Below are 70,572 nucleotides of genomic sequence, written 5' to 3' on the forward strand. Positions count from 1 at the left end.
CTGTTCTAATATATGCTAATTCACTGGTTCGCATCGTGTGACTCCAGCCCAAGTGCACGGGGAGATTTTAATTAACAGGGCTTCCTGGATCACCCCACCCCAGCACTTTGCAGAGGCCAATTTACAGTACCTTTATAAGGTTTTCTGCAGGAGCAAAAAAGACATCTGTTGAAAATAAAATCGAAAGAAAGAAAGAAGTAAGGATAAAATAACCATAAATTACAAACCATTTTATTTCATTCCCTAGTGAAACTTTAGGAGATGCAGTAAAAAGAAAACGTGAAATTGCCTAGGGGAAGAGAAACAATAGGCAATTAAGCCACAATGCTTTTTAAATGTTTACATTTCGTTGCCGGCTTCCCCCTTAATCTTTCCTTCCCACCCTTTTTTCTTAATACCCTTTACCATCTGGATGCAAAAGTGCTAACTTCTCACACCTGGAATGAAAATAAAGCAACTTATTTTCAAGAACAAAGGACATTGGGCTTTATGAATCTTTCACAGAACAAGGACAAAAAAAAAAAAAGTGGCACAAGGTCACCCCTGTGGCTTAGCCAGCTCATTACAGGATGCCCTGCAGGTAGTTTGGCCTGGTGATTTGTTCACCAAAGCAGAACTTTTTTTGTCTTTTGGCCTCGTTGCTAGGCTAGCAGGATCTTAGTTCCCGGACCAGGGATTGAACCCAGGCCACGGCAGTGAAAGCACCAAGTCCTAACCACTGGACCGCCAGGGAACTCCCAAAGCAGACCATTTTTGAGAGTAAGGTGTAAACTGGCTGCTGGACACCCTACTGAACCTGGGGCCCGGGGACACCTGTGGTCTGGAAAGGACACAGTGTCCTGGCCTCTGACCCCAGCCAGAACCTAAAAGGCAGGGGAGGACCTGGCTGTTTTGGAGCTGCCAGCTGTTTGGGTGACCTAGCTTGCGGGGCTGTTGCTATGTGTGACATGTATCAGTGAAAAAAATGCTGCTGCCATATCAGTAAACAAAGGATATTGCGGCCATCAAGCCATCACATTACAGCCGCCCAGATGGTGAGCCCTGAGGGAGCTCAGGATGGAAACACGATGCCCGCCATACGATTCAAGCGAGCCCAGGCTCTCGCCTCTCCCCACGCACAGAAAAGGGCTGAATTCATTAACCTGAGATGTCTGGGTTTCTTTAATGAACAGTCATCTTTGATGTTCCGACTGCCTGGTCTCTGTGGCAAAAACCCCCGTAGATCCTGGCTCCTCCCTGACCTCTGCACAGCGGTCCCTCGGCGCTGCTGACAGGCTGCGTCCTGTGCTTAAGTCCTCAGTTTTGTCCGCCGAATAAAACAGAACTCTCAACTTTTAGGCTGTGCAGGGGTTGTTTTGGTTGACACCTGGCCCTGAGAAGGTAGCACAGCGAGCAAAGCACAGGGGAGCTGACCTGGGGGTCCCTCCGCTGCTCCAGGGCCTAAACCCTCAGACACGGGGGCCACACCTACGCCTGCAGGCTCCTGACCCTCAGCCCCACCTCAACTCCCTTGGCTGCATCCTCTGTCTGGCCAGCTCCCTCTCCCTCTTGAGGAGTCCTTCAAGCATCTCTTACCTACGTGGTCCTGCCCCCTTCCCCACCCCACGCGGCGCCCTGGCCTGCCCGGATGCCAGGCCTGGTCTGGACGTCTCCAGGCAGAGTGGGGGCTCTGGAGGGCAGGCCAGGGTCTTTCCCTCTGTGCCTTACCTGGCGCCTCGCACACCTCGTTCAGCTCCCCATGTGATTCTCCTACTAAGGTCTGAGGACCACTCATCTCCACTGTAACAGAGGGACAGGGAATTCTTTTCACGGGTGCAAGATGTCTTTTTGTTTAAACCTCAGGCAATGCTGCCTTTGCTCATAATTGTCGCCTATTTAAGAGACTTCTCGGAAGCCTTTTGCAATAACGGGCTTTCTCAAGGAGGCCGCCCTGCGGCCTGATTCGTGCTCTTCTAGTTGGGGTCCCTGCGGTGGTAAGTGAGCTGGAACCTCGGCCTCCTGCTTTAAGGGCTTGTTCTCGCCCTGAGAGACCCACTGACCTTTCCTCCTACAAACTCAGGTGCCATGTCAATCAGCTGGGTGAAGTCCGCAGGCCTGGCCACCTTTCCTTCCCTGGGAGAGTCAGCCATGCTTCCTGCAAGGAGAAAGTCCTAGGGAGCGAGCAAGGCCCCCATCAGGCCCCCCAAACCGAGGCTTGAGCCGTTGAAACGACACACGTGCCTCCAACTGGATGAGGCCCACCAGCTCCAGGGTCCCTTCTGGGCGACTTTGCACAGACACTGAAATGGGAGGGAATTAGCGCACGGCCTCCATCTGAAGTAGCTAAGAATAAAATATTCAGATTCTACAGCCACAAACTGCAAAGGTTTATTATTCAAAGAGAAAAACAGTTTAATTTAGAAAAGAACAATTTGCTTTTAGTAATTTTTGGATACCTTCAAAAAACATGGATTGAGGGCTTCCCTGGTGGCGCAGTGGTTGGGAGTCCGCCTGCCGATGCAGGGGACGCAGGTTCGTGCCCCGGTCCGGGAAGATCCCACGTGCCGCGGAGCGGCTGGGCCCGTGGGCCGTGGCTGCTGAGCCTGCGCGTCCGGAGCCTGTGCTCCGCAACGGGAGAGGCCGCAACAGTGAGAGGCCCGCGTACCGCAAAAAAAAACAAACAAACATGGATTGAGCCACTGGGTGGCAGGTCCTTGCTGGAAGTGGGCACAGAGGACAGAGGACAGAGCACGCCCACCCTGGGAGCCCCTTGCGGTGGGAACAGACCTCCACAGATGCCTGGGCCTCTCAAGCAGAGACTGAGTCACAGAGGTTTCTCCGTCTGGGAGGACTCAGCAACGGGAGATCATATCAGCAACTCCCAGCACCCTGATTTCTGAGTTGAGAAAGCAGATTCAGAGAAATGGAGCGAGGCCTCGAGGGAGGGCCGGCCGACGTCGCCCCACTCCCGAGCCAAGGGTGACCCCTCCTTCCCACCGTTTCTTCCTAGTCCTCATGGTGGAAAAGAAGATACAGAAGAAGGAATTTACTAACATTTCTTTGAGTTTACAATACTGTCATGCACAGTTCATTTATTTTATCTCATTTGAATCCTCAGAACAGCCCTGCAAGTTCAGTATTATTCACATCTTACAAATGAAGAGAATGCCTCCCTGAGAGGCCAAGAAAACTGTCCAAACCACACAGCTGGGAAGTGAACACGATTTCCACCCAGATGTGTCCTCACGTGACTGATATTCGAAAGCTCTCAGCGCAGCGCCGGCCCAGGTCAGAGTAGACTAAGGGGTATTCGTTCCGTTAGCGCCTGTTCATCCAGCAGCCGCGGCTGGAGCTCCCCAGCATGCAGGCCCGGGGCCGCGCACGGGGGTGACACCTGCTCTACGGAGGCTCACAGCGGAGGGCAGGGCACAGACACAGCCCGAGATGCAGCGGCAGAGGTGCACTCCCAGGGCACAGAGGACACACAGCTCGTGAGCCCCCTTTAGGAGGGGACACCCGAGCTGGGACGCCAGGAGAAGCAGTAGGAGAGACTGCACGTGGGCAGCTGGGCTCCGGGGCCCCGGGAGCCGGAGGGCGACACTGGTCCAGCTGTTTGAGCTCCAACCTGGAAGCTACTGGCCACGTGCGGCTACTTAGTAAATTTTAAATTAATTACAAGGAAATAAATCACAATTCCAGATCCTCCTTGTACTGGACGCGTTTCAACTGCTCAGGAGCTACACGGGGCTCCCGTGTCAGATGGCACAGAGAACTTTTCCATCCTCACAGGACGTTTACTGGCCGGAGAAGACGATGGCGGAGAGCACCACCCCACACCACACACACACACACACACACACCACAAACACACACACACACCACAAACACACACACACACCACACAAACACACACACCGCACACACACACACCCCACACACACAGAGCCACCACCACCTATTTTTTTAAATTTATTACTTATTTTTATTTTTTGCCTGCGTTGAATCTTCGTTGCGGTGTGCGGGCTTCTCATTGCAGTGGCTTCTCTTGTTGAGGAGCACAGGCTCTAGGCACACGGGCTTCAGCAGTTGCGGCACGTGGGCTTCAGTAGCCGTGGCTCGCGGCCTCTAGAGCTCAGGCTCAGTAGTTGTGGCACATGGGCTTAATTGCTCCACGGCACGTGGGATCTTCCTGGACCAGGGATCAAACCCGTGTCCCCTGCATTGGCAGGCAGATTCTTAACCATTGCGCCACCAGGGAAGCCCCATCACCACCTTTAATTCCAAACGACGGGCAACACGAACCCACCAGGCAGACACGCACCCTCACGTCAGCTGATCAAGCCTCTTCTCTCCAGAGCCTCCCTACGGTGCTCCGGGGCAGCCGTCAGAGCTCAGACACCTGTTCTGCTCAGCTCGGCCGGCCTCTCCAAGGCAATGGGGGCTCAGAGGTGCAGGGCGAGGCCGGGCCAGGAGGTGGGCCCATCCCAGACTCGGCGGGTCGCTCAGACGCCCCCCAACCATGACAGCTCAGTACCTGTCCTGTATCCAGTACAAAACCCACAGGGCCAGGCCAGTCATGCACACTCGACAAAGACTTGTATTTCTTTTTCTTAACTAGTTACACAACATCTGAGCTACCCATAGTTTCAAAAAGGCTCGACTTTGTTTCTCAGTCAGTTGCAGCGAGCTCGAGATGCCCCAGGACAGAGCATCCAAACGTTTGCCTGAGTCCGGGATGTAGCGTTCCTGGCTCAGTACCCCATTGGATGGGAGAAGCAGGCGCCATGGCAACACAGGTGATACCCACATGAGCGGGCATCGCTCTACCTCCCTGCCGCCCGGAGCAGTGGGGGCGGAGGGCATCTTTTGCATCTTTGCTGTCTTTTATCTTTTTATTTGATGTGCCTGGGACTACACCAAACAGCCCGTGTGACATGCGTGGACCAAAGGCTGCAGGTTCAAGGGAGAAAGAGATCAGGGGGAATAAAGGGATTTCACACTTTTTTTTCAAGATATTGGTATCACTGGTTCAGGTTTTTCTACTCCCACCCCCCGAAAACGGACACTCCATTTAGACAGTAAAACCCTTCAGCTCAGCAGTTTTGTTTTTTTTTTTTTAAAAAAAAGAGCATTCCCTAACACAACATTGTTAATCAACTATGCTCCAATATAAAATAAAAATTTTAAAAAAAGAACACTCCCTTCTGGAAATGAATGTTTCCATTTGGAAAATAAATGAATTAAAAGCCCTTCTTGGGTCCACTTTAGTCAGTGTAGCAGTGTCCTCTATAGCTAACATGTAAGCAGACATAACCTTTCCCGTGTCTGTCTGTGTGTTACAGGCAGTGTCCAGAGCCAACACGCAGGGCCATTTAACGTGGCCTGTTTCTCAAATGGGCTGAACATGCTTTCCTCAAGCTCATGAAAATACATATATATATATATATATATATTCATCAAAGAGCACCTGAAAAACAGGTGGAAATTTCTTTCCAAGGCTACCCTTTGTTTTTCCTAACGAACTCTGGCATTTGGAAACACCTATTTTAATGTGCAGAATGAATTTGGTTTGGGGCAGAAATTCTCCATAGCACCTTCCTGGGCCTTCCCTGGAGCTGACGTCCGCTGCTCTCTCCCGGAGCCTGCAAGCTTCACTAGAACGGAGGCATCACAAAGGGACCTTGCAGCTACTCCAAGATCTAGTGACCTTAATGCTTTATCATTCTCATGGCAAAGCTCCATTAGCAGTTAAGAGCCCGCTTACTCAAGTGTGTTTAAAACGTGTTACAATGAGATAAAAGAAAAACAAACAGACCTTTGTGAAATACTGCAGAGGAGCCAGGATAGAGATAAATGTCAAAGGAGAATTAAACTCCTAACCCAATTTAATAGACAAAGCAGTGGCAGAGGGGGGGGATATGAAATCCAGCCACCATTTTCTCTTCAGCCAGACACACCTTCTTCTACTACCCTGTGTTTAGACAAAGCATCCAGACCTTTCAGTCGAGACCCTCAGTGCTGGGTACTGAACGCACAAGGTTTAATGCTGGTGAGGTGTCTACGTGTTTCCATGGTTAAGCTAAGATGGTAACCATTTGTCATTTAAACCATTTAAGTTTAAAGCTGATGAAATTTAAAATTCAGTGCTCAGAAGCCAGGTATGTACTGAACAGCCAGAAGAGAGATTTCCATCGCTATAGAAAGTTCTAGTCAAGGTGCAGATGTGTGGATGCAAAGCATGTCCGGGCACGTTATAGGAGAGCATTCGTTACTTTTGTCCCTTTTTATGAAGGACCTTGGATGTAATATCCATTTTCAGTAATAGTCTCAGAAGGCTTTAACAACCTCCCATCAATGTAGGAAAGCCATCTACCTACCATAGGAGAACTACTACACGCCAGGCTCTCTAATTCCCACGGCCTCCTTACAAGTTGGCCGTGACTGTCCCCACATTCCCCACAGAAGCCACACTCATCCAGCCCAGCTCTGTCCAGACCAGGAGAGTGAGCTCAAACCGTCCTCTACAGCCTCCAAAGCCAGCGCTCATCCACCGCCAGGGGCTGTCGGACTTGCTCTGTTAAGAGCCGGGCTGCAAATACTTCTGGGTCAAAATACTTCTGGGCTCGGGACTTCCCTAGTGGTCCAAGGGGTAAGACTCCGGGCTCTCAATGCAGGGGTCCAGGGTTAGATCCCTGGTCCGGGAACTAGATCCTGCACACATGCTGCAACTAAGAGTCCACATGCCACTACTAAGACCCAGCAGAGTCTAAATAAATAAAAATAAATCTCTAAAAAAAAAATACTTCTGGCCTCACAGGCCATACGGCCTCTTGCACAAAAGCAGCTGTAGACAATATCAACGGTAAAATGCAGTTGGGTCCCAATGAAACTATGTGGACACTGAAATTTGATTTCACATCATTTTAATGTGTCGAGAAATAGTCTTCTTTTGACTTTTTCCAGCCACTTCAAAGTGTAAAATCTGTTCTTAGCTCTCAGACTGTATAAAAAGGTGACAGGCTGCATTCGGCCCTCAGGCATAGCTTCCTGGCCTTACTGTACATCACACAAAAGCTTCAAAACTCATCAGTAGGATGTCGGCTAGTGCTGGCCTCTCACCACCTTCCATCCACTGTATATTTGTTGCCCACCATCTGCTTCCTGAGAACTCTGTAAGGACCAAGGACCAAAGGCAGATAAGAGCCAGCCCTGGGGACTTCCCTGGTGGCGCAATGGTTAAGAATCCGCCTGCCAATGCAGGGGACACGGGTTTGAGCCCTGGTCCGGGAACTTCCCACATACTGAGCCTGCACTCTAGAACCCGTGAGCCACAACTACTGAGCCCACGTGCCACAGCTACTGAAGCCCACGTGCCTAAAGCCCGTGCTCTGCAACAAGAGAAGCCACCGCAATGAGAAGCCCGCGCACCGCAACATAGAGTAGCCCCCACTCGCCGCAACTAGAGAAAGCCCGCGCACAGCAACAAAGACCCAACGCAGCCAAAAATAAATTAAAAAAAAAAAAAAAGACCCCGTCCTCATTCTCCAAGGGCCCCACAAGGGAGAGACACGCAGCAAATATGAGCCAGTGGCAGGGACGTAGGAACAGCACAGCTCCGAGGTCGTGGCCGTTCTGCAGGGATGCGTTGGGGGCAGGAGGGGAACGGTCAGCTTTCCCTCCTCGCACACAGCGTGAAGGGCGGGCCAGTCAAAGACCAGGCTGGAGCACGAGAGCATCCTGGAGGAATCCCAGGATGAAACGGTGAGTGCGCGAGAGGAGCACATTCAGAAATGCTTAGCACGTGTCTGGAGGAGGGGCCAGGGAGGAGCCAGAGGCCTGGGTGACTGACGTGAGGGGGCGGGGCGGAGGAGGGGAGGGGGCGGGGAGGAGGGGAGGGGGCGGGGCGGAGGGGAGGGGCGGGGCGGAGGGGAGGGGAGGGGCGGGGCGGAGGGGAGGGGCGGGGCGGAGGGGAGGGGCGGGGCGGAGGGGAGGGGCGGGGCGGAGGGGAGGGGGGGCGGAGGGGAGGGGGGGCGGAGGGGAGGGGGGGCGGAGGAGGGGCGGACACAGGGGGCAGGGGTGAGACGTCTGGTGAGCAAAGCCTTCAAAGGGAAGGCTCGGCCCAGAGTCAGTAACTGAAACCAGAGGAGGATGAGAGGGTCCACAGAGAGGCGCCCGGGGCCCAAGCTCCAGACCTGGGAGCACCACCCTTAGAGATGGTCTTGGCGGAGGATGGGGGGGGGCAGGTCTCTGCGGAGACAGCCCAGGTTTCCATCCTGCCTACGGGCCAAGCTGCGGGGCCTGGCGGGCTAACCTCCCTCCACTGAGGTCCTCTGGAGGGGGGCTGCTGTGTGGGCGTTGAGGGAACAAACGTGAGGCCGGCTGAGGTTCTCCAGAAACAGACGGGGGTGCTGCAAACACAGGGCCCGGGGACTCTGTACTGGTGTCCAGTCAGACTTTGCCCATATGCAGACTCCCTAGTTGATTGGGTCTGAGTTCAATAAGGGGACCCGTAAACACACACTTCCTAACTGCAAGGAACGAGTCCAGGAGGAGAGAGCAGCCAGGGCCCACCACCGATCCCAACAGCAAAGACGTGCGCGGAGGGCCTGGGTGTCGGCACAGCCCGTCCACCCTGTGGTAGGCAGAAGGTCCCCAGCAGTGTTGCTCCCTAGTCCCGAAACCTGTGCCTGCATCGCCTTACACGGCAAGGAGAGTTTGCAGCTGTGACCAAGCTTATAGACCCTACGAGAGGGAGGCAGGTCCAGGTGGGTTTAGTCTAATCACCTGCAGTGTCTCAGGGAAGCCCGGGCTCTGCGCTCAGTGGGGGGGTCCACAGCTCTGGGACCCAGGGGCTGCGGGCTCACCAAACCCTCCGCTCATGGCCCCCACCGTCTCTACTGATGGAGCAGCCAGGTCTGTAGGGAAACGGGGAGGAGCCCCCAGACCCGACCACCCGCCCAGACCACCTATGGCATCTACTTCTAAATCTGTCTAAATCTGGAATCCCTTACTAGTTCATTTTAAAGTAGTTTTTAGGGGCTTCCCTGGTGGCGCAGTGGTTAAAAATCCACCTGCCAAGGCAGGGGACACGGGTTCGAGCCCTGATCCAGGAAGATCCCACATGCCACAGAGCCACGAAGCCCATGTGCCACAACTACTGAGCCCGCGTGCCACAACTACTGAAGCCTGCGCACCTAGAGCCCGTGCTCCGCAACAAGAGAAGCCACCGCAACGAGAAACCCGCGCACCTCAACGGAGAGTAGCCCCCGCTCGCCGCAGCTAGAGAAAGCCCACGCCCAGCAACGAAGACCCAACACAGCCAAGAATAAAAATAATAAATAAATAAATTTATTTTAAAAAATAGAATAAAATTAGCTTTTAAATAATTCTAGGCAAAGAGCAAGATCGCCTCTAAAAGGGGCTGTGACTGAGGCCAGGCTGTGATGTTTAATGAATATGCTAAAGCTTTTCATGCAAACTGCAACTTAGTCATCAGAAATGAGAAGCATTACAATGGGTTATTCCAATGCAGTGAGGCCATTATTCTCTCCTGGTGGAAAAAGCATAATCTTGACATTTCACACAGTCAAAAGCTGTTTTCCTCTGGGATCTGCCTTAAAATAGGAAGGTGCAACGGGGTGAGTCTAAGAGATGTGGGAGGATGGTCTTCCTCTGAGGAGCAAGCCAGGCTGTCCTGACAGTTCCCATTCAAGAACAACGGCTTTTGTCATCACTGTTGATGAGTCCTAATAAAAAAGCCTCTGGGAAAAAGGGTGAGACTTATAGTGAAAGAAAAGAAGTTTATTCATGTGTGGGACAAAACTAGAGCGTGTATAAGTAGCGATGTGGAGGAGCCCAAGGTCAGCACTGAGATCCCTGGTGGACGGGCTTGGGGATTTGTTCAAGTTTCCCTCCGATGTGCGGCTCTTCTTTGGGACAAAGTTTCATTTCACCTGTGGGCTTAGTGCTTTAGTGATTTTGTACAGACCAAAGTGACTTCAACCCCAGCAGAGCAGGACCAGAGCCCAGAGCCACTCAGCACACTCAGGCTGTTCCAGCTCCACAAACACTGTTCCCGGCATTCAGCCACCCGCAACACCAAACGTCTGCGGAGATCCATGCCACCCTCACCTCTCAGAGGGGTCAAACGCTTGGTGTGCTGATAAGTTCCTCTCTGTCGCCCTGTTCTTTCTGCAATAACAACTTTAAAATAGCAAGTTGTTTATAAATAGCCCTCCAAGCTCACCAGGAGTCCTGACGCTCAGTGTTCGGAATCGGGTTTCTTGCTTCCCACTAGCCAGCCAAGGCCCCGTGGTGCTCAGGCGCCAGCAGGAGAAAATTTATAGGGGCCTGAGCCGGGGAGTCAGAGTTTCCCGGCGACGGGCCTCACCTGTGTGACGTCACAAGGGCTGCGGCGAGCTAGAGCTCCAAGCTGAGCTGCCCCTCCCTGCAGAAGCCAAGGGCGCCCCTGCAAGACCCTGTGCGAGGCCAAGGCAGAGCTGGGGCCCCCGCTGTCGCTGACCCTGCCACTGTCCGCCCCCATCCCTAACAGCAACCTGGCCTGAGGCCCCTCCTCCTCCCTGGTTCCCGGGTCCCCTGGGCTTTGTCTCTAGGAGGCCTCTGTGAGAGCATGTGTTCACACCCAGCAGCGGTTCCCAGCAGAGAAGAGAGCCTGGGGGTCTGAGAGCGGGAAGGCCCCTCAGCCGGGAAAGTGCAGACGCACACAGAGCTTCCGTGGGGGTTAAAGGGGCTCGTGGACCTTGAGAAAGCACACCTGCGCCTCGTGGTGCAAGAAGGACACGTGTCCCAGCCCTGGGAGCCTGGGGTCTGGGGAAGGGCTCCTGGTGAGACGCCCACAGATGAGCGCCTGCCTAACACGTGTGGTCACACCTGACACACACGCTCATGCCTGACACACGAGGGGCACAGGGGATTACACTCATCACCACACCACCCTGCAGCGGTGTTATCGCAGATGGAGAAACTGAGGCCCAAGCTTACCCCAGGGAGCCTGAGTCGTAAGCAGCTGAACCGGGCAGGGATTCACACCAAGTGTGCCGGAGCGAGGGAGCCCCTGATGCCCGGAGGGGTCTCCTGCCTCGGGAACCCCTCCCATTTTCCTTCCTGGGTTCTCTTCACCGGGTCTTGGCCTGCCCTGCTCCCCCCTGCACCCCTGGTCCTCCGGGATGAAACCAAACCGTCGGGAGAGGCTGCCCCCATCCCGCTCCAGAACCTGCCTGGCCCTCCCCCATTCGGCTCCCGCTGGACCCTCTGGTCTCAGGGGGCACATGTCTCCCCTTCCAGATGAAATTCTTGAGAACAAAACTCCTCCCGTGCTTCTTAATGTGGCAGATTGTGTTTCAATAAATTAACGATGTGATTCTATCCGGATATTTCCTGTCACCCACGGCCTCTCCCAAGGCGGAAGCCGCAGTGCTCGGGCCACTGCTTCCAGTAGGGCCAGACAGCAGGAGGGCCTTGTTATCCTCCGCTTCTCTGAGTCCAGGCCCGGCATGGAGGGCAGCCACGGAAGGATGCTCAGAGTAGCAAAGCCTGCCCGGCCCTCACGTCCACGCCTGGAGCCCAGCTCCAAAGGGCCGACGTGCATCGAATCACCTGTGGACCACACTTTGAGAGTAACGTTCTACACGCTGTGCTGTCTGATATGGCAGCCGTGAGCTATTTACAATTAAATTAAAATTCAAGTGAATTTACGCTCAACGAAATGTAAAATGTAGACCCTCTCTCTCACTGGCTGAATTTCACGTGCCCCACGACCCCACACAAATTCAGAGCCTTTCCGTCACTGTAGAACATTCTGCCGGACCACTCAGCGGGCTGAGGAAAAGGAGCGTGCAGAGCGGTGGCCCCGGGGCAGCAGCCCCGAGTCCGCTATGAGGCCGTTCCCGGGGTTCGGAAGGGGCTTAAATGGTCCCGTCTTAGTCCCGTCAGGATACAGAGGATTTCTGGTGAGAAGGGCTGGGCCACGCAGAGACATCTGCAGGGTAAGTTTAGAGCCACCATCCATGTCCCCAGGTCTCCCAGGAGACGAGAGAGAGACCACGCATCCTGCATTAACGGGAGGTACTGGCTGCACTGGGTGGGCTCTTCCCGTCACCCCGGTAGCAACAAGAAAAACTGCCCAGTTGCTGACCTCTGGAATCACAGTTAACGGAACACAGAGTTACTGTTTAAAGTCCCTACGTTTGGGGGTGGTTCAAGCTACCTGATATGGTCGGCTTGGGATACCCCCATCCTTGTGAAGCAGAGTTTCCCTCCCGCCATCAACACTGCAAACTGCAAGCTTTCCCAGCCTTCTTCGTATCTAGGGCGCAGACACATACAAAGCCACTGTGTGCGGAATGTTCTCTGTGTGGTGCCTCTGGATCTGTGCAGTGCACAACCTGGGCAGACACACCTAACTGGCCTGGAGATCTAGGAACCCAACCAAGCAGGCTCGATCCCAATGCTGACTGTGGAGCTCGGCGCGGGGGTGCGCGGCAGTTGCTCCTGTCTGCAGCCGGCTTCCCGCAGGGGGACCCTGCAGGCCCTGCGTGGTGTATGGGCTTCTCCCTTCCGTGTAGCACCCAAGACATTCTCCAGTCTTTCCAAAATTCCTGTGAACTGCCAAAAAGCTTTCAACAGATTCCCTTTCTGCTTAAATTAGCCGGACTCAGATTTTCTTGCTTACAGCTAAGAAACGCCACCTGCCCTTGGCTCTGATCTGCTGGATTAAACTGGGTTACCCCTGGTGACCACTCCTGGGCCCTGGCCTGCCACCGGCCCCCAAGGAAGCAGGTGGGCGCGCCGTCCAGACCCCCAGGGCGGCAGACGCGGAAGCCAGTTTGTCAAGTCTGGGTGAGGCAGGAACGGACAGTCAGAGGCTGCTCCGGGGACAAGAAGGCGGAGAGCCGCGGGTCCCCCGTCCGAGAGGAGACACCCTCTTGCCATTCTCGCTGCAGCCCCCCGAGACCCCGCTCGGCGCCCCGTGCTGCAGGGGCACCAGGACCAGGGCGAGGAGTGGAAGCCCACGCTGAGCTCGCCGTGACCCCTGCGGTCAGACGACCAGTGCTTTTCCCGACTCCTCTTTGTTTGTCAGTCTCCATGGCTGCCGCCACCTGGGGTCACACTCAGACCTCGATGAGAAGCCACACGGAGCACGGCTGAGTGTTCCCTTTAGGGTCTGGCACTGCTGGGCCAGGGGGGCCTCCTCCTCTCCCTGCCGCCCTTTTTGTCCCCCCCCCCGACACACACACACACGCACGCACAGGAACCCCCAGAGCCTCAGGGCGGCGGGCAGCCTGGGGGGCCCGGGAGCCCTGCAGCATCGTCTCGCGGGTGCACGTCCGCCTGCGGCCGCTGGGTGGCAGTGTGGACGCGCGGGTGCGCCGCCGCCGCCCAGCCTGTCCGCCCACGCGGCCCCGGGGGCTCAGAGACGGGCCCGCGCACCGGCTTTTCGGTCACGGCTCGATGCAGCACCTAATAAATCCCGCTTCTCCCCTCAACCAGGCCGCCTCCCTCCTGCGCTGCAAATCAGGGGCCGCGGCCCACCCCGCGGGCCCTTCCTGCCGAGCTGGGGGATTCAATTAGCGGCTGTGCTTCTGGCTTCCTGCCGGCTGCGCCCGTCCTATCAGATTCTCTTTGAAACCGTCACAGCCCTGTAGAGGTGTGTGACCCGGGCGCAGACAAAGGCCGGCGTGCTTTCCTGCGCTTCGTGCTGGCACAGAGCCTCGGAGGAGGGCTCAGCGGAGGCGGCGACAGGAGGGGACGTGGATCGGCTCCGCTCTGGTTTCACCTGGGAGCCGAGGCGACACGAGAGCACAGAAGAGGCCCCATCCCAACTCCTCCCCTACGAGAGAGGAATCCAGACCCAGGGGGGCGCCGGCTTGCCCTGGGCTGCACCTGACCCCGGTGAAGAGCCCGGGGGTGGGGGGCACCCCTGACCCACCCTAGAACCAGGGCAGTTCTGTCCATGTGACCGAGGGCAGTCGCATGGGCCGAGGCCGTCGTGGTGATGCTGGGGAAGCTCCGGCTTCAGGACGCCCTGCCCAAGCGCAGTCGCCACCTGGTCAGTTCCTTTGCACAGGCCCCTGGGACTGGATCTGCCTGTCCTGTGAGGGGCAGCCACCTGGGCCAGCTCAGGGTCCTCCTGGGCCCTGGGCTGTGGGCAGGGGTGCCTGGCTGCCCCGCAGGCCCGTGGGTGCAGCGGGGGTCCCGCGGATACCCGGAGCAGAGCCGCTGCCTTGGCCCCTGTGGCACCTACAGCAACAGCACCGGGGCCTGAGCTCCAGTCCGCAGGGCACAAAGAGGACCAGCCCCTGGGGAGGAAGAGGGCAGCTTTACTGCGCTGGGCTCTCACCGCGCCTGCCTGCGGGTCACCCCAGCAGCTCTAGGCAGACGCTCCCCTTCCTCCAAAGCAGTCGCTACCCAAACATCCTGCAGGCACGGTCCAGAGCGTCGGGCAGCTCGGGCCTCGCTCCCAAGACACGCAGACACACAAGAGGCCCTGGAGAGCGGTTTCCCCAGAGCCCCCTCCTGGCTCCCCGCCCCAGCTGCTTTCCTTTGTGTGTGCATGTCTGCCTGTTTTCTTTGAAAAATGTAGATGTTTATTATTTTTTACTGGGGATTCTGATGTACCAAAGGAAGAACTATGGGTGACTGGCAGGCAGCTTCTGGAGTGGCCCCCAGCGGTTCCGTCTCCAGGAGGCTGGACCTGGGGACAGGCTTCTGAGACCAGAACGCAGACAGTGATGGGGGGGAGGGGTCCCTTTCCAGGACGGGCGCACGCTCACACTGCGCTGAGGCGGCCAGTGGTCGCTGGGGAGGTGCCCGGGGCAGAGGCGCCTGGCAAGGACCCCAGGCCTCGATCCAGCCACCCGTGCGGCGCTGAATCCCACCAGCAACCTCACGGTCGAGTGTGGCTGGTGAGACAGAACCCCCCCGAGCTCTGGGTGCAGTCCCACCCCACAGGACCTGCGGGGACACTGATGCTTTGTCGTGAGTCGCTGTTTGGGGGTGACCGTGATCCAGGAAGAGATAACGAATACCGCTGGAGAAGACATTGAGAGAACAGGATGACACCACACATTCAGTTGTCAAATTCGGAGCATTTACCTTTCTTTTTCCTGAAATCTGGGTTTGCAGCAAAGCAAAATAGTTTCTACTTTTACAGAAGCATTGATCTAAGCTAAGAGGATTCTTTTCCATATAGAAATTAAAAGGAAGGTAGTCACTTAAGACCTCACTACCATTGTTTGTACTTAACCGTTATAACATTTAAAGGTCTCGTTTCATACTTTGCACAGAGCCAAGAGCAATTCTGAGTAATAACCACCTAACGAACATTTTGTCTACACTACAAATAATAAAACTTTAGTTCTTCAGAAATAATACCCAGAAACACTTTTTTTTTTTTTTCTTTTTCGCCTAAGCATGCACCATTCTCTAAGATTCAGAAAAGGAGCCTTTACCGGGGACCCCGCACTCCTGCCTGGGGACCACGTGGCCGGCAGGGCCTCCCACCCGCGGCGGCAGCCGGCAGCCACCCGCCGACGCTGGGGCGGCAGGGCCCCCGCTACACGTGCTCCTTGTCGAACTCGCAGAGGAAGTGCATGGTGAGGTGGCAGGCCACGTCGTTCCAGCCCCCGGAGGCCACCAGCTCCACGCAGTCCTCCTCGTCGTAGGCGTTGTTGGGCTCCCCGCTGCGCCACTGGCTGAAGGTCTGCATGGGCGAGCGGTCCGCGTAGACGAAGGTGCCCTCCCGCTCCAGGTCGTTGATGCCGATGAAGACGCGGGCCAGGCCGGCCTGCGCGATGTAGGCGGCCAGCAGCCCGTTGGCGGCCTCGTCCTTGGGCATGCCCAGCGTGCCACCCCGGCCCTGGCAGGCCAGCTGCGCGTCCACGTAGCGCTTCTCCTCCTTCACCAGCAGGTAGATCTTCCGCTCCGTCTCGCGCACGCCCGCGACGGCTGCGGGGACAGGGCTGGAGGGCGAGCGCTCGCGGGTCCCCAGCAAACCCGGGGCGCCAACCCAGCACGCGCGCGCGGGGAGCAGAGCCAGGGCCGCTCTGCCTCCGGGCAGGGGGCGGGGGGACCCGGGAGCAGGGAAGCCCCGAGAGGCACGTACCGTGTTTGATGAACTTCAGCTCCGCTGTGATCTGCGCCACCTGGTTGTCTGTCTCCCCGACCGCCTTCCTCAGCTGGCCGCACTCACACGGGACGCCTGCGGAGAGCGCGCCCGGCCCGTGACGGGACTGACCCAGAGGCGGGCTCGGGGGGGGCGGGGGGCACCCCCTCCCGGCATGCTGTGCGATTCAACAGACACGAAGGCCATGGCGGAGAGCGCGCCCGGCCCGTGACGGGACTGACCCAGAGGCGGGCTCGGGGGGGGCGGGGGCACCCCCTCCCGGCATGCTGTGCGATTCAACAGACACGAAGGCCATGGCGGAGCGCGCGCCCGGCCTGTGACGGGACTGACCCAGAGGCGGGCTCGGGGGGCGGGGGCACCCCCTCCCGGCATGCTGTGCGATTCAACAGACACGAAGGCCTTGCCGGAGAGCGCGCCCGGCCCGTGACGGGACTGACCCAGAGGCGGGCTCGGGGGGTCGGGGGGCACCCCTCCCGGCATGCTGTGCGATTCAACGGACACGAAGGCCATGGCAGAGAGCGCGCCCGGCCCGTGACGGGATTGACCCAGAGGCGGGCTCGGGGGCGGGGGGCACCCCCTCCCGGCATGCTGGGCGATTCAACGGACACGAAGGCCTTGGCGGCTGCAATGGAGATTTTAGACTTGCTCCTAAGGGCAAGGAGGAGTGGAAGGGTTTTCACAGGGGCGCCAAGGTCGGAGTCACGTTTCACAGTCTCGCTCGGGTCGCCGTAGGAGGAAATCGGTGGCGGCATGGCGGCGAGACGGGCGGGCGAGAGCAGGGGGTTAGGACAGTCACGTCGCGCGGGAGGAGAGACGCCAAGACGTTGGAGGAAAGTGCTGGAGCTGGAGTCGTGGGGGGCTGTTCAGTCACCCCAGCGTGGCCACCCTCGCCTCAGCTTAGGCGTTTCCTCCTGGCCCCTCAGGAGGATCCTAACCTTCCCGCTGCGAAGAGCTCCACGTGGTCAGGAACCTTCTCAGAATGTCACTCGGCCGTCACAGCGCTTGGGGGCCCGTCGCCCACGGTGGCACCGCTGGCTTCGGCTTCTCCACCAGACCAGAGGGGCCGCCAGCTCCCGCCCCCCCTTTGCCCCGACTGTGGGCACAGGGGCAGGACTTCTCACCGCTTCCTGAGAAACCCCATCGTGCGGAGCTCTCAGCCCGCCTTCCCGGTCTGAACACGCTCTGGCGTTTGCCCCGTCTTCCAGCCTCTCCGCCCCCCTCTACCACCTAGAACCCAAACACTCCCCAACACGTGGGCACCTGGAATGGTGCTGCTGTGATTGGGGTTTTTTGTTTTTTCTTTAATGGAACTTTTTCTGAGATACACGTTGTCTTTGAGTTCGCTGGGGTTTGAGGCGCTGATGTTTTCTGGAGACATGGAACCGGAATCAACCTGACAGGTGCCCTCAGCTCGCAGGAAGGGCCTACCCAAGGGACTCAGACACTGTATCTTCCCCCTCAATCTAGCATCTGGGAAGCGTCTCCTGTGGTCACACGCGGTGGGGACGAGGACCAGAGGTGCAGACCTGTTAGGATGGCGTTTCAGTAGCGGGGCTGAGAGGCCACAAGAGCCTGAGTGACGGTGGCAGGAACAGGACACAGACCGACGTGGGGGACAGTCGGGCAGAGTTGGGGGACACTGCGCTTAGACAGCCCGGACCTGGCGGGGACAGGGGTTGAGTGACATCGGGGTGGAGGCGCGTGCTGGGCGGGGGCGGGGGCAGCCGAACCCCAGGGAGCAGGGGTGGGGATAGAGCGGGCAGCAGGCCGTGCCACGTGGAGAAAGAGGAAAGGGCAGCGGGCAGAGCTCCTCCGAGAGGAGAGGAAGGAGCGGGGGCAACAGGGCGGCAGGCAGAGGGGACGGGGGCTGCCCGCGGCCCGGTCTCCTGGCACCAGGGAGGGACGGCCGGCAGGGAAGCCGGTCAAGTCCACCGAGCTGGGCCGGGGTCCGCGGTCCGCGGTGACGGGAGGGTGGTGGGGAGCTGGCTGCAAGGACACCCAGAATGCGGAAGGTGAACCAGAAAGTACGGGCGCGCTTCTCAGAGAAGCTGGTGGTCAGGGGAAGGGGGTCCTGATGCTCCCAGAGACGCAGTAGGAAAGGAGGAAAGTGCGCGTTAGGACGCGTGTGGCTAAGCCGGGTCGTGATGAGGTGTGAAAACACACAGTCGGCGTGCAGACCACAGCCCTGAGCGGGAACGAAAACATTCAGGCAGCAGGAAAGCAAACACTGAAAGTCCACGGGAGGGTGTGACGCACGAGGGAGGTGTGTCAGTTACACGCGCTCGCTCCAGCCTATTAAGTTTTATGTCATGATTTATACTTTTTAAAAGTGCAATTTTAATACATTTCTAAAAATTCCTTGGACCCTTTATGCCATACCTGGTTCTCCATTAGGGCCAGGGGGTCCTATGTCACCAGAATCTCCTTTTTCACCTGGAAAAAAGAAGCAAGACCAAAGTCACAAAGCAGGGGTGGGACGTGTCCCCTGAGTTCAAAATGTCCAGGTAACGGTGTTCTTCTTCCATGTGCAGCGCCCTGCGGTTTCTCCCAGACCCTCCTTCTGCGGTGGACTGTGGGGAGGAATGGCCTGTAGGTGGCTGGTTCTTCGGGCTCTGTTTATGTGATGTGGAACATCCACATATCACGGGACTTCAGAGATTATCGGATGAGCGTTCTTTAAGTCAGTTCTGGAAACCCCAGCACGTTTCCTAGAACACGCTGTCATCTCGGAAATCCTTAGCGCCCTGTGCCAGCTCTCTGTCCGTGTCCCACATCACAGCAAGAAAATTCAGGTAGAACAGGTCACATCAGAGACGGATGGACCTTAGAGGTTACCTCATCCAAACAGAGTCAACATGAGATCAGTCCTCCCTGTCCCTCTCTGCGAGGCAGCAAGGTGTCCTGGGGGCACAGCCACCCGGACACCTGGGTGCCAGCCTTCTGTGGACAGGACAGACGACTCAGCCTCTCTGCCCCTCCGTTTCTTCCAACTTATGAAACAAAGCGATAGGAGAAAATCATGGCGACAAAGCTTTCTAGCTGCTCTAAAATTAGGCAATGGATATTTATTTTAAAATCACAGGAATATTCCTCAAGCACTACCTTTCTTCCCCCTGAGAGAACTTAAGCTTCCCAGCTGGCCTGCGACAGTGAAGGGGCAGCGACTTCGACATCCTTGGAGAGTCACGTTCCGTTTGATGGGGACGGAGAGAGCTCGGCAGTCTCTGTCCAAGTGATTCCCTTGTTTTCTTTTATCAACATCAGGAGCTTGAAAATGACTCGGGGATCAGCTTGACAAGGACCCAGGATGGCAGTCTCAGAGACGAAGCAGATCAGGTAAGCTAAGCCCAGTAAGGGCCTACTTGGCAAGGTGTCCCCTGGTGAGACTCTGACATTTACCCAGAGCACATGCTGCATGTGAAAAGCACACACATCCCTACTTGTAGCCAGTAACCACTGCATTCTTCACAGCAGCTAAAAGGTGGAAACAACCCCAGTGGCCATCAGCAGATGAAGGGATAAATAAAATGTGGTCCATCCACGCAACAGAATATCATCCAGCCTTATAAAGGAAGGAAATTCTGACACATGCTACAACATAGATGAACCTTGGGAACATTATACCAAGTGAAATAAGACACAAAAGGACAAAAACTGTATGATTCCATTTATATGAAATATCTAAACAGGCAAGTTCACAGAGACAGAAAGCAGACTAGAGGCTGCTAGGGGCTGCAGGGGTGTGGGGCGTCATGAGCTCGTGAGGACAGGAATGAAACCATTTTGGAAACGTACAGCGGTGGTGGTTCTACAACACTGCAGCCGTGCTTAGTGTCACTGAATTGTACACTGGAAATAGTTAAAGTGGCAAATTTTATGTTACAAATATTTTACCACGATTTTTTTAAGCTTTTTCAAAGCATCCACATCCCTCTCTATATCATGCGTATCGATCTGCGCGCTCTGTAATGAATCCACGGGGCAGGGGTTTCCCGCGGATGTGCCGGGAGGAGAGACGCAGCTCGCCGAGCTGGCCACGCTCTTCGTCTCGGTCCTGGCTGAGGGACCCTTCCCACCGGGGCGGGCTGGGCCGGGGGAGGTCTGTGCCATCGATCACAACTGACCACCTGGACCCACTCACAGCTCAAAGCCCAGGCAGGGTGATGGGGCAGAGGACCGCGGGCACCGCGCGGGGCACAGCAGACCACAGCCAAACTCCCTCCCAGCCCCACGCCCCCCAGCCTCTGTCTCCTGCTACCAGCACCCATGACAGGACCTGGGGGAGCCCTTCACGGGGCTGGGGGGGCCGCGCCTCCTTCACCCCGAGCCCTCTGGGGTCCAGCACGGGCACAGGGCAAGCCAGGGGCTCAGAAAGCGTTTGCTGAGTGCGGAATGGGGGGCGGGGGGCGCGGAAGAGCCGGGCGCTGCTGAGCGACCCCCTAACTGCCCTGGGGCCAGTCTCCCGAGCTGCCCACCCTCCAGGGTTGTGCAGGTCAAACGGGGTCGCGTGGGCACTGGCGCTGCTTCACCGCTGCTGTCACCCTCCTGCCCCCCGTGTGCTCATGGGGAGCTACCCCCAGTCTCAGAGAGTCTGAGTCACCCGGGCTGCGGGGGGACGGACGGTGTGTCGGGAACGCGGTCCTTCCGCTGCTTTAACTGGGGCTCCTGATTCTCCCCCAGGCAGCACGCGAACCCTGAGGGGCAGGGGGCGCTCCCCACCCGGTGGCACCCAGTCAAGTCTGATCGATCCCCAAACGCAAGCGCTGGAACAGAGCTTATCGTGTATAAAGCGCACACAATAACCACGACCGCCCGCTGCTCTGAGCGCCCGGGCGGTGAGCCTGCGAGGGAAGGCAAGCCGAGGCGTGTCGGAAGTACCTTTAGAACCGATGGGACCAATTTTTCCATGGCGCCCTACACCGCCTTTCTGTCCTTTGTCACCCACGTCTCCTGTGGAAAACAATGAGATCACAGTTGGTCGAGGCACAGGTAACGCCGTACACGCCGCCTGTGTATCAGCCCACGCGAACACGCACGCGCACAAGGACACCGAACACGGTACAACTCGTGCTTGACCTCTCCAAGGTCGTGCATCCGACTGACCCCAGGAGGTTCTACATGTCACCTGCTGATGTATTTCCCAAAGGAAGACACCCCCCCCCCGAAGTCACACACACCAGAGAACAGAGGAGGCCACGCGGTACATCCCCACGTCCGCAACTCAACCAAGCGCCTGAGACTGAGCACTTCCGGCCAGCAAGCAAGGCCTCGTTCTGTGATGTTCCCACAACTCGGGCCAGGTCGAGGGCAGAGGACGGAACACAGGCTGAGGGGTGAACCACAGCAGAAATGCAGACACCCCACCCACAGCCGGCTTACGTTCGCCCAAGGGTGACGTGTCCGGCACAGGGCACGCGCACACATGTTCTCTTAATTGGTTACGGGAGGATTCATCGCGCAGATGGGGTTCACGGGGGTTAAGCGCTTGCCCGGGCCAAGTACCTGGTCCCGCCACGAGGTGACTCCGGCCCCGGACACCGTGTACGATGCGTGATGCTGGGGACACAGGGGTGACGGGGCCCCGGGTCTGCGGGGGGGTCGGGGAGATAAGCGGCCGGTGGTAACTCGCACAACTAGTATTGTAACAGGAGTTGCCCAGGGCTCTGAGGAGGCATCCGGGAGCCGGGGAGAAGAGAGCCACCAGCCGGGACCACGTCACCATGCCTCCGGCCACACGTGGGCAAGCCTGGACAGGGACGAGGCAGGCACCAGCAGGAGGCGGCCCAGGGAAGGGGCGTCGGGGGGGTAGGGAGAAATTCCCGCAAATGTCTGGGAGGCAGAAACGACCACGTCTGAATGGCCAGCGTGAGGGAGGGTCAGGGTGAAGGGGACGGTGGTGCCCAAGCCTCTGGCCTGGTCGTTGGGGGGTGGGGGTGCCCGTCCCTGGAGGGCAGGAGGGAGGAGGGGCAAGAAGACGACACCCTGAGGTCGAACGCCCGGGACGAGCGAGGAGAGGGGTCCGGCTGGCCTGCGGGGACTGGGTCTGGGGTGCGGATGGAGCCCGGGGGCCCCGCGAGCACAGACCTGCACCAGGGGGCCCAGCGAGAAGGCCCCCCGTGGGCAGAGCAGGCCGGGGACCCCGGAGCCCCGCACCGAGGAAGGCGAGCCGCCGGTGTGAGGGGGAGGCGAGAGAGGGACGGAGCAGGTAGAGGCGGGAGGTGGCGCCCAGAGAAGCCGTGGGACGAGGACCCGCGTCAGGAGGGCCCCAGAGGACGGGGCGACCCGGAGGGTCTCAGAGGGTGGGGCGGGAGGCGAGGGAGCGGGACCCGGGTGCGCACAGCTCCTGCGGGGCGGGGCGGGGCGGGGAGCGCCGGGCTCGCTGGGGCACCGCACTCGGGCACCCCGCTCCGTCGGGGCTCCGTCGGGGCTCCGTCAGCTGGGCCAGCCCTGCCCTCCCCTCTCAGCCACGCCGACAGCCTGGCCCCGCTTCAGTCTCCTGACGGGTCCTTCCAGGGTCGAGGAACATACAGCCTTTCTGTGTCGCGTTACGAGAGCATTTCAACCTGATTAATTCGCTAACAGGAAAACGGCGGAGCAGTGAGAGGGAAAAGATAACAGGAAAGAAACCGTTTTCGGTCAGTCAGCCAGTCAATCAACTGCACTCATCCTACTGGTAATCCAGAAAAGGAAGTAGCACTGAAATCACTGAGAAGCACTGCCTTGTAGTGATACACGCCAAAATATTTACTGAATAAGTATTTATTTAGTAAATACTCCACTCTGAGGATATGGTGAGGGGCTCTACCTCATCGCTGGAGGAGGAATAGGATATTCAGCTCTTGGGCCAGACGGGACCACAGAGGCCTCGACAGCCACGGCCCTGGGGCTCTGAGTGAACCCCCCCAGCGCCGCCGTCCCGAGGCCGCTCCAGGCACAGAAAAGTGTTCCTTCATTGACTTGCAGGAACTCCAAAGCTGCCGCCTGCTCCTTCCAGCCAGCAGTTGTGGGTTTGCAGCCAGAGAGATGCACGGCTAGTCTAAGCCACCGTCCACAGACAGTCCTTCAAACGTCTCAACTGTTTTCTCCCTGGAACCTTCCCCTCGGCTTTCCCACCCTGTCTTTGCTCCCACACAGAGGCACCATGCCCCCAAGCAGGCCTGACCACCGTCCCCTCCTGCTGTGCACTGAAGTGCCCCCCAGATTCATATGCTGAAGCCCTGACCCCCACGTGATGCATGTGGAGGGGGTCAGGGTCAGAGGAGGTCACGGGGGTGGGATGCGTCCCCCGCTGAGAGGATGGACAGCCTGGAATCCTCTCTCTCCACCATCTGTGGACACGGCCAGAAGTCGGCCGTCTGCAGGCCAGGAAGAGGGTCCTCCCCAGACCCCAGCCATGCAGACAGCCTGCTCTGGGACCCCTGCCTCCAGAACCGTGAGAAATCAGTGTCAGGGGTTTAAGCCCCTGTGTCTGTGGTGTTTGGCTGTGGCCCCCGAGCCACTCGTCTGGACCCTCTAGTCCATTAGTGTGGTCTGAGCTCAAAGGTGACCACCGACACTCCGCTCGTTCCAGAGGAAGTCCCACGTCCCTGGAACGCACACTCGGCTACTGCTCTTGTTCCAGGGCCTCTACCGCCGTCCTCCTTCCGAACACCTTTCCTTCCAGAGGCCAACGCTCCCTTCCCTAACTCTCAGATGTGCCCCGCCTGAGGTCCTGGGGTCAACGTGAGCCCTGGGGAAGCTGGGATGAGCAGGATAAGTGTCGAGATGACCTCCGTGCTCGAGCTTTCCTTACTTTCACACCTCGCCAAGTCACGGGGTGGTTTGGCTTGCTTCCCCGCTGTCTCAGCAGGGGCTGCTGGGACACTTGCAGCGGCGTCCTTACGGGGACACGCAGGCCTGATGAACTGGATTAAGCCCGGGCTCCGTCGGGCAGGCGCACGAAGAGAGTGCCCAGAGCAGGAGAGGGTCTCGGAGACCCCCAACCCAACCGTGTCTTCGGACAGGAAGGCAGAGACACAGACTCCGAGGGATTCGCACCTACGATAACGAGTTGGGTGGATGGTCCCCGGCACGTGGGTCCCACTGAGCTCCCGCCGGACAGGGGCAGGGTCGCCACAGTGTGGAGAGTGGCTCCCTGCCCGGGAGCACGCCTCCTCGTTCAGAAGACCCAACACTGCAGAGGGGCCTGGTCCACGTTTTAATGGGCAGGTTGGGGCAGATGGGGTGCGAGCTGAGCGCAGACCCATCACCCGAAGAGTCTGTGCTAAGATCCCTCCTAGAAAAGGTGAGGACAGAGTGTGGAGCTCCTACCAACCTTGGGGGCACCTCTCCCCAAGACCCCTCCCTGCAGAGGGGAACTCAAAACAATACCTGCCCACCCCGTGCCCCCACCCAGCCGGCTCCCGCTGCCCCAAGCAGACGGGGAGAGGGTAAGGAGGCTCGCGGGAGCACGCTGGGGGTGGGGGAAGCACCTGCAATCAAAGACAACCGGGAAAACGCTGCCCCCTCACCCCCCGACCCCGCATAAAATCTCTCAGCTCAGCAGACGATTAATTCATGATTCACTGCGTCTGCTGAAGGATGCAGTCAGGGTCTAGCACACATCCTGCTACGGTAAATAAGTCATAACCTGAGGATGACTGGAGAGCCTTTGGCTTTCAGCCCATCTCTCAGTTGCACGGCCGAACTTCACCACCAATTCAAGGTTGCTGCTGACACGTGGCACCTGCCCCCAGCAGGTACTGAGCCCAGCTCCTGCCCTTGGGGGAGTGTGGGACCTGGCCCCTGCCACAGGGGGCTCTGAGAAACCAGGCACACGTGTAGAAAATCAATCGGATGCCAGCAGCTCACGGGGCAGGGGGAGATGGGGGCAGGCAGGGAGCCCAAGCCCAAGGCGGGGAAGGAAGGCGCTGCAGGCCTGCAAACCTCCGGGTGGGAAGCCCCCTGGGGCTCGTCACCACGGTTGGCTGGGCCCGCCCCGGGGGGGGATTCCACAGGTCCAAGTGTTGCAGATGCTGCTGCTTCCAGAACCGGCCTTGGAGACCCCTGCGGTTTGTGATGTGAGAAGGCTGGAGCTGCAGGAGGTCACCCGTGCAGGCCAAGGCTGGGGGTCAGGCAGCCCCAGGTCTGTGCCCCAGCTACACCCTTGAGGCTGAATCTCTCTGCGCCTCGGTTTTCTCTCTGCAAAGTGGTGTCCTGTAATAACAGCTTCTCTTGCTCGTCTGAGACCAGGCCCGCAGCACCGCGTGCACAAGGCTTAGAGCTCGGGCCCTGGGGCCCAGCTGATTCCCCCCCCACACCCCGTCATTCGGCTGTGCTATCTCTGTGCATTTCTGACCTACATAATGGGGCTAATAATAGCCATAACAGAGCCATCTCACTGGGCGTTGAGGGAAACGCGAGCACGTCGGGAACGGCATCTGGCACGTAGCACGTGGACGTAAGTGCTGGCCACAATAACTGTCATTTGGAGGCAGAACCTCCGAGCTGGGAAGCTGCTTCCTCAGGAGCGATCCACGTCCCCCGTGACCCCCCTGGACCTGCACAAACATGCAGAGCCTCAGGCCCCACCAGCTCAAGCACCAAAATCTGCATTTTAACACATCCCTGGGTGATTCCAGGGGCCCCAAAGCTGGAGCAGGACTGGACCAGACCCCGCAGGCAGCCCTCTTTGGAGGCTGGTTGAGATTCCATGGTAACCCACTGCTTGCTGCTGCCAGGAGCAAACTGGAGTTAGCAATAGAGGTGCCTGCAATCTGGGGCAGTTCTGCTCGTTTTTCCGACTTGCAGAGATAAATTAGAATACTTCCAGGTACACTGTGTGCCGGGAAAGCGTGTCCACACGTACTGGTGGATTTCAACCACGCAGCGTTATTGCCGTTACCACCTGGTATGGGCTGAACTGTGTGTCCCTCCAAAATCCATATGTTGAAGCCCTGACCCCCAGCGTGACCCTAGTTGGAGATGGGCTTTCAAGAGGTAATTAAGGTTAAATGGGGTCAGAAAGGTGAGGGCCTCTAATCCGATAGGGCCGGTGTCCCTGTAAGAAGAGGAAGACACACCCAGCGAGCCACACACAGAGGAAAGGCCTCGTGAGGACACAGGGAGAAGGCGGCCATCGGCGCCCCACGGAGAGAGGCCTCAGGGAAACGAGCCCCGCAGACACCATGGTCTCTGACTTCCAGCCTCCAGGGCTGAGAGAATAAACATCTGCCATGTTTGTTACGGCAGCCCCAGCTGACTGGTACACTTTCCCTCTGCCCCAGAAGAGAAACTGGAATCAGAGGGCTGGTGCCACCCACCAGCAGTCATGCCGCTAGTACGACTGGTGTCCAGTGATCCAGGGCACAGCCCGCAATCGGGCAGACCAGGCCCGGGTCCCAGCCCCCCACCCGCTCAGCCTTGGGTGAGTCACAGTCCTCGGAGCCTCGGCCTCCTCACCTGCAAAGTGGCATCACCCTTCAGGCCACTGAGCACAGGACAGCGGCCCAGGTCTCCTGGCCACATCCAGGGCCCCGAGCCCTCACCTCGGCTGTGGGGCAGCGGCCTGGTCTCCACAGACCCAGCCACAAGCCAAGGCTGCACTTCCAGGGGCCGGGCGTGAGGGCACGCTGCAGGCTCGTGGGAGACAAACAAACCTCCCCGGGCCCAGAAGGTGGGAAATCGGAAACCAGAGAGAGCAGAGCCGACACCCGGCCTCCCGTGGTGCCGGCTCACCCGTGAGGAGCCGCTCAGGGGCCAGGCCTCACCCGTCCCTGCTCAGCCCTGCACCCTCGGGGCCCACAGCCCAGGCCCTCGGACCGGAGGAGACCTGGTTCGCAACGCCCCCGATGACCTCACAGAGGGTCTCTGTGCAGAAGGCTAGGCGCTGGGGGCAGCTGGGCCTGATGCGGACGGTCACCCCCGCCAGCACGACTAGCGCCCTGCCGTGCACAGCTCCCAGCCATCAGTCCTGCCCCAAGAGGGGGGTCAGAGTAACAACAGCCACCACCTGTGGGTGCCTGCTGGTGCTGGGCAACGCATGCACACACACACATATATACACACATATACACGCATGCACGTATACGTGCATTCACATATACACATACACACATACACGTGCACATATATACGCATTCACACATATACACACATACACATATATACACATACACATGCATTCACACACATACACACATACACATACATACATACACAATGCACATACATACGCATTCAAATATATACACACATGCACATATACATGCATTCACATACATATACCTGCATTCACATGCATGCATTCACATACATATGCACACATACACATACACACATTCACACACATATACGCACATGCACACATATACATGTGCGCTCATACACATGCACACCCATACATACGCACACATGCATTCCAAATATGCTCATACATATACACATGCATGTACATATACATACATATACACACGCACACGTATCTACATTCACACGTGCATGCACACATACACACAAACAGCATGTTCAAACGTACAACCACACACCAAGCAAACCTTTCATCCTCACAGCCCTCGGGCTGAAAGCTGGAAGCAGGAGCCTACATCAGGCCCTGCACACAAGGTCAAGGGCGTGGGCTGCCGTTCCTAATAGGAATATTGTCTCTTTGAGGTGTGTTGGAGAAGAAGAAACAGCAAGAACCATTGAGTTCCCCGAGATGTCCACACACTCTCTACTTGAGGGCAACCCAAGGTCGTCTGCGATGCTGACTTGCTTTAACTCGCAGGCACTCCTTGGAAAGCAGCGGAAAAGCAGCGTGGTTGCCAGCCTAGAGGAGACTGGATCTGAACGAGAGCCCTGCTGGCTTCATCCCGCCTCCTCTTGCTTCTTCAAATGACAGGAAGCTTTTTGCAAAAACCAAACAAATCCCCCCACCCTGGTGGTGTGGGATGATTGGAAACGCACCAGACACACTCAGATCCGGTCCCTTTAAGTCTCCAGAGCTGGCGGTGGCAGCTCCCCAGGGAGCTGTGACTGCGGTGCCAGCTCTTCCCATCCCATCCCATCCCGCTTATGGGGAGTGTGCTAGCGCACATCTGCCCTCTGGACTTGCACAGGAACGGGGGCGGCTCGCAGCGGGCTGCTAATTCTTATTAATTTTAATGAAGATCTCACACCGTCCTCTGAAGAGGAGACAGGGCAGAAAGAGCACTTGGCATCCAGCTTCCTCTGCGATTTTTAACGGAGATAATGTGCACATTACAGAGCCCAGAAAGCCCATCGCTGACGTAGGGCCGCCCTCCCCCATCGCAGGCCAGGTGGGTCCCCAGCTTCTGCGCCCAGGGGCCCGGCGGCCTCTTAGCTGTGTGTCTGGGGACTAGGCGCTTTGAAAGCTGGGACGACACGCCTTTAGCGGGTCGTGTCAGCAAAGCCAGCTCCGTGCCGTGTGCACACAGCGTGCACTCTGGCAGTGCGGGGGCAGCTCTCATTTCAATAAAGGACGATGGACAGCGACAGCGGGGGGGGGCGGGGGTGGGGGGGGGCTCTGCCGGGCCCTTGGGCTTGTCTTTGTTATTCCAGAAAAGGCAGCCGTCAGCTTTCTGGCGCTTTCTCCTACAGCTGTTTTGAGTTCTCAACAGGGGGGCTGCTCAGTGTGTGACCAGAGGCCAGCCCCCAACACAAGGCAAATCAGCGGAAGAGGAAGCCCCCCTGCAGCAGCCCCCAGGTCGACGCAGCTTGCATTTCGTGGAAGCTGACGTGAGAAGGGCGCCAGGTGGAGGGTGTCCAGATCATCGTGATCAACCTGCAATCCCACCCCACGCAGCACCGGGTGATCGGCAGCCCCGGCGCTGGCCAAAGGACTTGCCCCATCTCAGGCCGCCCCCCCCAAACAAGAGCTGAAGCTGCATTTTAACTCCAGGCCCAGCTGGTCCCCGTGGTTTGAGAAGCATCCTCAGAGCAGAGCTGTCTGCTCAGTAGGCAGCAGGGAATGAACCCAGCTTGGCGTGTTCAGAAGCCTCGGCCCGCAGACTTCTCTAGAACCTGTGGGGGAGCAGGTGCGCGCACACCTGAGGCCCTCAGCCACAGACAGGTCGCCCACAGGTTTCAAAGATATTCCAAGACATTGAGTGTCAAGATATTTTACAAACAATTGATTGAGAGCCTTCCAAGGTCCAGGTCCCTTGATGGGATGTGAACACTCCAGTCAGGAACGAGGTGGTAAGTGAAGGAAAGGGTCCCGCGGAAGAAACGAAAATGTGCAAAAACCCAGGGAGATGGGACACCAGTGAGGAATTCTGGAGCATCCACGGGGAATTACTCACGCTTTTTCATAAACTAGCAAGAAAGTAAATAAGAGCTTTCGGTCTTCTGATAATTTCATAAAGAATGTTACTGGTAGAAATAACCATCACCAAATAAAACTGATGCTGGCTAAAACTACACAGGGAAAAATTGTCATTAACTAAAAGTTGATGGGAGAGTCCTCTCTATACAATTTAGAGCTGAAATTTTCAACCAGGTGCAAAGAATGACACTCTCAGAAGAGCCCAGTATGGCAGAGGTGAGAGCTGGGAAGATGTGAGGTAGGTAAAAAATAAAATGGGGCTTCCCTGGTGGCGCAGTGGTTGAGAGTCCACCTGCCGATGCAGGGGATGCGGGTTCGAGCCCTGGTCCGGGAAGATCCCTCATGCCGCGGAGCAACTAAGCCCACGCGCCACAACTACTGAGCCTGCCCTCTAGAGCCCGCGAGCCACAACTACTGAGCCCATGTGCTGCAACTATGGAAGCCCGCGTGCCTAGAGCCCATGGTCCACAACAAGAGTAGCCACCGCAACGAGAAGCCTGCGCACTGCAACGAAGAGTAGCCCCTGATCACCGCAACCAGAGAAAAGTCCACGCGCAGCAGCAAAGACCCAACGCAGCCAAAAATTTAAAAAAATAAATAAAATTAGTTCTTAAAAAAAAAAAAAACTGTTCAAGGAGTCCGTGAAAATTCACAGGGGGAAAATAATTCCGGTGAAAATAATTCCTAAACAATGAAAATCGAGTGTGAATGATGTAAGTGCATAAACACAACTGAGGATTTAAGTTGGCTTAAGGTAGTGCCTGGGGAAACATCAACACAGCCTCAAGTGGAAATGACCGGTTCTGAAAGGTCCCAGCTGACTCTGAAGGGGCCCTCGTGAAAGGGCCGCTGTCCGGGATGAGTGAGGCCCGCCTCGGGTGCAGTGCGGGTGGGCCGTGCGGCTGGAACAGCTCGGAAGTGGGAACAAGGCAGCTGCCCGAGGGCCCACCGTGCACCATTTGCTGCTCCCAAGTTCCCAGCTTCCGTCCTTTAATGAACAATAGGGACTGAGAGCGACTACGTTACTATTTTGCCTTCACGGGTTGGAGGCGAGGGTGTGAAGCCGGCACAGCGTGATAAGCGGCAGGGCTGGCGTTGAGCGGGTCTGCCCCGCCCACGCCCCGCCCTTCCCGCCCCGGAGCCCTCGTCCCCGGAACCCCTTTCAGAAGAAGCCTCTGGACAGGTACCCAGACGCAGCCCTCTGCCATTCTCCGTAGAAACCAAGCTGATGCAGAAACCAGGCAAGTCTCCCCAGCCCCCCTCCCTGCAGCGGTCACTGCTCTCGGGCGGGGCAGTAGCTGCAATCCACTAAGAGCAGGGCACTGGTGGGAACGCCCCCACGAAAGCGGGATGCAGGAGGATGGAAGGTGGCTGGAAGAATCCCGCATCCCGGCGGGAGAGCGGTTCCAGTGAGGAGCCTTGGGGCGTCCTGGAGCTGAGGTCGCCTCCCAGCACACCGGAGGCCCCGAGGCAGCCTGCGCTATAGCGCTTCTGAGGCCGGCCGCAGCTCTCAGTTCCCGGGCTCCGACGAGCCCAGCTGCAGCCACGCTGACCGTGAGCCTGGCCGTCAGTGTGTGGGAGACCGCCAGAGCTCACAAACCCTCACCTGGGCCTCCAGGTGAGCCTACATCGCCAACAGGCCAGGGCCAGGGCCACGGCAACCTTTCAAAATACCTGTTAACATCAAAAGTATAGTTCATGGGCTTCCCTGGTGGCGCAGCGGTCGAGAGTCCGCCTGCCGATGCAGGGGACGCGGGTTCGTGCCCCGGTCCGGGAAGATCCCACATGCCGCGGAGCGGCTGGGCCCGTGAGCCGTGGCCGCTGCGCCTGCGCGTCCGGAGCCTGTGCTCCGCAACGGGAGAGGTCGCAACAGTGAGAGGCCCGCGTACCGCAAAAAAAAAAAAAAAAAAAGTATAGTTCATGCACATTGTTGGGAACACCAAAGACAGAGACAGGAGAAAATGTAAGGAAGAATTTAAAGAAGAAAATTTAAAGGTCCATAATCCTATAACCCAGAAATGTCTACTACGAATATTTTGATTAATTTCTTTTCCATCTTTTTGTAAATATCTTAGTCGATCACATGTCTGTTCTCGTATCCCATTTTATTCTCTTATATTCTATCATGCCATGGCCAGTCCTCTTTTTAAAGGTCATCCCCAAACGGATATTTCCTAGATTTCTACGTAACTATCCCACTATTCAATAACCAAAATATATCCCACTTGGGTTGACTTGTTCTCTGTACTCTACAAAGTAGCAAAGACCCCAGAGCAGACCTGCTCATTTGGTCAGTGGCGAAGCCAGACCCGCGGCAAGCCCGGTGATCACTGCCCCATCGCCTCCTAGCCTGGCAGGTTCCTTGTCAGGCAGGTCAATGGGACTGTCAATGGCCGGCCCAGGCTCCCCTCTCCTGCGCTAATCATACACGGGGCTCTGCTCTCGAACATCCCGCTCCCAGTGGAGCTTTAAGTTACCCATGGATAGGAGACATTCATCAACATGATTTCATAGCATGAGAACTACTTACACTAAAATTTGGCATTAAATTTACGAAATAGGTTCAAACTTATATACACAATATAATTACAACAAAGCAAGAAAAGTCACCCTGAAAAAGGAAATATACCAAAATAAGTGGTTATCTCTGGATGATTTTATTATGCCGATTTTTCTCACCACTTTTATATATATACATATATAAATTTTCTATCATGAGCACACCTTACTGTTCCGTGTTAGAAAAACTTGAGACAAGACACATTCTCGATCCAGCCCAAATTCCCCTCCACACTGCTGCGCAGCAGAGCCTCAATTTACTCTCCAGGGTCCACATATCTGTCCTCCCCCGCTGACTCTGGGGCTCCAGGTGGCCTCCCCGAGATCTCAGCACGTAACAGCACTCAACTTAGTGGTTAATGACAGGAAAAGGCAATGAATTAGGCTGCTGCCTTCCCAGCAACGTTCAGCCTCGTCAGGAGATTCAGACGCTATAATAACAGCATTTATAGTCTCTGCGTGCTTGTCCTGCTTTTCAAGAGTGAGAATAAGAGAGAATGATGATGATGACAGAGCGATGAGAGAGCTACATGTTGGTGACACTAGTGACAGAGATGAGAGAGCAGCCAAGGGTCCACATTGGCATGAAATTAGGCATTTCCTGCTGCACGTGCGTTGAGCTCAAACATCGTTACTTTGAAAAAACATCAATGCAAAAACCCCCACGCTTCCTCTGCAGGGGGCCGTGGGTTCAATCCCTGGTCAGGGAACTAAGATTCCACAAGCTGCACAGCTCGGCCAAAGGAAAAAATTTTAAAAGTCAATGAAATGGCGTCATGAAAATGAATTTGTGACCATCCAGAAAAGGGGGATAGTCACTTCCTAACTGTGACATGTGACATTGTCCTCACAATAGAGGGGGACTTCCCTGGTGGCGCAGTGGTTAAGAATCCACCTGCCAACGCAGGGGACACAGGTTCTATCCCTGGTCTGGGAAGATCCCATATGCCGTGGAGCAACTAAGCCCACGCACCACAACTGCTGAGCCCACATGCCACAACCACTGAAGCCCACACACCTAGAGCCCACGCTCTGTAACAAGAGAAACCACCGCAATGAGAAGCCCACCCACGCACCGCAACGAAGACCCAACGCAGCCGAAAAATAAATAAAAATTTAAAAAAAGAAGAAGAACCCAAGAAAGGTTTTTAAAAAGACTGGAAAAGACAATCCTCAAAAAGGAAAAAAAAAGAAAAGAAATACAAATGACTTTTAAACACCTGAAAAATAAGCTGACTTCATTTATGATAAGAGAGGCTAAGTTAAAGCCACACTGATGTGGCCTTCCACGACTACCAGACTGGCAGCTGTCCGAGGCTGGGAGGGTTAAGGGCGGGGTCGGCCGTCTTGTGCTTCAATAAACAGAGGGTAAATGGATTCGATCCTTTTGTAAGGCCATATCCACCAACATTTCAAATGCACGTGCATTTTGATCAACAATTACTCTGTCCGGAATTTATCTTCAGGCTGTACTCGTGCACATTAAAAGTGACATTTACAAGATTACTCACTCACTGCAGCAAGCCCCTAGGGAACTGTAAATCTGCAGTACTAGGAGACCAGTTAGATAAAGAACAGACACAATGTCTCCAGGCAAGAGCAAGCAAACCCTGCAGGTCCTCCTGTAGAATGAATGATCTCCAAGTACCCGGATACGTGACAAGAACGAAGTGCAGGACATTGCACACATTTTGCAATTGCTTGTACAGAAGCAGGAAAGAATAGAGTTCACTCGGCCATTACGAAACATCTCTGTGAAGATAAGGAAACCTAACAGTGGTCGTCAGTGGGGGTGGGAAGGAGACTAGTCACTGTGAATAATTTCTGTGTGTTTTGAACTTTGAACCAGGAGCACAGTTCTTTTATTTTTTAGTTAATTTGTTATGAGTACAGGGAAAGTAAGAAAGAAGAATCAGCACCTGGGCTTGATGGAGGGATGGTGGTGAGAGAAGTCCTCTGGATCTTGGCTGTGACCAGGGTTTCACAGGCATTTGCAGCTGCCAAACTCACTGATGGTGCGTAAATCACACCTCCAAAAAGGAGAAAACTGGGACTTCCCTGGTGGTCCAGTGGTTAAGACTCAGTCCTCCCAATGCAGGGGGCATGGGTTCGATCCCTGGTCTGGGAACTAAGATCCCATATGCCTCACAGTGTGGCCAAAATAAATAAATAAATTAATTAATTTAAAAAACCAAAAACCAAAAAACCAACATTTTAAAAAAATTTAAAAATGAAAAAACAGTGCATGGACTTAAAAACATAACCACCTTTATCTGTGTTGTTTCAAGAACCACCTAACTCGGATGCTATGCGGCTGGGAGGGAACCAGCTGGATAATCTCAGCGCATGTTCTCATAGAATAGTGTGCAGGCGTTGACAAAGCACTTCCAAACACAGCTTTTAAGGATTTCACAAACTTTAAAGCAGCAAAAGTAAGTATATCCTAATGATGACATTTATTGACATCACCATGTACCACGTAGCTACTTTTTTAGGTAGGATCTCTCTTCTGTAAGCCTCAGCACAACCCCGGGAGGCGGGCTGAACGACGCTGTTTTTTTTCCTAATGAGGAAACAGATTCAAGGTGACGGGTCCATCAGCCAAAAATGGGAGGCCACGGTGTAAACCCCATGCCCCACCCAAACCTGTGCTCTCTCTCCTTTGCACAGCTGCACGGCTGTTTCCATCACTGTCTGCACACTCTCATAACTGCACTTGTGCGTGTAACGATCACAGATGACCCCCATCTTGCACGTGAGGCCAGGCGAGCGCTGAGCTTCCACACACGTCACCACCCGATGGGCACACCTCCCAGGAGGGGCTTTGTTTCTCGGTGCCGGGCAGGCCAGAGCCAGGGAGCACCGTTTAAAGAGCCCTCTGTGCGCCCTGCTTCAGTCCTGAGACCTACACAGGTGTCGGGTTCCTCTCGAACGCCCCCCCCAACTTCCCCCCAACAGCTGTCACAGGAGCCGGTGCCCCGGCCGTGCCCTTGGGGCCCAGGGGCAGCAGGTACCTTTCTCTCCCGTGGGGCCGACTCTTCCAGGCCGTCCTGGTGCGCCTTTGTCCCCCTTCTCTCCAGCATCCCCTGCGGAAGAAGCCACATGCCTTTAGGACCCTGCTCTGAGCGCCGGCCTCCAGTGTCTGTACAGAGGGACGACCAGAGAAAGCTGCCCGTCTGTGCCGCCAGCCAGGCCCCTTGGCCTCCCTCTTTCCCACCCCGCCCCCGGGGGGTTTCACCCCTCCCTCCCAGCCTGCTCCCAGCCTTGGCTCTCGGTCTCCCTCCCCAGGTCCCTTCTCAGGGCTCCGCTGCCTTGCACCCCGCTCCCCCTGGGAGGGCGTCTGTCCGTCTCTCCATCCATCCCTCTGGGCTGGCTCCAGTCCGCCCTCTGGTGCGCAGGGCGCCCCAGGGCCCACCACGGCTGCTGCTCTGCTACCCCTTACCGCCCGCGCCGGCCTCTCTCTTCCCTGTCGGGCCGGAACTCTCGGGAAGAATCAACCTGGGCCCGCGAGTCGGCGCCCCCTTTTGCCCCTTCCGTGGGAGCGCCTGCAGGGGGCGCCCTGCCGCCCAGGGACACCTGTGACCAGGTGAGCACGCCACCCGGTTCAGGCTCGTTGGCCGGCTGCGTCCTGCTCTCAGCCCACGCTACACACCCCCCCAGCCTTCCTCACAGATCCTGACCACGTTTTGGCACAGTTTGCTCTATTTCCTGTTTTGTTCAGAACCGACACCGGGAAACGGGCTGTTTGCGGAGTCTTCCCGGTACCCCGCACTCAGCACGTCCCAAGTCGACCTGATGCTTCTCCCCAGAAGTGAGTCTCCTCTGTGGATTTCCCTGCTTCTGCTGCTGAGACACCGAGTCTCCCAGACTCCAAGCTCCAAGCCCCACGGTCATCTCTGGTTTTCCGTCTCCCTCATCGGATGAGAGCAAAGCATCCGCCCAGCTCTGCGAAGTCCAACCGGCCGCGCCCTCCCGGCCCCCACGGGGGCTCCACGCTCAGCCACGCCTCTGCAGTCCTGGAGGTGCGCGGACCACCAGCCCGCCCTCACGCGGCTTGGGGCAGGAGACAGCTCGCAAACAGCCGTGGAGACACCCTGTCCAAGCAGGACAGGGTACGGTGGCAGCAGAGGACGGAGTGAAGACGGGACATCAAGGCCCCTCCCGGTCCCCTCCCCCGCTGCCCCCACTCCAATCCACCCCAGAACCGTCTTCCTAAAGCACAGAGTCCGTTATGATACTTCCCTTCTCAAAGGAGACTCAAAACCGCCCACAGCCAGAGGCAGTGAAAATTAATGTCCCTTTTTAAGCTCCTCCTCACGGGCCTGTACCTGGAGCGCAGGCGTCTGGTTACAGCGCTGCCTCTGCCTGGCCGGCCGCGGCCGTCAACCCACCTGTGCGGCCTCACCTGCTCACCCGGCCGTCCAGGAAGCTGCTCCTCACCCCCCCACCGGATCTCTCTGCTCCCGTGATAAGGACCCTGCCCCGTACCGCAGGCACTGCCTCGTGGCCTCATCTAGTTCCCCGATGTACCTGCCCCCACGACTGGGCGTGGGTGCTGACGTGCACCTGCCCAGCTGTGCACAAAGCAGGCCAACGTTCAAGTGAACTTTCATTCTCCGTAAATTCTCTGCACGCGCCTTCGTTTGGTAAGAGGCTTCCCTGAGATTACAGATTCCCCAGTGAAGTCCCCCAGACTGATAATCTGGCCTTAAGGGGAGGGGGCATTCCACTTAAACGTAAGGAAACAGAGAGACAAGCAAAGCAAGTGCCATTACAACTTGGAATGCAGGGCTGGCATGTTACTGCCACCCCCCGTCACAGCTGTGACAGCTCCATGAACTACCGCTGAAGGGTGGTTGACACACTTGGCACACACGGGCCCCTGAATCTCTGCGTAGTTCTCGGGTTTTTTCTTATCTTTTAAAAAGAAAGGAAATCATTACAGTAGTAATAGTTGGAGAAGAACTGATAGTCTAGCAAGAAATACCGACTGACCGACTGATCTCACCATCAAGCATCAGCAGACATGCGAGGGGCACCAACATCGTGAAAGAAGAAATAACAACCCAGGAAACAGGAGTCAGTGGGGCAGCCAGAATCTGACTGTGAAAGACACTGAATATCCTCAGAAAGACGAGAGAGAAGAGGCACCTGTGAACAAGAGCAAGCGGCGACGAAGGAGGACCGACTGGGAAATCTCGTGCATGAAATACATTTTTGAAACAAGTTACTCTACAGGCAGGCTGAGTAACAGAATGGCCAAGGATAAAAGCTAATTCATGAGACAAATAATTAGGATGAAGAACTTGTCTACAAGGCAACACTGAGAGGCAAGGAGATGGAAAGTTTTGTTTCGGTTTTGAAGTTATCAAGTTGAGCGTTGAAGAAAAACACCCACAAATCCCACTATCTATCATACAGGAATATTCCAGAAAAGGAGGATAGACATTTGAAGCCTTAACAGCTGTGAAGACGGAATAGCTGTGATTTCCCGGCACTAAGGAAAATCACCAAAGAGCACAATGCAAGTGCCCACAGAGTGCCAGCAGGAGAAAAATGAGGGAAAAATAACTCAGATGTGTCAGAGTGGCACGCAGAACATGGAGAATAAAGAGAAAATTCTATAAGCACCACGAGGAAAAGGAATTTCTAAAGACTGCACGCGTGTGAATGAGAATTAGACTGACATAGAATTGTCATCAGCAACACAGGGTACGAGAATAAAATGAAGCAGTAACGTCAACAAAAGGACTGTAATTTAGACTGAGATCAGAAGAGGCCTCTCTGATGAAGTGGCTTTTAACGGAGACCTGCTGAACCAGGAAGATGCAGCCAGGCGGAGACTGAGGAGACAAAGGGACACCTGCACAGGTGAGGTGGGACGAGCCGGGAGGGCCGGGCACAGGCAGCGCTCGGACCTCACGCGCACGGCCCGCCGGACGCCCCCGCCAGGCTTTCAGGAGGAAAATACCGGGCTCCCATGCCTGCGTCAGGGGAGGACAGTGAGAATAAAGTTTCCAGGGTCCAGGCCAGAGGCGAGCAGTATCAGTGCCCACGTCCCACAGTCCCCGGAGGACGGAGGGTCCACGTCGTGCCTGCCTGCGTCTCCTGGAGCAGCCGGGAGAGCCCTGGACCGCACAGCGGCTCTGCCAATAATCGTGGAAAAGTAACACCAAGCAAACCCACAGGCTTCTTCTATAGATTACGATGAACTCCTAGGGTTCACACACGGCCATTCGCTTAGTGCCACAATTTAACCTCCCCCCCGCCCTGCCCCGTGAGGCAGGGATCACGTCCACTCTACGATGAAGAGCCAGGCCAGACACAGGCGACAAGCCAGCTCTGCAGCTCCGGGCAGCAAAACCCTAATCAGAGAGCAAGCGGGCCACGTCCCCTACTGGAGCCTCCTCTGGGAGAGAGAGCAGTGAGGACAGGAAAGAGGCAGGGAGAGCGGAGCTGAGGCGGGAACGGGCGCAGAGCAGCACTTCAGAAGCGTGAAATCCCCACGGGCGTGTGTTAACCACATTACTGGCTTTCTCAACCTTCTTTCAGTTAATGTGATAAAACCCGTACGAATAATGCTGCCCTTTTAAAATCTCCGAACAGCAGGCTTGCTAATACACACCAGTGTTTTCCTACCTACAGCCCACTTTTCCAGCCGTAAAGGAAAGACTGCTCTTCCATCAAAATGAGTTGTTACTTTCTCCCAATACAAAGGTAATGGGTTACTTTTAGGTCTGTAATAGCAGATGACTTTCTTCTCAAGGACAAGGCTGCCTGGAGTCGTGTTGAGAAGGATTCTGAAGCCCAGTGTGGATTCGGAGGAGGAAGCACCGGGATGGGCCGGAAGCAGCCCGGGCGCCACGCCCCCACAGACCGCCTGCCACCTCCGGGCTCCGTCTCTAAGGAAACGGGCACTGGCTCCTCCCTCGCAGGCTGGGCCCGGCCTGGTGGGGCCTGTAACGCTGACATGTCTGATGAACGAATGGAGACCACTCACCTGCCTCTTTCATCTTAAGGGCGGGGCCTGTATTTCCACCGACCAAGGCAGGCCTGGCACGTGTGCTGTAATCAGACCTTTCGCAGGCTGCCCTGGCTCTCGGGCGCATCCGGGCGAGTGTGGCCGGTGTAGCCCGCGTCCCCTGCCTGGCTCCCTGCGTGGCCAGTGCGCTTAGCGGTCGGCGAGCCTCTCGGAGAAGGCAGGAGGCAGCGCGCCCTCCCCTGTGCCCCGAGGCTGGGTGTGAGGCTGAAGCGCCACCCCTCGAGTGATGGAAAGTCCTAAGTCCCCCGAGACCCTGACTGAGGGGACACGGAAGAGCCTGGGATGGAGCAGCCCCCCTGTTTCTGCCCTGTGCCCGCCCCCCTCTGCCCCCGGGGGCATCCTGCTCTCCGTGCCCTGTGAGCAGCACAGAATGTCCTCACGGTCGCAGCTTGATCTGAGGAGGGGCTGAGCGGGGCCGGCCCGCCGCTGCCCCACGCTGCCCGAGACGCAGATCCCGGGAAGGAGCTCTGCCGTGACGCGAATCTTCACTTTGCAGGGGACGCACACCTACATGGACCTGAACTTTCGTTGCTTAGACGCCCCAAACTTGCTTTGCTGCCGTAGATTTCTGTCCGCCACCCTTCCCCCTGCTGCCCAACGTAAACATCAGAACAATGAAACCCCCCTCTGTTTCGGGTCAGCACCCTCTCATCACACAGAAGGAACTCTCGCTGACCCACGCTTCTGCGTCAGAACAAGACGCGCGCGCACCGAGGGTAACTAGGTGAGGTGGGTGTGGTCATCAGTGTGACTGCCATCAGGTCACAAGGTACCTGCCTATTGGAGCATCGCGATGTACAGCCTTGAACAGACAGAGCTTCTATTTGTCAGTGACACCCCCACCGAAGCTGGAAACTTAAAAAAGAACGAGATATCCGGTTTCTAGGGGCTTTCACAAGTAGACTAAGTTTCTCCACTAAAATCGCTGCTTTGCTGTTGACAGACTAGCAGGAAACCGGACGTGTGAAACGATGCTGCCACTGAAATGCTGGGTCCAGAACACACGCTGTGGGTAGCACGTGGTCTGCGTGTTGCCCACGGCCCCAGACGTCCCACACAGCTTCAGCACCGCTTGGGAGCCTGTCTGACCACCTGCCAGAAGATGAGCCTCGGAGAGCAGGGGCCCGCGGAGTCACTAGCAGACCCCTCCGCTGAAGGGCCCGCATCGCGTCTGCTCGCCGCGGACACTCAGTCCGCGTACGGGGGGAGGAGCTGGAGGGTGACAGCAGGTCGGCTCTCTGTGGACCACGCCTCCACCTGGCGATACAGCGGCTCGTCACCGACCACAGCATGGTGTTGGGTGGTGAGAAAGCATTGCTTGGAGGAGGTGAGGTGTCCCTGGAGCGGGCCACCCCCGCAGGAGGAAGCTCTGCAGAGGACCCGCCGAGCACGCGGCCTGGAACGCCCTTAATACGGATGCAGCAGAAATGGTCACCAACGCAGATTTCAAAAAGCATCTGTCTCAGAGTACCCTCAGGATGTGCTTGAAAACCCAGAGACATCGGAATCTTGAGAGTGTCCCGGTTTCATATTTAAATTGTGAATGTGGCGAAACAGTAGACTATCTGGACCGAGCTTTCCCAGACACCCACAACTCCGTGCTCACAGAGAAGCACTGCCGCTAGCATGCCAGTGTATCTCCGTCTAGATTCTTTCCTATTTCTGTGTATTTGTATATTTTTAATGGGGTTAGGAAGAGACTGTTTAAAGTTGCTGACTCTGGGACTTCCCTGGCGGTGCAGTGGTTAAGACTCCACACTCCCAATGCAGGGGCCCCGGGTTCAATCCCTGCTCGGGGAACTAAGATCCCACAAGCTGCGGTGCAGCCAAAAAACTAACCTTAGGAGCACGAGGCCCAAGGGGCAAGCTCGCCCCACGTGGTGGAGGCGCCCTGTCCCCGTCTTGAAATTCCTTCTGACTTTTAAACAAGAGATCCCACATTTTCATCTGCATTTGGGCCCCTCGAATTACGGAGCTGGTCCTGCTCGGGAGCCACAAGGTTTGGGATCTCCTGCCCGTGGGTGGTAGAACCCGATGACTTTTTGAGCGAAGATACTCGCCTGTGCTGGTGCCCACCCATCCCCGGTCCGCAGAGGCAGCTCCCCCTGGAGGTGAATTACGGACAAAGCGCAGGAGAAGTTTTTTTGATTTTTCGAAGGAGTAAAGAACTCTCAGGAACCGCAACAGGAGCCCAGGCTTCAGAGCTACACAACCCACTTAGCCAACCTGCTAAGTTTCCCTGAGCCTGGCCCGGCCTCATCTGCACAATGAGAGCATGTCACCCCGAGGGGCGCTGGAGGCGACGTGTGCAGTGCCTGGAACACACCTCAGACGCCTTCCAGGGTCCCTGCGGGGAGGACCGAGCCGCACACCAACGCCTGGTTTCAGAATCACAGAATCCCTCGCCTGACGACAGTGTGGACGCCACGTACGGTCTGACCCCGGGCTTTACAGAAGGGGGGGGCCAGGGCCATCGACGGGGCAGATTTGCCCGCGGCCGGGCCCCGAGCCGGCCGCTGCCCGGGAGGCCCTGGCCCGGATCCGGGAGGCCCGGCGGAGGTTACCTTTGAGGCCGGGGACGAGAATCTGCACGGAGCAGGTGTCGTCCACCGTCTGCTGAGCGCCCCCAGCCCAGAGCACCGACAGGAAGGCCAGGCCGATCAGAGCCAGAGCCCGCTTCATGGTGAGCCTCGCAGCGCGCTGACTCCTGAAGGGGGGAGAAGCGGTCAACAGTGGCGGGAATCCCGGGGACATGCGGACAGCGCGTGACAGACAGTCGCCCCGCCCGGGGGCCGTGGCCGCAGCGGTCCCGGCGCGGCTCTCAGTGCTTTGGAGCCTCTTTCTCTCCGGTCGCTCTGTCTGTCTCTGTCACCCGGGTGCCACCTTAAACCTCCACCGGGACACCCCCTCTGCCCAGCAGTGACAATGGTGACAACGGTCACCGCTCCGGAGGTGTCCCCCAGATTCTCCTTCTGACCCCTGATACCTGATACCTGAGACACACAGAGGCGTGTTCACCGCTACGGGAAAACTCGGCCGCTCGGCCATGAAACACACATGGGTGAGCATCCACTTCACACGTCCGGCCCCCTGACCGGAGTCCCTGGCGCCCAACCCGCCCCCGGCCTCCCCTCGGAGGAGCCGCTCTCCTCGCCCGCGAGCCCACCTTCTCCTGCTGTTTCCAAAGCAGCCTCAGTGCACAGCCGCGGATGCATCCTTAGACGGCGCGGCGTCTAGCGGGCCGCGTTCTGAGTTTTATGAGATACTGGGCCGCACCGTGCGTCGTCTAACCGACGTCACTCAACATCGCGCTCCAGGATTCATCGACGTTACGCTGCCGCACGCATCTGTGGCTTACTGATTACCTCCTTACGTCAGTGAGGACGCCCCCCTCACCGAAGGGAGTGGGACAGGGACAGAGGTTGGAGGGACACAGCTGGCCCCCCGTGTCCCTGTGCCGGCCCCCCGCCCTGGGCCAGTGAGGAAGCACGCAGACTTCGAGGTCTGCCCCACGGGACCTTGGTGTCCGGATGCCACAGTGCTGGGGGCAGCTGTGCCTCTGGCTGCACCCGGACCAGCGCCCTGGCTAGACGGCATCTCCCGTCAGCTTGTTCCCTCACCTTACGGCGAGGCAAGCCCCCTGGGGTCACGCTGAGGAAGAACGGGCAGCGGTGCACGCAGCTCGGCACCGGGCCGGCCCCGCCGGACAGCAGCTTTTGACATCCCGGCCACCACACCCTGGGAAGGAGTCCCACAGCCGGCCCTGGCTTCCAGACAAATGAAGGGCTGGAAGCAGAGCTGCTGAGTGAGAGCGTCCTGTGCGCCCCGTGAAGAGGCTGTGCTTTAGCCAGATCTTCCACGAAGGGGGCAGAGATGACGGTCATCTGTGCCGTCCTGCAGTGAGGCCCGGCCCCCCACGTGTGGTCACAGCTCTGACCCTGCAGGGACAAGGCGGGGGGGGGGGGGCACTGCTCGCCAGATCGGGAACCACACGGTGCTCGTGTAACGCCGCACTGGGACGGGCACGTCGTTCCTGCCTCACGGGCCAGGAGGCCAGAGGCGGAGACCCCGGTGACAACCGAGAGGTGGTGGCGATGGGCTGGAGCCTGGGACTTCCGACCGCTGCCCTGTCAGCGCCACCCCTCACTCGGCCCGACTGCCGGCTTCCCCGGATCAAAGTCAGGGCCCACCCTCCCCCCCAGTCACGGCAGCACTGGGCTTTTATCTAATCTTCTAATACTCATGTTCGGTGGAGAGAAAAGGAGCTAACGTTTATTGAGCACCAAACGTGGACACACACGTCTCATTGGGTCCCCGGACCACCTGGTGACGTATACGGTCCCTGGTTTTAAAGGCAGTGAACAGGAGGCAGCGAGAGGCTGAAGGGCCCTTCACGCGTGGCCCCCGGCACCCACACCGACGTTGGAACCGCGGGGCAGAGTGACGAGCACGTGCCCGCAGCCCGGGCCCCGGTGAGTTGGCTCCGTCCATCTCCTTTGTCGGCTGAGCCCTGAGCCCTGAGCCCCGAGCGAGCAGCTCGTGCTGGACCTGCAGCCGCAGCTGGAAGAGCTTGGAGCGCTCAGGCCTGGGGCCGCAGGCGCTAAGCTGAGTGAGGGGACGGAAGGGTGGGCGAGCGGACGAATGAACGCCCCGAGGTTCCCAGCCGCAACTCGCAGAGAACGGGACGCGCTTCTCCTGCTGACGGTTCCCCAGGTTCCCGTGCGTGGCGTTCATCGCGCCCCGGGTCCGCACGGCGTTCCCAGGGCCAGCTCCTCGGGCGCACGCGGCCCGTGCGGGCCCACGTAGAGGGCCGCGTGATGGGATCGCGGCCCGGAATTCCTAACGGTCTTTGAACAAAGCAGCACCGCCGAGTGTGCGGCCAGTGCGGCCAGTGCGGCCGGTCACATTGTGTTCTTAACCGTAATGAGCGTAGCTGCTGCTTTAGCAGCGAGTCGTTTGCTTCTCTCGAGGAGGTACGTCTGGAAGGCCATGGGGATATAGAATATCCCATGTCAACTACCTGGCGATTTTTTAAAAGCCATGATAGACATTTGCTCCTCTACTTCTGTGCTCAGGCCAATGGATACTTGCCCCTTGGTATGTGTGGGAGGCCAGCTGTGTTTGGATTGTTTTAAATGTCTCAGGAACGGACATGGGAATTTCCTCTCTAGCTAGAGACAACTGGGCCAGAAGACAGCCACCTCGTTCAGCAAGACTCACTGCTCTCCCCCTGCAGAAGCCTCAGGAGCAGCCCCGAGAAGATCAGATGCCACCTCCCAAGAACGGGGAGCAAGGGGCAGAGGCCTGGGGCGCGGGGCCGCCGGGGCCGCCCTCCCACCGGCCCGCTCACGAGCCTGGGCCCAAAACGGGTCCTGCCAGCAGGAATCGGTGCGGGCGGGCCCTGGCTGGGAGCCTCTTTCCCAGACTTCGGGCTCCTTCCCGCCCTCTTAGAAGAGGAATTTTGTTTTATAAACGGGGAGGCTGCAGCTCCTCCAGGGTCTCTTCAAGAAAAACATCCTTATCTCCCCGCCGGGGCCCGCCCCTCCGTGAAGGAGGCCAGCCTGGCCGAGAAGAAAGGAAATTCAATTTGGAATTCTTGGTAGAAACACGATATAAGAATGAAACAGGGGGAAAAGTGCAGTTAATGGGCCAAACGTGCAACTGTACATTTTCATGAAACGTCTACAGCAGGGCCCACCGTCTTACGGGCACCGTGAATGCCTGCTGGCAGGCAGACACCCCACCCCCACCCCTACAGTGACGCTGGGCCTTCCCCAGCGCCTATGGCACTGACAGTTTCACCCCAAGGGCACACCTTTTTCCTATCTTTTTACCAAGACCATGAAGCAAGAAGAGGCCGTTTCCCTATTTCTTCCCCCTAGCCTTATGCAAATCATCTGTCTGTTCTTTCATTTGGCATACATAGATTTTTCAGATTCGTAAATAGAGCTGAACAGCTGTGAACGTTTGGGGCACTGCTCTGCTTGCTTACCCGGGCAACGTGCTTCCCATCAAACGGAAAATCCAGTTATACACACTCAGTGGCTTCCAAACTTTACCTCTTCACTTCAGAACCACTGCCTGACTTCGGCCGGACAGCCAACGTCAGGGCAGGAGGGCCCCTGGGACGCTGTGGAATCCAATTTTGGAGGCAGATGACCCCACCCTGCACAGGGTGACCCTATGTGCCCTTGAAAGCTGCCTTCTCCAGCCCCGCCTTTCGCCCCACATCTGGGACTCCCACCGCTGAGCCCGAAACAGAGAGGCTGGCCGCTGAGCAGAGAGAGGAGCTGGTCACCCCATCGCCCCCGCTGGGGGGTCCGCCAGGCCCCGGGAGCCCGAGCTGGCTGCTCAGGAAGGTGTGTGTGCCAGGGGCTGGGACGGGGGTTCTGCGGCCGCTTGTACCCCGCTGGGAGGCAGGAGAAACTGCGTCACCCCGTTGAATCTATGGAAACCTGATCATCTCCTAGTAACTGGTAGCTCGGGCGCTCGGCGCTCTGCTGCAGAAGTTTCCACCTTGGCTACCGAATCAGTCAAGCCTCAGAATTCTGGCCCGATCCCTGCAACACACCCGATCTGAGAGCAAATCCCTTGGCCCTGCAGCCAGTTCCTACCTGTGCCCCGTCAGGAGCCGCGCCTTCCCGCCCGAGCATCTCCCGCGGGTTCCCCACCCCCGTCCCGCTCCCAAGGCTGCGGAGTGGCCAGCAGAGCGTCCCTACCTGAGGCGTGCGCCAGGCCAGGCTGCTGTTTACGGGCCGCGGTCCCACACGTCGGGCAAGCGGCCTGGCTGTCAGACTGCCCGGCAAATCAGGCTGGGGCTGCGGTATTATCTGCAAACAGCTTCCTGTTTGAAATGCATCAGGCGGAGAAGGGAGTGTGGGAACTTGGAAACACGTGAGATGTCGGGGTCTTGGGGCCCCTCCTGGAGACGCCCCCCTAACTCTGCACCCAAAACTCCCCAGTCAGTCCCTTTTTATCCACCTTTTCTGTTCCTCTCTTTCATTTTTTGAAAAAATAAGCATGTGTATTGTGGAAATTTAGGAAAGGAGAAAGAAGAGCAACAATTATCACCTGGTATCACACAGACAGGACTAAATACAGGCTGGCATATTGCACGTTTTCCCTACGGGTTTCACTCCAAAAGCATAAAGTACTCGTCCGCTGCTCGTTGAGACCTAACCGGTGGTGAGGCCCCAAACTCCCTTCGCTCACTGGAGTTTCATTTAAGGCAACAAACACATGCCAAGTCCACGTCTTTGGAGGGGGCTGGGCAGATCCAGCTTCTGTGTGGCCTGAATTATACAAGAAGGGGCAGATGGGGGTCCTTTAAGAAAAAGACACGTATCAAATTATGATCATAAAACGTGAGGTCCAAAAGTGAATATTTATTAAGACTGACAAGAGAAGTCATAACAAATTACAAATGTAGGAACTGACAAATTCCACACACACCACAAAATCCATGAGAAAGAATGGATTCTTTATGAAAACCACCTGATAGCATAAGCAAATTTGACAACTTAGATGAAAACAGACCACTTCCTGGAAAACACAAACTACCACAGTGGACCCAATATGAAACGGAGAATTTAACAGCCCTATAGCAATTAAGGGGATTGCATTTGTAATTTTAAAACTCCCTAAAAGGAAACCTCTAGGCCAGATGGTTTCACAGGAGGATTCTACCAAACGTTTAAAGAAAAATTAACACCAATTCTACACACTTCTTCCAGAAAGTAGAAGAGGAGGGAACACTTACCAATTCATTTTATGAAGTTAGTGTTACCCTGATACCGAAACCAGACAAAGACAGTACCAAAGAAGAAAACTACAGACCAATAACCCGCAAGGATATAGATGCAAAAATCTTTAACAAAATATCAGCAAACAGAATTGAGCAATATATGAAAGGATTTGCAAACTATTTATAAACAAGTGGGGTATTCTGGGGATGCAAGGCTGGGTCAATATTCAAAAATCAACCAGTCATTAAGAATGCAGTGTTTGAAGAATTTTAATGACCTGGAGAAATGTTCACGATGGAATGATAAAGAATTAATCAGAACAAGGAGGATATAAAAAAAAAAATCAACCAGAGTAATCCACCATACTAACAAGCCAACAGAGGAAAATCACATGATGATATCAATCGAGGCAGAAAAAGCATTTGACAAAATCCAACACCCTTTCATGATAAAAACTCTCAGAAAAATACGAATAGACAGGGAACTTCCTCACCTTGACAAAGAGCATCCATTTTTTTGGATAAAAGATATTATTTTTTTAACTAAAATATATTTGACATACAATGTGCAAGTCCAAGGTATATAACGTGTTGATTTGGGCTTCCCTGGTGGTGCAGTGGTTGAGAATCCGCCTGCTGATGCAGGGGACACGGGTTCGAGCCCTGGTCTGGGAGGATCCCACGTGCCGCGGAGCAACTAGGCCCGTGAGCCACAACTACTGAGCCTGCGCGTCCGGAGCCTGCGCTCCGCAACGAGAGGCCGCGATAGTGAGAGGCCCGCGCACCGCGATGAAGAGTGGACCCCGCTTGCCACAACTAGAGAAAGCCCTCGCACGGAAACGAAGACCCAACACAGCCAAAATAAAAAAAAAAAATTAATAACGTGTTGATTTGATACACCTGTACCTGGTAATATGGCTGCCAGTGGTCAAAGTGTAAAATTAGTGAGCACGCCACTACACCATAGAGTTGTCATTGCTCTTTGTGTGGTGGGAATAATTAAGATCTAGTCTCTCAGGAATTTGGATGATTTAAGTAAAATACTGTTGTCTACATTCACTATACTGTGCCTCAGATCTCCAGGACTTATTTTTCTATTAGTTGCACATTTGTACCTGAAACACCTCTCCTATTCCCCACTATAACCCCTGGCAACCAACACTCCACTCTTTCTACGAGTTTGGCTTCCTCTGACCCACATGTAAGTTATATCATACAATACTTAATATTTAATATTTAATATTTAATATCTTTCTCTGACTGGATTATCTCACTTAGCGTAATGACCTCAGGGGCCAACCACGCCATCACAAATGGAAGGACATTCCTCCTTCTCGTGGCTGAATAATATTTGACTGTGTGTGTGTATATATGTATCTCACACTTTTACCAGTCATCCTTTGACAGGCACTCAGGTTTTTATACCTTGGCTATTGTGAATAATGCGATAAACCCGGGAGGGCAGACATCCCTTTGCTAATGTTTTCGTTACCTTTGCGTAAATACCCAGAAGTGGAATTGCACAACCATATGGTAATTCCATTTTTACTCTTTTGAGGAGCCTCCATGCTGTTTTCCATAGTGGCGGCACCAATGTCCATTCCCACCAGCAGTGTTTTCTCCACGCTCTGGGCAACACTAATTCCCTTTCACCTTCTCGATGACCGGTGTTCTGGCAAGCATGAGGCGATAGCTCGCGGTTTTGATGTGAATCTCCCTGATGATTAGCGACCTCGAGCATCGCTTCCGGTGTCTGTCAGCCATTTGGATGTCCTTTGGAAAAATGTCTTTCTATTTCGTCAAAGAGCATCTATTTTTAAAAACCAGCACTAACATCATCCTCGGGGGAAGGCTGAGTGTCCCCTCCCGAGATCAGGAAAATCAGGACAAGCAATCTTACTTCTCACTTAGCATCGCGCTGGAAGTTCCAGCCCATGCAGGAGGCGTGGAAAGGAAACAAAAGCCACAGGGATCAGAAAGGGAAAAGTAAAACAGTCCCTTGTTGCAGATGACATGATTGTCTGACAAGAAAATCCCAAGGAGTCTACAAAAAACTTCTAGAACTATTAAGTGAGTTCAGCAAGTTCTCAGAATACAAGATACAAAAATCAGTTGTATTTCTATAAGCTAGCAGTGAACGTACGGACACTGAAATTCAAAGCATTGTTTTGTTTTGTTTTAATTTTATTTTCAGCTGCATTGGGTCCTCACTGCTGTGTGTGTGAGCTTTCTCCAGTTGGCGGCGAGCGGGGGCTACTCTTCGTTGCGGTGCGTGAGCTTCTCACTGCGGTGGCTTCTCTTGTTGTGGAGCACGGGCTCTAAGCGTGCGGGCTTCATTAGTTGTGGCACGCGGGCTTAGTCGCTGACTTGTGGGATTCTCCCCGGACCAGGGATTGAACCCGTGTTCCCTGCGTTGGCAGGTGGATTCTTACCCACTGGACCACCAGGGAAGTCCCTCCCCTGCTTTTTAAGGCTGAGTAATGTCCCACTGTATGTATAGACCATGTTTTGCTTATCCGTTTATCCACTGGTGAACACTTGAGTTGCTTTCACATTTTAACTACTGTGAATAATGCTATGAACATGGGTGTACAAATATCTCATCCAGATCTTGCTTTTAATTCTTTTGGTTATACCCAGAAGTGAAGTTGCTGGATCATATGGTAGTTCTATTTTTACTTTTTTGAGGAACTGCCATACTGTTTTCCAAAGTGGCTGCACCATTTTACATTCCCACCAAAAAGGGTTCCAATTTCTCCACATCCTCACCAGCACTTGCTATTTTCTGTTTTTTGTTTTGTTTTGTTTTGGTAGCAGCCATGAGGTCGCTCTCTTTGTAGTTTTGACTTTCATTTCCCTCCTGACCAGTGCCATCTTTTCATGTGCTTATTTGCCTACATCCCAATTGATTTTTTGGGGGGTGGGGGGCCACTCAGCGTGGCTTGCCAGATCTTAGTTCCCCGACCAGGGACTGAACCTGGGCCATGCAGTGAAAGCACCGGGTCTTAACCACTGGACCACCAGGGAATTTCCTAGACCCAACTGATTTTTGACAAAGGAGCAAAAGCAACTCAGTGGAAGGAGGATGGTCTTTTTAATAAATGGTGCTGGAGCAGCTCAACATCCAGAGGCAACAGGTGAACCTTATACAAATATTAACTCAAAATAGATCACGAACGTTAAGTGTAAAATTATAAAACTTTTAGAAAATACATAGGAGAAAAATCTACAGGATCTAGGGATAGGCAAATAGCTCTTAGACATAAAACACCAAAAGTACAATCCCCAGAAGCAAAAATTGATAAATTGCACTTCATCAAAATGAAAACCCGGGCTTCCCTGGTGGCGCAGTGGTTGCAAGCCCGCCTGCTGATGCAGAGGACACGGGTTCGTGCCCTGGTCCGGAAAGATCCCACATGCCGTGGAGCGGCTGGGCCCGTGAGCCATGGCCGCTGAGCCTGCGCGTCCGGAACCTGTGCTCCGCAACGGGAGAGGCCACAGCAGTGAGAGGCCCTCAAAAAAAAAAAAAAAAAAAAAAAAGCTGCCTGACACTCCCTTTCTTTTGTTCTATATTATTAGGCTGCATATTCTGTCCTTGCCTCCTGTCAGGACAATGCTTTTCTATTGAAAGAATAGACGATAGCTCAGCATTTTCCCTAGCATGGCTATCTGAATTTATTACTGGTAGCTTTTAAAATTTATTTCAACTTCCTAAGCCATTATTGGTATGTCATGTACTTCTTTAGGTTGGTAGTGAAATTTGGAAGAAACTCATTTCTTTCATATGGTGTTTGATCTCAGGCATTTTGAGTTTGTTTTGTGCAGAGAGTAATCTGAGTTTTTGAACTGACCACACCATCGTCCAGGCTGTAACTGATGAGCTTTGTACGTGGAAATCACTGTGAACCACTCAACCAACTTAAACCCAAAATAATGCAACCCCAGCCTAGCTTCAGCCTTGCCCCAACTCCCCGCCAGGGGACAGCTGGCAACGTTGAGGACATTCTTAGCGGTCACACCGTGGAGGGGGCGAGGGGCACTGGCTTCCAGGACGCTGCTAAACATCCGATAACACACAGGACTTTGCACCACAAAGAATAACTAAGCCCCAAGTGCCAAGAGTGCAGAGGTGAGAACCCCTGGCCAGACCCCAAGGATGCCCACGGCCGCTGGGACACCCCCGAGAGGACCGGGATGGCGGTTGCGCCTGCACACCCGTTGTCACTGAGACGCAGTCGCTGGGCTGTGCCTGATGCTCGAGGGGTGAAGGCTCAGCCCCCGGCGGCCTGGCTACGATCAGCATCGCTGCTAAGTCCTCACAACCAGCCCCGAGCAAGGCATCATCGCTCCGTTTTACAGCTCAGAGGACAGGGCAGAGGATCAGAGCACCGGCCCATGATCACACAGGCAGGGGACGTGCCGCCAGACCTCAAGGACAGCAGATAGCACACAGCCATCGCAAGGCCACCCTCCCTCCCCCCAGCCCCCTTTCTCGTCTCACAGCTGCAGACGGGCGGTGCTTACCTTCTGCTTCTGAGTCCTGAAATGTCAGGCACTTTTCATGAAAAGCGCCAATAACCCGAGAATTACTCTCAGTTACAAAAATAAGTGATAATTTTATACTAACTTGCCTATTTCCAGTAGATTGCAAATTAGAACCATTTTTAGATCATAAATCATGTTTTACACCTGCTTTGCAAACAAGTACCAAAAAGCCATCAGAATCACTAGGTGCTTCTCCTCTGGGGCCTTCCCTGTCTTCCTCTTCCCTTTTTCCTCCTTCCCCTCGGCTTCTCCTGGAACGCGCTAATGTCACGGCCACCAGGAACAGGCTTTTCCCTCGGGAACTCTGACCTCCAAAGAGACGGGCCACTTCCAGGGGACTGGGACAAGAATCTGGCTCATCTCCCAGTTATTATTTACATTTCTCAGACATAACTGAGAAATCTGGACACGAGAGCCAGATCAAACCCATGTGTCTCTGGCTGGGAATGTTCCCCGGAGGTCACAGCACCGTGCAGCCGTATCTCTTCGACACTTTGTCCACGAGGACGTTAACCGCGGCCTGCTTCCGCCTGAAGGCTTCATTTCTCCAGAGCCCACGACAGCCCAGAGCAACGCCAGGCCCCCGGCCCCAAGTGTGAGGACCCACCCACCCATCCGCTCGCTGAGCCTGCTCGCTGGTGGACACAGAGCGGATGTGGTCCAGAAGCCCAGCGAGCACAGCCAAGGGCCCAAATCTGGAGCGCACGGCACGCCGTCACGACGAGAGGTAGGTTCTGGCTTTACCCCTCAGAGATACAACAACGTATCGCAACGTCTGGCGACGTGACATCACCAGAGTAGTACATCGGGGGACGCAGTCCTGGAGGCGCCCACAGTCGGCTGGAAGGCTCCCGAAAACCCCGACGGTGGGCGCCCCTGGAGCTTCAGGTTCAGTTGGCGGGTGGGCCCAGCGAGCGCAGCCGCCGAGGGCGAGCTGACCTGCCTCCGGCCCTGCGTGCCGCCCGGGCCCGGCTCCTGCCCACTAGGCCGCACATCCTGCTCCAGCACACGGCTTGAGACTTGGCTTGAGACTCCGAGTCAACAGATATGCCCTGACTGAACGGAGAGGCCTGCAGGGTGTGGCAAGGTCCCCGGGCCACAGGCCCAGGGGCAGTGGGGAGGGCAGGGCGGGGAGAAGCAGCAAGGGCAGCCTCACTTGAAGGTGGCAAAATCAGGGCGGGGCGGCCCTTGGCCTTTCAGCCGTGCAATTTAAAAACTGGCTCTACTATCTAAGACAGATAACCAACAAGGACCTACTGGAGAGCACACGGAACTATGCTCAATATTTTATATAACCTAAGGGAAAAGAATCTGAAAAAAGAACATACGTAAGTATAACTGAGTCACTCACTGTGCTGTACACCTGAAACCAACACACGGACACAAACCACAGGCACCCTCTTCAAAATCTTCCAGCTGTGTAGGACGCTACTTGATAATGCACACGGCTGTGCACCCACAGCTCTCAGATTTTGAAAAACATACCCAAAACAGAATATTGTGAATAATATTTTATTTAGTCATTTTTGTTTACAACTGAAACTCTGGGAACTCAAAATTAACATCTTTGCCTGTGAGCTTCTTATAGACACCAGAAAACGTTTCAACCTACGAGAAAAGAAATAACTCATCACAAAACATTTCAATACACACTCGTCTTAAAGCCTAAAGACTGTGAAATTGTGCCCTGTATGGTTTTTCTCCTCAGCAACCAGGCACAGAAGAAATCTACCGGACATGGCCCTATAGTCCCAACCTGGGGGCAAGCTCCTCTCCAGTGTCGTGGGACAGGCCTCCACAGCACTGCACCCGAGGGCTGGCTTCTCTAGGCCTCTCGGCAGAGATCCTGGGGGATCCCAGAGGTTAGTGCTCTACCAGGAATGAAGCAAAGTGACAGTTCTCCCCATATTCTAACAGGACCACCACCCCGCCCATAAAAACAGCTTTACTAAAAGTCACACCATGGAATTACTGTACTTCAATTTCTCCTAATAACTTAAAAGGTAGAGAATTCCATCTTTTATTGTTTTTTGGGGTTTTTTTGTGGTACGCGGGCCTCTCACTGTTGTGGCCCCTCCCGTTGCGGAGCACAGGCTCCGGACGCACAGGCGCAGCGGCCACAGCTCACGGGCCCAGCCGCTCCGTGGCACGTGGGATCTTCCCGGACCGGGGCACGAACCCGCGTCCCCTGCATCGGCAGGCGGACTCTCAACCACTGCGCCACCAGGGAAGCCCGAGAATTCCATCTTTTAAAACATCCCCCAAGACTTCCCTGGTGGCGCAGTGGTTGAGACTCCGCCTGCCGATGCAGGGGACAGGGATTCGAGCCCTGGTCCGGGAAGATCCCACATGCCGCGGAGAGGCTAAGTCCATGCACCACAACTACTGAGCCTGCACTCTAGAGCTTGCGAGCCACAGCTACTGAGACTGTGAGCCTAGAGCCTGTGCTCCGCAGCAAGAGTAGGCCCCGCTCGCCACAACTAAAGAAATCCCGCACACAGCAATACAGACCCAACGCAGCCAAAAAAAAAACCACCCCAATTTAAAACCTGACATATAATCCAAGAGGAAGTGGGCCCTCAGTTCACAAAGACTGGTTCTGGTGCCACATGGGGACAGGTTAGGCTGCAGTCTAGCCTTATCTGTTCTGGATCTTTCCATGATAAACAAGGCCTATTACCTTGTGTTCCACATTGTTCTGCTGTGCTTTATCCAAATGAACCTTTATGAGTCGGCTGCCATCCAGCTTCACGCGGATCCTCTTGCCTACAATCTCACTTGGGAAAACCAAGTCCTCCAGGATGGCGTCGTGCACGGCTGTCAGCGTGCGGCTTGAGAACAGAATACAGCGACAAGTGAGAAATCTAGCCAGGTCCGCCCTCCTGGGAGCCCCAAGGGTACCTCTTGAAGTCAAAAACATAAACGGCAAACTCCCGGTTCCTGAAGCCAGATTAACACTAGCTTTCAAGCAATTTACCTGCATTGAATGAATCACACCAAGAGCCATTACCAAACTAGAACAGGTTACCAAACACCCTATTTTCTTTGGCTCCACGGAGGGCACCCCCTGGGGATTTTAGTTGCCCGCGACCAGGAACTGAAGCCACAGGCCTAACCGCTGGGCCGCAGGGGACTTCCCGACACCCTGTTTTATTTCAAAAGCTTAGCGTATTTTAAACGTGATACCTTGTAAGCTACACATACACCAGCTATTACGAGTGACTTTCTCCAGGGGATGGGGATTAACGAAGACTTTTATTTTTATACATTATCTTTAGGTTTATTGTCAGTCGTGTGATTTCTCGACTACATCACTGCAGTAACCTCTTTCCTCTCTCCAAAACTATCCCCTCCGTTGCTGTCAAAATAATTACTGATGTCATTACACATTTCACCTACTAAAGACCCTCTGAAGGCTCCCCTTGGCCTCCAAAATGCACCAAACCCCCCTTGTTCCCTGCGATGGAACGAGGTGACATCCCATCCCAAAAGACACTATTCTATCACCAGCTCTAGGATGTGGCCCCTCCTATGAGGGTCCCCCGTTTTCAACCCATCCCATCCCACAAACTGCTAAGGGAACCCTGCACCTCTCCTGAGTATCATTTCAAGTTCACAACCCACCTGGCTGCCTGACGAGAAGGTTCAATTAATTCCAAACTTTTGGAGTATCAGCTTTGTACCACAGGATATCAGGAATGACCGAAAAAAAAGACAATTCTCACTCTCAATGTTTACGCAGCTACCTTGTATTCTGGAATGTGTCTAGGTCTTGTTCACCCCTCAGTGGATCAGACACCATGTTCTACTCATTTCTATTTCCTGTCTGGCAGCTCCCAAGCACACAGAAGGGGCTCCTAAACAACTGCAAAGGCCTCACTGCCCCATGGTGGACCCACTTTCCAAAGCCTTTTTCACCTCTCAAAAAGCAAATGAGACGGACGGCCCAATCGATCAATGGCTGCTAACCACCGACTAAGCACTTCTTACACTTACAGGACGAAGCAGGCACACAAATAAAAACCTGCTAATTACTTCCTTCAAACCATAAATTCGAACGGAATCAACGGTAGCCTCAGACTCAAATTCCAACACCGTCTAAAGCCTATTTAAAGAGGAGCAGTGGCAGCGCTGACTTCAATAATCACGAAGCACAGGAACTGATCTGCTTCAGAAGAAAAATACCGGAGGGCCTGCTACAGAGCAAAGAGCCAACTGCCAACATCTAAGTTTATGTCAGATAACCTGCCGTTCAGTCAAATTTACAAAGCATCGTCCATCAGCAACTACAACTGCGCTGACACCTTTAACCTGCGATGTGAGCAATGGAAAACTCTAACCTTTCAGCCTTAACCCACAGCAAAAGTAAAAAATGAGGATGGCAGGTCACAGCCCACCTGCACACCTGGTGTGCTTTACCCCACGGCACTCAACTCAACTCCTCCCCACTGTTCCCACCCTTTGCCCAAAGAACTGGAGGAAACAACCTCGTCTTTTGTGATAACAGTAACCTATTATACCACCTAGGTGTATATGTGTAATTCTTACCTCCAGAGCTACTTTTAAAACATTTCGCATATAATTATAGAAAAAACTAACTCACTTGATAAAAATTCCCGTGTGAATGGATTTCCTACGTTAACAAGATTTAATTTTAGGAGCCTACTGCAACTCTGACTATAAACAACACAGGCCAGTCAAGAACTGCTGACAACAGTGGTACGTTTTTCATGCTGATAAAACTTACCTCCTGGGACGTTTTTGCTTATTTTTTGTACGGCTTTTTCGAGTTGGCTTGGGCAGAATTCTCCTCTGTAAAGTAAAAATTATCACGCAACAACAACAAAAAAAAGACCGTAAGTCGGCAAGAAACCAAGCACTGTCAACCTGCTTTAAAAACCAAAGGACTCAGTGGATGAATAAATTCAAAGCTCCAGAAGCCAAACAGCCTAGACCCAACAAGTTACTGAGAACGCCTCTGAAGTAATCCCCGATTACCCAGTAATTCTTTCAGAATCCATGGCTTACATTAAAAGGGAACTGTTAAAAATTGGTTGCTCCATAATATGACTCATCTCCCAAAGACCACACCCCTTTTCACGTTCCATCTGGCCCACTACAGGTACTAAGCCAGGATACCACTCCGTAATTCCTCATCAGCCAGGCACTTAATTTCTATACATTTGTTTGCAGGAAGGCCAGATCTAACTGTAACAACAAAACAAACAAAAAAATCTCTCGACCGTGTCCCACTTTCCCTACATACCATTTCTTTGCATCTCTTTTCCTCCCCAAACCTACGTCTGCCGCACCAGGCAGGAAAATCTCGCTGAGTCTCAGACAGGCAATTCCATCAGGCTGAAAACCCAGGCTCACTGCAAGCGCACGTCTCACCGCGATCACCAGTGTGCACCGCCGGTGCACCGACGGCGCTGCACACACACAGCCGCCTTCGCTCTAACAGTAGCCGTGCGCCGCCTCCCTTTGGCCCAGTGCGAACACCCTAACCTCCGGGAACAGCTTCTTCACGCTCGCGAGTGATGTTTAACGGGACTCGCAAGACGGCGCATTCAGCAGCAGGACAGCTACCTGCGCGATAAAGACAACGTGCTTCCCGCTGAACTTCTTCTCCAGCTCCCGCACGAGCCGGACCTGGATTTTCTGGAAAGACTTCAGTTGAGGAACGGGAACGAAAATTATGATAGCTTTCCGACCTCCACCAACTTCAATTTCCTGGGGAAGGGAGAGCAGAGAGGCGCACACTCTCTTAGGCCCCCAGCGCCGCCCCTCCCGGTCTGGCCCAGCTGAAGCGGTAACGCGCCGCGCCGACACCGTCACACGCTCGACACCCGAGTCGCTGGGGCGTCCCGCCAACAGCACGTGCCCCAACGCCCCCCGGGAGGGACTCAACTGTACCTTGGCGGCCGTGATGTTCAGCTCCCTCAGCTGGGCCTTGAGGTCCGAGTTCATCTCCAACTCCAGGAGGGCCTGCGGGAGAGGAGGCAGGAGCGCACCCTCAGCGCCCGGACCCCGGACCCCGGACCCCGGCGCGGCCTCTGCGCTCCGCCCGCCCCCTCACCTGGGAGATGCCCGACTCGAACTCGTCCGGCTTCTCGCCATTGGGCTTCACAATCTTCGCACTGGAACTGAACATGGCCGGCACCTGGAAGCACGGAGCGCTCAAACCGGGCGGCCCGCGACCCCGCCGGCCCACCCGCCCGCGCGGCCCGACCCCGGTCGCAGCCCCAGCTCTCCCCGCACACGCCATCGGGGCCCGCGGGCCGGGTAATCGGCCGCATCCCCACCCGGGGACCCCAGACGTGTGCCCCTCAAAGCCGTCACACCAGCACGGAGGCAGCGGCCTACATACCTTGACCAAGCGGCCGACGCTGGCTGCCGCCGCCGACCCCAGTAGGCTTAGGAAGAGGCCTAGATCTCGCGAGAGTTCGTTAAATCCCGGCGGCAGAGGGGAAGAGGCGGGAATAGCCTGAGACACCAAACCGGAAGAACCACTGAGAAACGGTGGAAACCTAGAGAGTCCCAGGAAGAGGCTCTGGAGGACCAGTGCGTTGGCTACGCATTTCCTCCGCGAGAGCCTCCTCTTCCGGGCGGTTCGCGGGAGTTTTTCTTCGTTCTCTGGAGGTTCGAGGCGGTAGCCGGGTAGGCGGGCCGGAGTCTGGGCGGGAGCCCCGGGCCCGAGAATAGCAACCTGGGCTACCCCTTAGGTTAGGATGTTTAAAAAAGGCTAACTTAACTCGAGGAAGGGGCTTCCCTGGTAGCGCAGTGGTTAAGAATCCACCTGCTAATGCAGGGGACATGGGTTCGAGCCCTGGTCAGGGAAGATCCCACATGCCGTGGAGCAACTAAGCCCATGCGCCACAACTACTGAGCCTGCGCTCTAGAGCCCGCGAGCCACAACTACTGAAGCCCGCGTGCCTAGAGCCTGTGCTCCACACAAGAGAAGCCACGACAATGAGAAGCCCGCACACCACAACTAGACAAAGCCCACGCGCAGCAACAAAGACCCAATGCAGCCAAAAATAAATAAATAAATAAAACAAATAAATTAAAAAACAAAAAAAACGAGGAAGCTAAAGTCCCTGCTTCATGAAGCAATGGGAAGGAGTCACAGCCTTGGATGCCAGTTCTGTGTGTAGAGAACCCAAAGGATGACATTTGTGAAAGCTATTTGGAAACGAAGTGCTTTGCCAATAAATGTGATTTGCAGGCCACAGTGGCTCTCGTATTGACTGCTTGGTGCGGCCGACAGTTCTGAGACATCTGTGAACGGCGGTGGTGGGGCAGCCTGAAGCTGGAGGAGAACCACCCCAAGGGATGACGACCTGGGGGCCAGATGCAGGATGCGTGATTCCAGGAGGAGGGCCAGAGCAGGGGAAAGATGATTGGGAAGAGTCGGGGTTCGAGCTGGAGAAACGGATGTGGTTAAGGTGTTGTGAGAGATGGAGAATTGCTTTAGAATGGACCAAGAAGTCAACACAGAAGACTGTTTTGTTGGAAAAGTGCCTACCGTCCTGTCACTTGAAACTCACGTGTAAAGCACTCCCTGCCCTAGACAGGAGCCAAAAATACAATTCACAAATAATTGTTAATGCGAATGTTCTGTGCTAATACTGCCCTAGGTGCTAGTTATAAGGGAAACCCACTGGATCCTTGCCCTCGTGAGACTGCAGTTTAGTGAACATAATATCCCATAAATTGTATGGCTAAATATATAGTGATGAATTGTAATAACAGGTAACAGTAAAATGAGTAAAGGTGGCCAGGAGGATTTATGCTTTAAAAGTCAGGGAATTCTTTGGAAGAGATGGAATTAACTTGCAATGTGGAAGAGCAGTCACCAGGGACAAGGACATTTCCGACGCAGGGAACTAGTTGTTCCACATTATCTGGCAAAGGGGAGATAACTTAGTCTACTTGAGCTTCAGTTTCCTCACATGTCAAATTTAACAGCAATTATCTACATGGGCAAGGCGCTGTGGAAAATGATGAAAACAATACACTAGGTGATTTCTAAGATTTCCAACAACTTTAAATAAGCTAAGATTGTGTTCATCTCAGATTTTTAAAGCTATATATGCTTCTCTAATAATGTTTCCAAAAGAAAGGCAGCTAACTATCTCACTGGAAAATTGAAGAGTCAACTTGGGACTTGTTCAAGAGAGAAAGTATAGCTGCATCTGCAGTCTTATCTGGGCAGCCATTCTGAACCCTCTTCTTTTTTTTTTTTTTTTTTTTTTTGGTGGTATACGGGCCTCTCACTGCTGTGACCCCTCCCATTGCGGAGCACAGGCTCCGGACGCGCAGGTTCAGTGGCCATGGCTCACGGGCCCAGCCGCTCTGCGGCATGTGAGATCTTCCCAGACTGGGGCACAAACCCGTGTCCCCTGCATCGCAGGCGGACTCTCAAGCACTGCGCCACCAGGGAAGCCCCTGAACCCTCTTGATGAACCATTTCCATCTCAATGCTCTACATGCCTTTTCAATGCAGCTTCTGTGTCAGCCACTCCACCAAAGCAGCACCCCAAAAGTGCCTTCAGTAAAGTACTTTCTGGTTTCCAGTACTTTGATGAGAGGAGTGGTGAGAGAGGACATCCTTGCCTTGTTCCCCTTCCCTGGGGGAAAGCATTCTGTCTTTCATCAGTAAGTATATGATGTTAACCTTAGGTTTCCATAGATGTTCTTTATCTTTATTTATTGAGGAAGTTCCCTCCTATCCCTATTTTCTAACAGTTTTTATCATAAATGGGATTATGCATTTTATGCATCGATTAATCATGTGTTTCTCTTGTTAGCCTGTTAATAATGTAGACTACATTAATTGTTATTCAAATATTGAACCCACCTTGAATATCTGGAATAAACCCCAGTTGGAAATAGGATACAATTCTTTTTCATATTACTGGGTTCCATTTACTAACATTTTTTATAAGGATTTTTTTTTTTTTGGCAAAGACTAGTCCTTTGTTTTATTAATTAATTTATTTTGGCTGTGTTGGGTCTTCGTTTCTGTGCGACGGCTTTCTCTAGTTGTGGCAAGCGGGGGCCACTCTTCATCGCGGTGCGCAGGGCCTCTCGCTATCGCAGCCTCTCATTGCAGAGCACAGGCTCCAGACGCACAGGCTCAGTAGTTGTGGCTTACGGGCCTAGTTGCTCTGCAGCATGTGGGATCCTCCCAGACCGTGTCCCCTGCATTAGCAGGCAGATTCTCAACCACTGCAACATCAGGGAAAACGCAGGATTTTTTATGTCTATGTTCACAAGGGACATTGGTCTGTAGTTTTCTTTTTTGTACTGTTTTTGTCAGGTTTTGATATTAGGTTAATACGAGCATCATAAAATAAGTTGGGAAGTGCTCCTTTGTCTTTTATTTTCAGAAAAAATTGTGTAGAATCAGTGTTAATTCTTCAAGCATTTGGTTGAATTCTGCCATGAAATCATCAGGGCCTGGAGATTTCTTTTTCCAGGGTTTTTTACTATTATGAATTCAATTTCCTTAATAGTTACAAGGTTATTTGAATTATCTCTTTCATATTGGATGAGATTTGGCAGTTTGTGCTTTTAGAGAACTTGGTCCATTTCATTTAAATTGTTGAATTTATGTGAGTAGAATTGTTCATAATATCCCCTTATTATCTTTTTAATGTTCATAACAGTAAAAGATACCTTTTTAAGTAGGTTTCACGGGGAACCTTCAAGTCAATACATTATTTCCAGTTCCTGTAAGAATGAAAGTACTACCTGGAAACAGAGCACGTACCCCCAAGATTAGTTTAGCAGAAGAGCACGGACATGATAAAAGAGGTATAAGAGAACATTTGGGCAGTGATTGGGAGACTGGAGTCTGTTAGGGAGGACAGCACAGCACCCCTTCGTTAGGAAGATTTGACCTTCCAGAGGTCAGAGGAAGGTCACTCCATACCTAGAAAGGAGAGGTTTTACAATAGGAGAAAAGACATATAGAAAAAGTATAGATTGGAGGCACTGGAGTCAAATTTTGCTTAGGCCTCTGCCTAACTGAAATACAGTTCTAAATTGTTTATTCAGGAGAGGTGCCGTTATGAACACAGAGTCCTCGCCATGCTGGAATACAGCACCTTCGTTAGCTAATGGAGCATAAATAGCCCACATCTACCTTACAGTTGGTTATTAAATTGGCATCACTGTCAATATATCAACGTCTAACAAGTACCTCAATCCATTGTCTTGTAAGCCCTTTGCAAATGGGAATATCCAAAGGGTGACCAAGGGAGAGGAGGTCTTCACCGCTTGCTACATCAGTATTAGATGTAATTGTACTGCATTGTTCATCCAGGCATGAAGTTAACTCCATGTCCACTCTGAAAGGCACAGCATGTGCAGAGGCTTAATGACAGCCATTTTCCTGCACACTCAGAACCCTGCTCAATTGCTGGCATCAGTCACAGATGCAACATAATGATGCCTTTCTTCCCTCCCAGCCTTAGGCTGCATTAGTTTTCCTGCAGGGGAAAGCCTTGGTGGTGGGAAGAATAGGCACATTACAACTAAAACATGCCTGCTGACTGGGAAGGTCAGGAAAGCCTTAAAGTGGTGCAAGTAGGTGAAGCATGCAATGAAAACTGGCTGTATTAGGAAATCCAGCTGCAAACCCAAATGTTAAAAAAGTATTTTGTCTTTTCTCCCTACTTCCAAGAATGCTACTGAGTGAGCATCTGGACAAGGGCATGAGGGAGAACTAAGGGGCCCCAGGACACCAACCCAGGCTGACCTGGATGCCGTGAGCACAGGTCGAGGTGGCCTCTGTCCAGTGGCCTGTGTACGGCTGGTGAGGAATAGAGTCAAGTGCCCATATTGCAGGTTGTTCCTCCTTTTTCCGAGGGAACAGATGCAGCATCTTCGTCACTTCAAGCGTTTCTTTTAGTATTTCAAGAAACAATTGTGTAACAAAACTTTCTTAAAAACTAACAACTTCTTGTAAATCCAACTAACATATATTAAAGAACCTAAAGCTTTCTTTAGATATACCAATACTAAAACTAGGTTTTACCTAAAAATCATTAGTCTAAACCTATTACTTAGATATATATTTCAAATAACTGCCACTGGGCTGTCACTCTAAACAGACCAAACTATCCCTTACATATGGTTATGAGAGAAAGACCAAGTATGTACTCTTTCTCCCTTGACTGAAAGTTATTTGTACAATGGGTCTAATTTTCATAGACATTTCTATACAAATTGTAGATCTTCCTGGACTGAAAGCTACTTACCAACCTGAAGACCAGTTGATTGATTTATCTACTAACATTTAGGACAGAGGCTGCCTAGATTCTTATTCATAACTCTCATGGCATGTGCTGAACTTTTAAAACTTGGAACCTGAGAGAATGTTGCATGTGTACATTTAATAGATGTTTTTAATGTAAAAAAACACAAACATATGAAGGCTAAACAATACGTTACTAAATAACCAACAGATCACTGAAGAAATCAAAGAGGAAATAAAAAAAATAACTAGAGACAAATGACAATGAAAACACGATGATCCGAAACCGATGGGATGCAGCAAAAGAGGGAAGTTTATAGCTATACAAGCCTACCTCAAGAAACAAGAAAAATCTCAAATAAACAATCTAACTTTACACCTAAAGGAACGAGAGAAAGAAGAACAAACAAAACCCAAAGTTAGTAGAAGGAAAGAAATCATAAAGATCAGAGCAGAAATAAGTGAAATAGAAACAAAGAAAACAATAGCAAAGATCAATAAAACTAAAAGCTTGTTATTTGAGAAGATAAACAAAATTGATAAAACTTTAACCAGACTCATCAAAAAAGGAGGGAGAGGACTCAAATCAATAAAATTAGAAACAAAAAAGGAGAAGATACAATGGACACCGCAGAAATACAAAGCATCCTAAGGGATTACTACAAGCAACTCTATGCCAATAAAATGGACAACCTGGAAGAAATGGACAAATTCTTAGAAAGGTATAACCTTCCAAAACTGAACCAGGAAAAAATAGAAAATATTAACAGACCAATCACAAGTAATGAAATTGAAACTGTGATTAAAAATCTTCCAACAAACAAAAGTCCAGGACCAGATGGCTTCAAAGGTGAATTCTGTCAAACATTTAGAGAAGAGCTAACACCCATCCTTCTCAAACTCTTCCAAAAAATTGCAGAGGAAGGAACACTCCCAAACTCATTCTACAAGGCCACCATCACCCTGATACCAAAACCAGACAAAGATGCTACAAAAAAAGAAAATTACAGACCAATATCACTGATGAATATAAATGCAAAAATCCTCCACAAAATACTAGCAAACAGAATCCAACAACACATTAAAAGGATCATACACCATGATTAAGTGGGATTTATCACAGGGATGCAAGGATTCTTCAATATACGCAAGTCAATCAGTGTGATACACCATATTAACAAATTGAAGAATAAGACAAAATTCAACACCCATTTTGATAAAAACTCTCCAGAAAGTGGGCATAGAGGGAACCTACCTCAACACAATAAAGGCCATACATGACAAACCCACAGCAAACATCATTCTCAATAGTGAAAACTGAAAGCATTTCCTCTAAGATCAGGAACAAGACAAGGACGTCCACTCTCGCCACTATTATTCAACATAGTTTTGGAAGTCCTAGCCATGGCAATCAGAGAAGAAAAAGAAATAAAAGCAATACAAATTGGAAAAGAAGAAGTAAAACAGTCACTGTTTGCTGCTGACATGATACTATATATAGATAATCCTAAAGATGCCACCAGAAAACTACTAGAGCTAATCAATGAATTTGGTAAAGTTGCAGGATACAAAATTAATGCACAGAAATCTCTTGCATTCCTATACACTAATGACGAAAGATCAGAAAGAGAAATTAAGGCAACAATCCCATTCACCATTGCAACAAAAAGAATAAAATACCTAGAAATAAACCTATGTAAGGAGGTAAAAGAACTGTACTCAGAAAACTATAAAACACTGATGAAAGAAATCAAAGATGACACAAACAGATGGAGAGATATACCATGTTCTTGGATTGGAAGAATCAATATTGTGAAAATGACTATTCTACCCAAAGCAATCTACCAATTCAATGCAATCCCTATCGAATTACCAATGGCATTTTTTTTTTTTACAGAACTAAAAGAAAAAAATCTTAAAATTTGTATGGAGACACAAAAGACCCTGAATAGCCAAAGCAATCTTGAGGGGGAAAAAACGGAGCTGGAGGAATCATACTCCCTGACTTCAGACTATACTACAAAGCTACAGTGTTCAAGACGATATGGTACTGGCACAAAAACAGAAATACAGATAAATGGAACAGGATAGAAAGCCCAGAGATAAACCCACACACCTATGGTCAACTAATCTATGACAAAGGAAGCAAGGATATACAATGGAGAAAAGACAGTCTCTTCAATAAGTGGTGCTGGGAAAACTGGAGAGCTACATGTAAAAGAATGAAATTAGAACCTTCCCTAACACCATACACAAAAATAAACTCCAAATTGATTAAAGACCTAAATGTAAGGTGAGATACTATAAAACTCTTAAAGGAAAACTTAGGAAGAACATTATTTGACATAAACCGCAGCAAGATCTTTTTTGACCCACCTCCTAGAGTAATGGAAATAAAAACAAAAATAAACAAATGGGACCTAATGAAACTTAAAAGCTTTTGCACAGCAAAGGAAACTATAAACAAGATGAAAAGACAACCCTCAGAATGGGAAAAAAATATTTGCAAATGAATCAATGGACAAAAAATTAATCTCCAAAATATATAAACAGCTCATTCAGCTCAATATTGAAAAACAAACAACCGAATCCAAAAATGGCCTGAAGACCTAAATAGACATTACTCCAAAGAAGACATACAGATAGCCAAGAGGCACATGAAAAGCTGCTCAACATCACTAATTATTAGAGAAATGCAAATCAAAACTACAATCCGGTATCACCTCACACTGGTTAGAATGGGCATCATCAGAAAATCTACAAGCAACAAATGCTGGAGAGGGTGTGGAGAAAAGGGAACCCTCTTGTGCTGTTAGTGGGAATGTAAATTGATACAGCCACTATGGAGAACAGTATGGAGGTTCCTTAAAAAAACTAAAAATAGGAGTTCCCTGGTGGCACAGTGGTTGAGAATACACTTGCCAATGCAGGGGACACAGGTTCGAGCCTTGGTCTAGGAAGGTCCCACATGCTGCAGAGCAACTAAGCCCATGCGCCGCAACTACTGAGCCTGTGCTCTAGAGCCTGTGAGCCACAACTACTGAGCCCATGCACCACGGCTACTGAAGCCCGCGCTTCTAGAGCCTGTGCTCCACAACAAGAGACGCCACCACAATGAGGAGCCCGCACACCACAACGAAGACCCAACACAGCCAAAAATAAATAAAATAAATTTATTTTTTTAAAAAAACTGAAAATAGAATTACCATATGACCCAGCAATCCCACTATTGGGCACATACCCAGAGAAAACCATAATTCAAAAAGACACATGCACCCCAATGTTCATTGCAGCACTATTTACAATAGCCAGATCATGGAAGCAACATAAGTGTCCATCAACAGATGAATGAACAAAGAAGATGTGGTACATATATATAATGGAATATTACTCAGCCATAAGAAGGAATGAAATTGGGTCATTTGTAGAGACTTAGATGGACCTAGACACTGTCATACATTGTGGAGTAAGTCAGAAAGAGAAAACAAATACTGTATATTAATGCATATATGTGGAATCTAGAAAAATGGTACAGATGAGTTGGTTTGCAAGGCAGAAATAGAGACACAGATGTAGAGAACAAACGTATGGACACCAAATGGGGAAAACCATGGTGGGGGGGGGATGAATTGGGAGATTGGGATTGATATATATGCACTATTATGTATAAAATAGAGAACTTATAGGAACCTGCTGTATAAAAAAAATTCAAAAAAAATAGGTGCATTTAGTCTCACAGTCACAACTTATTCTACTTATATTTATGTTAGAAAATACCTGCTAACTGGTTTTTATGCATTTGCTAGTTTATTTATTCTTTAACTGTACAATAAATAAGTCAGTAATACGGTGATTGAGTAACAAGCCTCAAGAGAAATATGATCTGTCTTATTCTCTGGCTTTTAAGATACTTTGTTAACCTTTTTGTGGTGTATCATCACGGACTCCTGACTCGTATTCACTTTATAACAACCAAGCTCAGCCACTATTCTCCTTCAATGTTCAAGTTGTCTTACTCAGTTTGGGCCAGAAGGAGCCCTTTTTAAATCAGTTCCCGTGTCCTGTGATTGCCATTAATCTCTAAGCATCTTCTCACCTTCTGGCATAAGGAGGTGTTGCAGGCTCATTTTGTACTATTCTGTCTCAAACATAGGATTAGCCTTTTGTCCAAAAAGCCTTGATTCCTTTTATTAAAAAGTGATATTGGAGGCTGGAATTTCAGTACTAGGGTGCATCATGGAGGTCCTCTTACACCACTTCAGTAGACAGGGCTAGAAAAGATGCATTTTGTGTGTGTGTGTGGCACGTGGGCCTCTCACTGCTGTGGCCTCTCCCGCCGCAGAGCACAGGCTCCGGATGCACAGGCCCAGCGGCCACGGCCCACGGGCCCAGCCGCTCTACAGCACGCGGGATCCCCCCGGACCGGGGCACGAACCTGTGTCCCCCACATTGGCAGGCAGACTCTCAACCACTGCGCCACCAGGGAAGCCCAAGATGCATTTTTACGATAGTTTTTTCATATAAAGCCATGAGTTCATATTGATATTTCCAGTCCAGTTCTAACAGCACAGTTCCTTTTAATATTCTTGATTATATAATTATATCTCCTTTTATAATAAACAGCTTAAACATGAAAGCACAATTTACCTAAATGTGAATACAAATACTTACTTGCTTTATCTGGCAGTATGAGAGAACAAATTCAAAATAACAATTCAGGGCTTCCCTGGTGGTGCAGTGGTTAAGAATCCGCCTGCCAATGCAAGGGACACAGGTTCCAGACCTGGTCCGGGAAGATCCCACATGCCGTGTGTGCCACAACTACTGAGCCTGCGCTCTAGAGCCCACGAGCCACAACTACTGAGCCCACATACTACAACTACTGAAGCCCGCACACCTAGAGCCCGTGCTCTGCAACAAGAGAAGCCACCACAATGAGAAGCCCATGTACCGCAACGAAGAGTAGCCCCCGCTCGCCGCAACTAGAGAAAGCCCGTGCACAGAACGAAGACCCAACGCAGCCAAAAATAAATAAAATAAATTTTTTAAAATAACAATTCAATATTAATATAACTCATACAGTTGTTACTGAACCAAACTTGGGTCCACTCAGCTGCATGCAGCAAAGTCAATTTACTGACCCCTGGTTGTGGTGAAGGAAAGTATAGCATTTGTTGCAGACACCAAGCAAGGAGAATGGGTGGCTCATGCTCGAAAGAACCAAACTCCCTGATGGCTTTCAGGGAAAGGTTTTTAAAGACAGGGTGAGGGAGAGGGTTAAGGGGTGCATAATCGACTCATGCATGTCCTTTTGATTGGTTGGTGGTGAGGTAACAGGGTGGCATTTTAGAAGTCAACATCATCAACTTTCCGGTTCCATTCGATCTTGGGGCTGCATGCCAGCAGTCAGCATGCGTGCCGGTGGTCAGCATGCAGTCAACTTCCTCCACCTGGTTGGGGTTTTAGTATCTGCAAAACAACTTAAGAGTGTGCATCAGACTTATCTTTACTTGTGAAACAGAACTGGGAGTTCTTGTGACTGATATATTTTTTAAGTTATGGATGCTCTCCTGCCTGACTGTCCTATCTTTGTTTCTGTATTCTTTACTTCCCCAAATAATAACTGCGAGGGCCTCTTCTTTGTTCCACATGTAGGAGCCTAGGAGGTCACAGTGTATTTCCATAGCCTCTTTTCCCAATTAATAATAAGTGAGGACACAAACAGGTCTGTCACTAGGAAGGCCTCTACTGGGCCTGCTCGGTTTCAGCTCCCCCTTTTCTTTGACCCTTTTCCATCCTGAGGGGAGCAGGGGATGGGACAAGAAAGAGAATAAAGTTTTAAATAAAGAGGTTAATCATAAATTCAGCAGGGGAACTCAGTTTTGGGGGAACTTAATTTCACAATTGCTTAATAAAACTCAAAAATTTTCTAGTAGGATTTGCAGTTTGTTTGCTTTGTTCCACATTATGTTTCATTCTGGTGTGTATTGAAATTTCTCTGATAGAGAGTTTGGCTCAATAATTTGAGATTGTTTTCACTTTGAGGATCTTTTTTTTTTTTTTTTAACATCTTTATTGGAGTATAATTGTTTTACAATAGTGTGTTAGTTTTCCCTCTACAACAAACTAAATCAGTTATACATACACATATGCTCCCACATCTCCTCACTTTGAGGATCTTTTAAAAAATATTTATTTATTTATTTGTTTGTTTGTTTATGCATGTTGGCTGTGCCGGGTCTTAGTTGTGGCACACGGGATCTTCGTAATGGCATGCAGGGTCTTTAGTTGCAGCATGTGGACTCTTAGTTGCAGCATGCATGTGGGATCTAGTTCCCCAACCAGGGCCCCCTGCATTAGGAGTGCAGAGTCTTACCCACTGGACCACCAGGGAAGTCCCCACTTTGGGAATCTTGACATCCTAACAACTAATAGTTCTAAGGTCATAGAACAGGGTAGTTTTCAGCTAGACAGAAGACACAGAGTTTATTTTACCTCCAGTTAATGGAAAGAACTTCAACAACTCAGTCTCAAAAATTCTTTAAATGGGTTCATTTAGCTACCATCTAACATCTATCATTTTGTCAGTATACCAATGGCTAAATGCATGTACAATGGTGAGGAATGGGAATTTTTTTTTTGGCCATGTCGCACAGCATGTGGGATATTAATTCCCTGACCAGGGATGGAACCTGTGCCTCCTGCCGTGGAAGTGCAGAGTCTTAATCACTAGACTGCCAGGGAAGTCCCAGGAATGGGAATTTTAGAGTATCTGGTAGAACTAGGTTGCTATTTGCTCCAAACCAGAACTATATCTTTTAATCAAATCAATAATTGTTGAATTTCCTATCTTGTTTTTCCTTTTCTGAAGCCAATTGTTGGGCCTCTTTAGCCAGTTTTTCTAAATTATCATTTGGGGAAATAGCACTTTGGACAATGACAGAGGTTTGGCTGCTGTTGGCCCCTTTAAGGGCAGCATTCGTTGCAGAAATACCAGTAAGGTGTTTTCCCCTAGCTTCCAGAGAGTCAAGTTTATATATACCACATATTCTTTATTCATTCATCTACCAGTGGACAATTAAGTTGCTTCTTTTACTGAACCAAACTTGGGTCTTGAGGCTGTCTTTTCCACATTGTATATTCTTGCCTCATTTGTCATAGAGTCATTGACCATATAAGTGTGGGTTTATTTCTGGGCTCTTTGTTCTGTTCCATTGATCTGTGTCTGAATTTGTGCCAGTAGCATCCTATTTTGATTACTGTATCTTTGTAGTATAGTTTGAAATCAGAGAGCATGATACCTCCAGTTTTGCTCTTCTTTTATAAGATTGTTTTGGCTATTCAGCGTCTTTGTATTTCCATACAAATTTTAGAATTGTTTCTTCTAGTTCTGTGAAAAATGCCAGTGATATTTTGATAGGGATTGCAATGAATCTGTAGATTGCCGTGGGTAGTATGGACAATTTACGAATATTAATTCTTTCAAGCCATGAGCACAGCATATCTTTCCATTTGTTTGTGTCATCTTCAATTTCTTTCATCAATGTCTTATAGTTTTCCAAGTACAGATATTTGCTTTCTTAGATTTACTCCTAGGTATTTTATACTTTTTGATAAGATTGTAAAATGAGATTGTTTTCTTAATTTTATTTGATAGTTTGTTGTTATTGTATAGAAACACAACAGATTTCTGTATATTAATATTGTATCCTGGAACTTTACTGAATTCACTAATGAGTTCTAGTGGTTTTTTGGTGGTGTCTTTAGGATTTTCTATGTGTAATATGATGTCATCTGCAAACAGTGACAGTTACTTCTTCCTTTCCAACTTAAAATCCTTTTATTTCTTTTTCTTCTGTGATGGCTGTGGCTAGGACTTCCAATATTATGTTGGATAAAAGTGGTGAGAGTGGGCATCCTTGTCTTTTTCCTGATCTTAGAGGAAATGCTTTCAGCTTTTCACCATTGA

General features: G+C 52.8%; 2 protein-coding genes across 3 annotated transcripts; both read right to left on the reverse strand.

Annotated features, from left to right (window-relative positions):
* Window positions 1-15,069: 15,069 nt before the first annotated feature.
* COLEC11 (collectin subfamily member 11) lies at window positions 15,070-45,889 on the reverse strand. Of its 2 annotated transcripts, XM_059078276.2 has the most exons (7): window positions 45,768-45,889; window positions 41,613-41,755; window positions 35,021-35,092; window positions 21,002-21,073; window positions 18,503-18,556; window positions 16,103-16,198; window positions 15,070-15,945 (listed from the first exon to the last, which is right to left on the reverse strand). In XM_059078276.2, the coding sequence occupies exons 2-7, from the start codon at window positions 41,728-41,730 to the stop codon at window positions 15,554-15,556; spliced, it is 804 nt and encodes a 267-aa protein (XP_058934259.1). In that variant the 5' UTR covers window positions 41,731-41,755; window positions 45,768-45,889; the 3' UTR covers window positions 15,070-15,553. The 2 variants fall into 2 exon arrangements, with proteins under 2 accessions (XP_058934259.1, XP_066863050.1); XM_067006949.1 differs by lacking the exon at window positions 35,021-35,092 and having other exon boundaries at window positions 15,077-15,945; window positions 45,768-45,839.
* Window positions 45,890-52,833: 6,944 nt separating this feature from the next.
* On the reverse strand, window positions 52,834-57,819 carry RPS7 (ribosomal protein S7). The gene is made up of 7 exons (XM_059078271.1): window positions 57,708-57,819; window positions 57,417-57,500; window positions 57,254-57,325; window positions 56,927-57,070; window positions 56,085-56,149; window positions 54,018-54,168; window positions 52,834-52,945 (listed from the first exon to the last, which is right to left on the reverse strand). The coding sequence occupies exons 2-7, from the start codon at window positions 57,489-57,491 to the stop codon at window positions 52,868-52,870; spliced, it is 585 nt and encodes a 194-aa protein (XP_058934254.1). The 5' UTR covers window positions 57,492-57,500; window positions 57,708-57,819; the 3' UTR covers window positions 52,834-52,867.
* Between the last annotated feature and the right edge of the window lie 12,753 nt (window positions 57,820-70,572).

The sequence above is a fragment of the Kogia breviceps genome, chromosome 11 (assembly GCF_026419965.1).
Source record: "Kogia breviceps isolate mKogBre1 chromosome 11, mKogBre1 haplotype 1, whole genome shotgun sequence".
Classification (NCBI taxonomy): domain Eukaryota; kingdom Metazoa; phylum Chordata; class Mammalia; order Artiodactyla; family Physeteridae; genus Kogia; species Kogia breviceps.

Bases quoted from the DNA above. Each gene is read 5' to 3' on its own strand.
- COLEC11 (XM_059078276.2), bottom strand. From the start codon at position 41,730: ATGAAGCGGGCTCTGGCTCTGATCGGCCTGGCCTTCCTGTCGGTGCTC. The intron at 35,093-41,612 runs GTAACCTCCGCC...CTTCTTCCGCAG, and splicing joins TCTCGTCCCCGGCCTCAAAG to GGGATGCTGGAGAGAAGGGG. The intron at 16,199-18,502 runs GTATGGCATAAA...CGCTCTCCGCAG, and splicing joins TGGCCCTAATGGAGAACCAG to GCGTCCCGTGTGAGTGCGGC.
- RPS7 (XM_059078271.1), bottom strand. From the start codon at position 57,491: ATGTTCAGTTCCAGTGCGAAGATTGTGAAGCCCAATGGCGAGAAGCCG. The intron at 56,150-56,926 runs GTAGCTGTCCTG...TTTACTTTACAG, and splicing joins ACGTTGTCTTTATCGCGCAG to AGGAGAATTCTGCCCAAGCC. The intron at 54,169-56,084 runs GTAAGTTTTATC...TCTGTTCTCAAG, and splicing joins AAGCAAAAACGTCCCAGGAG to CCGCACGCTGACAGCCGTGC.